Source organism: Pelecanus crispus, chromosome 12, assembly GCF_030463565.1.
Source record: "Pelecanus crispus isolate bPelCri1 chromosome 12, bPelCri1.pri, whole genome shotgun sequence".
Classification (NCBI taxonomy): Eukaryota; Metazoa; Chordata; class Aves; order Pelecaniformes; family Pelecanidae; genus Pelecanus; species Pelecanus crispus.
Genome location: NC_134654.1, coordinates 18,395,355 through 18,466,659, shown reverse-complemented (window position 1 = coordinate 18,466,659; position 71,305 = coordinate 18,395,355). Strand labels below are relative to the sequence as shown.

The following is a 71,305-nucleotide window of genomic DNA, read 5'->3' as shown; positions in this document are numbered from 1 at the left end:
GAAAAGCTATATTTACCCTTTTATTTGACTGCCTGTCTTGCAGTCTTAGGGCCAATGGGCAGGAATTATGTTCTCAGTACCCCCATGGTCTGTTTTTGCAGGGTAAAATAATTCATGTTCACTAAGTCTCAGAAATGTGAGGTAGAAACAGAAGAATTAATTCATACTCCGTAGTATAGCTGGCCAACCTGTAACAGAGGACTTAAATCCAGACTTAGATGATCAAACTTAGGCACCTAAATGAGGGACCAAAGGCTCTGGTCCCAGCTCAGATCATTTTAGGTCTTGGATCTCTTATCTTGCAGACTGAGAAAAGGTTGCTGTTAAGCCGGATAGATTTTTCTTGGCTCCTCATGGCAGGATTTCCAGGGCTTTCCAGGACTTCCACCACACTCATGGGTCTTCTCTGAATCCTCCTGAAGCTTTTGAGCCTACATCTCAAGGTGTGGAGCTGCCTAGGACCTTACACACAAGATCCAACCTAAATTCTGGATACCTTGTGCAAGAAGCCACCCCAGTGGTTAGTGGTGAAAACCACTGCCAGCTAGTGATGAAAAGTCTTTTAGAGTTGGCAAAGTTGAGAAAAGGGGGGACATCTAGGAGCCCCTGGGCATTTAAGGTTTGAAGTGGTATGGCACTCCTGTAGCAAATCATCAGTGTGTGTCCGGCAGGGACAAAAGGGGCTGGATACAGACAAACAGCAGAGTGGTAAATGGTATGCCCTCTGTGTGTGTGTGTCCCCAGATGTGTACACATCTGGAGTGATTTTGGGAAGTACTCAAATACCGAAGAAACGTACAGAGATGCACAAATAGGGCCGTGGTGACTATCTGTGTCTCACCTGAAACACAGTATCAGCTGAATGGAAGGAGAGCTGGGGGTGGGCCTTGGCTCTGCAGTGGGGCGGGACACAACCTGCAGCTTCTTTCCATGGGCAGCTGTGATGCACAGCTGGAAAACCCCTGCCCCTGTACAGCACTGGCCACTGGGGCTGGGGTGGGTTCTCCAGCCACTTTGGTCTCTGGACTTGGACTCAAGCCAGAGTGAATCTCATCGAGGGGCTGGAATGAGGAGGGGGGGGTAACAAACTGTTTAGAGGGCCATGAATAGCAGCTTTCATCAGCTGTCATTTCCCATTACAACTGGCTCAACATGGAAATGCGGTGCAGGGTCCTGGGAGGAGAGGTTCTCCCCTGCCTTCCAAGTCCCAGCCAGCTCCATCCACAGTCTCCTCTGGTTCTTTGGAGACTGAACCTTTCAGCTTGAAACTGCTACAGTGATTGCTAAAGCACTGGCTGGACCCACCACCTGCAGGGCACTAGCTTGCCCCTTGCTTGACGGCATGGAGAGGGGGTCAGAAGTGACCAGGACCTTGCTGTGCTTGATGTGGGTGATGCACAAATACAAACCCTTGCAGACTCGAAGGAGTTCTGCAGCACCTAACCTGAGCGCAAGGGTGCCAAGTGCATGAATCTTCAAACAAGACCTTATGTATAGAGATCCTTCTGCCAAAAGGTAGCAGAGAATTTGATGTAAAAACAACTATGTTTCAGTTGCCTTGGAATACAATATCCTCCTGAGCTGGCTTGCATATCACTTCACAAAGATCAGCTGTCCCCCACACTACCAATACCTCCCAAACCTGGCTGCATTTCAGTGCTTGTGGGATGTAGTATAAAAAGAAAAGGAGGATGATTGAGTGTCTCTGTTTCCAATTGCAAAGTGCCTAAATCTAAGCCTGAGGATGGAGCTACACCCTCTGTGTATGGATGATTGTAGGAGTTCTTGGTGTCATTTCTGGCTGGAGATGGGTGTGGTGGTGATGGAAAGGAAGGTGAGCTTGGAAAAGGAGTCTCCAACAGGGAGTAGCCAAAGGAACCTGATAGTTTTTAGGCCAATAAATTGGAACGGGGATTACAAAGGCAGAGAATAATTCTTATGCTCTGAAGCTCATTCATTTGTTTAATTCTGGGTTTGGGTGGTTGGTACAGGAAAGGATGGTGGCCAAGGGCTGAGCACGGAAATCCCCAAAACCCATATCTGACAGAATTATTCACTTTTCTTAACTGAGCAGTGTGTGCGGGCAGCTCTGAGCAAGCAATATGCTGAGCGTGATGGCTGGTGCTTGCCAGTGCCCAGAGATGCTGTGGGTGTGTGTGGGGGGAGGAGGGCTGAGAGGAAGGAGGAGGTGGAAAAGCTGCATTGCTCCAAGGCCAGGGTGGAGATGGAGCAGAGAAGGGGTGTGAAGGACAAATAACACTTCTGCAGCCTTATAGAAACAGCTGCTGCACTCCAGTTCCTTGGTGTCCCTCCACCTGCAGCTCCCTTGTACTTTCCCTTTCATCCCTTCAATCTTTATTTCATTTGATTAATAAAAAACTTCTTTCCTTCTCTCAGCGGAGATACTGGAGCACAGCCCACGGGTTGGGAGTGGAGGGAGGGAATAGCTGCAGCTTGGCTTCTCTTCTCTGACCACCAGCCAGCTCCCTATCTCGGGATGGATCCAGCAGGAGCACGGGAGCTTGCATCCAAGAAGCCAAGGTGCTCTGCCAGGGCCACACAGGTAGCAAAGAGCCTGATAGAAAGTCAAGTGCAACATCTGGGAGTCTTTTTTTTTCTGTTGCCTCCCCTGTATTTCAGAGCAGTAACTCTCTTTGGCATGGAGGGCTTGCCAAAGCTCAAAATGCTCCAGTCTCCCACATGAACACCCTTGCGTGTGCACAAATGCAGGCCTGTGTCTGTCTAGGAAACCTGGATCAGAGGACAACTATATTCTGGAGCAATATGTTGCCTGTGAGACCCTGAGGTCCTTTGCAGGAGAAAAGCAGTAGGCTGTTCTGTTTGGCTCTTTCTTTGGCCTCTGTGCTGCCACTGCAGGGCAGAACGGGCCGGGTTCTACCAATTCACGGAACTTGTCCTTCTCCATTCTCCTGCTTCTTCTGCATCCTCCCCTAAGAGTCTAAAACTTCAGCTAGTAGATAAAGGAAGATGAGCCAAAATACTCCTGTGAGAAGGAAATGGATCCAGGCAAGGGGGAATTGGCCTCCTTTGCTGTTCATCAGTGATGCCCCACAGACTGCCAATTAATTTACTTTCCCATCTGCATCCTGGATGGTCTTAGGCAGCGGACAGCTTTGCAAGGAGTGGGAATCTGCACTCAGGCTCTCCCCATGAGCCCTTGCCTCGCAGCATGGCTCTGGTCTGGAAACAGTCAGCATTGCTAAAGGGCTGTGCAGTCTTAACAGTTTGTGATGGCTTTTCCTGGTGCGTGTACAAGCTACTGAGGGCCTTGGAGGGATGGAGACAAGCAGAAACTTTCCTGATAGCCAGTGCTCAGGCAGGGAAGCAGGATGCTGCTGGAAAACAAAAGGGAAAACAGAGCCCGTGGGAGAGGAAGGAAAAAGCCAAGGCAGGCTTGAGATACAGAGCATGTTTAGGGCAATAGGGTTGGCCATCATGATTGAGGATAGATGGGTTGGCTTCCTGAGCAGATAGAGCCCCATTCACATATCTGGGCATTTTGGGCCATATTTACTCCCTACACAGCAGCAAAAAATGATTTAGTTCCCACTTGTTCTGTGTTGAAAATCAAGTACCTTAATAGGAGCCACAAGCTTGGAGAAGGGGTTTAATCTTTATTTTCTTGTCCAAATGCTGGTCTGGTGATAAACGTGTTGACTGAACCTTCCTTAGTCTGCCAGGGACGGGGCTGCCTCGCTCAGGGCTTCCTTGCTGCCTACTGGGCAGTTTGCAGCACTGCGGGTGCCCAATTTTGTTGTCTTTTGGGACATTCAGGAAGGAAAGTGCAGAATCCCTTCTTTCTGCATTCAGAAGGCAAGGATTTAATGCCAAGGATGGGTTCATACAAAATTTGCCTTCAGTTTTGGTAACAGTCTCTGAATTCTGCTCTTGTGAAACCATTGGTAACAGCAAGCCTCTGCCACCAGGCAAACACAGCTAGGGATTTCAGGAGTGCATTTGAAGCAAACAGTTGCAAACCTCTATCTGGATGCTGCACTGTTTTGCATTTGCATTTCTTACTGGTGCTATTCCTGTTCCTGGTCTTACTTTGCGTTATTTATCCTGGTCTTTGGTGGCTGTACTTAGGAATGGTTACAGAGATGACTACAAAATTTTAAGAAGTCCAGATCTACAAATATTTTCATGAATGCAATCACAAAGTAGAATTTGGTGATTGCAAAGTGTTAACAATAAATACTGGTTCAAGGAATGAGCACATGCCTAGATCTGATGCATTTCAGGAGAGCAGTTAAGCATCTAAAATGCACCCAGTAAAGTTTGTTAGTAACTATTTTCAGGTTCTTTCTTCCTGAAAGATGTGTTACCCAGCCTGGGAATGGGATTACTGCCATGTGACTTGACTGAGTAATCACTAATACCAACAAATAGCTTAAACAGATAATTTCCTAACAACAGAACTAGCAAATTATGTTCCTGTGAGCCATCCAGCTGAGAGACAGTGACAGAAGTGAAAAAAAATTATTTCAGGAATTAATTGTGAGCAGAGAAGGAGTCCAGTGTCAGTAGTGCAGGAAAGACACAAGAAAAGGAAAAAAAAACCCAAAACCTACAGGAAAATATAATTTAACCATCCACAGAAGACATGCAAATGCAGCCATTTGCTCAATGAGGGGCCTCTGGATTTTTCATAATGAACTCTAATGCAAAAAGGAAATTAAAGAACTCTGTTTTCCACTCTGCCCAGTTGCAAAGCGTCTGCACAGGGAGCAGGGGCCGGTGCCAGGGAGGAACGCTGTAGTGCATGCTGACGGGGGAAGGATTGGGCCAAGGAGGAAGGTTTCTGCTCTCAGGCTGACAAACGGTACTTGTCAGAATTTTTTTTTTTGGACGGAGTATTCTTGTTTGTTAAGCAAAGCAAACAACTAATTAAACAAAACTGAAACTTTAAGCAGGAGATCAGCCTGGATAAACTTCTTCACCAAGTCTTGTTTTTTCTTTTTCTGAAAGGGTCTTCCAAGATGGTCCAATATCTGAGACCATTTCTTTTTTGAAATAGAAACATCCAGTTTTCTAGTCCATAATACCTTTCATTTTGAATTGTAAGATAAATATAACATGAATGGGGCTTCTTTGCCGAGGTTTGGGAGAATTGGAACCAAATGTTTAAAAATTATCTACCCAAAATGCTTGGCTTGACTGAACTCAAACGACTGTTGTTTTTTAAAAGCTATAAACAATATTGAAATTCTGACTGTTTATCCCCATATGACTTGAGAATTGTTTACAATTTTTAGACATTCTTCAGGAACTAAAAACCTGTTCCTCATGTATATTTATGCTAGCAGCTGCTATCTAATGGACAGCTCAGGTCCTCGCAAAGTAGAAGCATATGACAATTTTCTCTTTAGTAAAGCTGGTAAAGCTGGGGGTGTCAAACCAGGATGAATTCCCCCAGCTAGTCTGACCAGCTGGGCAGCGGTTGTGTCTGGGCAGGCTCCTCTGTGGCGTTTCCCTCTGGAGCGCCGGTGCCGAGGGTCCACCGTGCACCGCAAACCCTGCACTCTCCGCACGAGCTCCCCCCTGAGAGGGGTTTAGATGGTTGAAACGGGAGACTCCGACTTTGGATGGACATTCCCGCACTGCCTGGAAAATGAGACGCAGCTTCTGTCTGACTGAGGCCAGGATCTGGCCGCAGAGGAGTGCAGGGTGCTGAGGCCAGGGCTGGGCTCCGGCTGGAGACTGGTCTGCTTTTCCATTAATAAGCTTTTCTGAGGCAGTGAAAGCCCAGATTTGATCCTGATGGCAGACGTGATGAAGTATATGGGCAGTCCATTACTACAACAGCAGCGTCTTCCAGGCACCTCTTATGTGAGTGTCTGCTCCAGATGACACGGCTTGTGCCAGCCGGGGTAACTGCGGACCAGGGAGAGTGCATGTGGCACCTCTTGCTCACCAAGACATACAGGGGCAATATCCAATTTATGCGGGCAGGCTGGCCATGTCCTGAGCCCCAGCGCTGCCAGCAACTCTCATAGGTAGCCATACAAATAATTTATTTATTTAACCTTTAAATCCTCTCATTGTGGAAAACGGAGAAGTTTGGTCTCGGGCCAATACTGCTTTTGAGATACAGGGAACCACAGTGTGTTTTTTTAAAAATCATGGTGTAGTGATGCTGTCGGTTATATCTTTATAATTCTCATGGCACATGGCTAGAGATGTGTCTGTGGGATAGGATGTGCCCCTTAATTGGGGTCCTTGGACTGTGGCTTCACTTCGGACAACAGACCCTGTCTGAGCTTAGCAGACATGCTCTTTTGGTCAGAAGAGCTGATTTAAAAAAAACAAGTAGGAAATGGCTTCTGGCAATCCAGCAAATCCCCGGCTGGATGCTCTCCTCTGCCTCCACCAGCCCTGCCCAGCCCTGCGCCTCGCTGGATCCTGTCCTGATCGTGGGGGGAGCCTGTGGTCAAAGCACAAACCCTCCTGGTACATCCCGGAGCCATGGGTCCTGGGAAGCCGCTGAGGCTGTTTTGCACCGGCAAAGCCCCAGGAGCTGCAGACAAGGCAGCGTGCAGCCGCCGGCATGTGGAGGGGCAGGTAATTAGATTTGTGACTGTGTTTGCCCTGTCAACAAGATGCATTCGGCCGCTTTTCTCTGTGCTCTTAAACTTGTCTTTCTCAGGAGAATTTTTTCACTCTGTTGCCATCTCTTCTGTGCCCAGGCATGGAGGGGTCTCCAGCAGTGAGCAGTATAGAAAATCTATTGATTCTGTTCCATAAGGCCGGTACAAGGCAAGGTAAGTGCTCCCCAGCCAATACCTCTGTCATTTCCTTTAGATGTTGCTCACATGCCCTAAATCACAGCTGTTGGTGAAAGAACAAAAGAAATGAGCTGGAGGAACTGTGGCCGAGCAGGTTTAATCCTGTCTACAACATCACCCCAGCGTTAATGGAGGAACTCACAGAGGCCAGATGCTGGTGCGTCTGTGAAGAAGGACCCTCCCTTAGCAAGAGTGTTCCGAGTTGCAGGAGAGGAAATAGCAAAGAGGTCTGGCAAGGGAGACGTACTTGTGGCTGATAAGCTGTGTTTGAAGTTCCTCTGCTGCACTGAAGACCTCAGGTAACACTCACACCAGTGAATTTGGCCTCCAGAAATTACACAGTTGTCTTAAGAACCATGAAATGATTTTTAACATTATTATTCCTATTTAATGATGCTGAAATGCAGATGCTGAGTCTTTCTTGAAGAGTTTTGCTTGGCTCCCAGCAGCTTTTGCTGTGAGCTGGACTGTCTGTAGGGCACTTCTTGGTCATGAGTTTTGGAAGGTCTCCGGTAGAGTGGTGCGCTTGTGGCTCAGCACAGTGTTGGCCTTCCCTAGCAACTTCACACCCGGATAGACAACACGTCCAAAGCTCCGTTCACACAGTGTGGTACTGAGCCTGAGGGCAGCGTCGGACCTGAATTAATGAGAGCTTTCCCTGCGGAGCAATGAGCTGTGCTGCCTCCGGGATGGAGCAAGCTTGAACAGCGCGCCAGCCCCTGTGCAGCGGTGTGGACAGGCGTAAGATGAAGGAGGTATAATTTTTTTTCAAAAGCCATGGCTGGCCAATGTCTTAGGTAATAAATGCTATGAATTGAGGAATGCAGCCTTATTATTGCCTGGTGGAGAGGAATTCATTCTGCACATTGGCTTCTCCGGAGTTTTCCGCCCAGAAGTCGTTGACTCCTTACCACCACATAGATATTTCTATATTTCAGCAAAATTCCCCACTTCTAATCTGTATAGTCCTTGCTGGGTGGAGTGCAAAACCCACATTGTTAACTCTGGATAACAGTAATTAAAAGAAAATAAAATCAAAGGTGCTCAGAAAAGAAATGGAACATTTTTCTGTGGAAGCCAAAAGATTATATTAAACTTCAGCCGTTTAATAAAATATTATGAAGTTTGGGAGCATATTTTCCCTGGGACTTAATCTGTTTATACATCTAAAAAAGTAAATAGAATATCACTTTACTTGACCACACAGAAAACCTGATATATGGGGGCTTCTTTGCTGTATATATTTCTTGGTGAATTGCTTCCACCTCGGGTTTCACACAATGCACCATGAGTTGGGTCTGTTCCTCTCCTACCAGGTCAGGGGAAAGCAGGAATTCATCAAACTCGGTGGCAAAACGCTGTGGACGTGGCAGGGCCAGTGATGACTGAGGGGGTAAATGGAGCTGTGAAGACCTGACTTTTCAAGATTTTTTGCAATCTGAAGAAAGGAGTATGACATTAAGCTTGCTGGAGAAACACGAAGTGGAAGATAAGAAGTCGTGGAAACAATGCCAATGATGCCACTGGGGAGTTCGCAGCACACAGAGCCCCCCCACCCCCAGCTGAGATGGAGTGCATTAGGTTTAGGAGACTAAAATCAGACACAAGTGGGTAATTCTATGTTTTCCCCTTTTTTCATAAACCTGCCCACTCTTTCCAGGTTGCTGCCGCCAGCAAAAAGAGAGCACAGCCTCTCAGTACCCGTAAACTTTATTAAATGTGTGCTTTTTCATTCTTAAATTAAATTAAAATCAGTCTGTTTCATACTGAAATAGCACCAAAGGGAGAAGGATGACAGTATCACCAAACAAAGGGGAGGGAGGAGAGAAAACCCAGAAACTGTTAAATATGAGCAAGAATTTTTTTAATGGTTAAGAAAAGGGGCAATTTTTTTTTTTCTAATCTGGAGACCTAACATTGTGTATGCTAGTGTGTATGCGGGAGAACCGAGGAGGCTAAGGATCAGTGTTAGTCAAAATAACTCAGTGCAGGGTAGGCATGGCCAAATCGTTACTGGAAATTCAACTTCTTAGTGCTGCACCCCAAAGACCACCCTGAATACCACATAGAGGAGTCTCGTACATGGCACATTGGTGTTTATATTCAGTTAAAACTGCGTAAATTATTGGGTGGCAGCATTTCCTTAGGAGTTGATTAAATTCCCCATGGCATGAAATTGGTGCCAACTACAATGTGGACGCAGCAGCCCGATCCTTGCCCTTCCAGAAATCGCAGCAATGCGAATCACAGCAGCAGGGGGGCCGGTTTTTGTCTTGCCAAACTGCACTGGTAAAGAAAAACCCGTTTCTCTGAAATTTTCCAGGCGTGGCCAGTTGAAGCAGGGTGCAAAGAGCCTTCCCACACTTTGGGTTTGGCTGAAAGCGGCTGCTGCAGTAGGCTAAAGGGAGGTCTCACGTTCAGCTGTGTTTCTGAATTGGGCTCCACAAGCCTGTGCCAAAGCATGTCACTGTCAGTGGAAAAAACCCTGATTTTTGCAGAATAAATGCAGTACTTGTGCTCAGCACCCCTGCACCAAAGCTCATGGTGGTTTCTGTGCACCAGAGCTATGATGGCCCATTTGTGGGGCTGTGCAAACCCTCATCGGACCCACTGCCTGTTGACCAAGGGGCACCCCTGCAGTGCTGCAAATGGGGAGCTGAAGGAGATGTGTCCACCTGTTGAAAGATGAATTTGGCGCTTGATGTTGACAGGATGCTTTAGAAAGTTTTTTTTTTTTTCTTTTAAAACAAATGTTCTAAAAATCTAAATGTTGTGTGGCATATAAGCCTGAGCTTCATCAGTACCTAATAAAACATTTGATTACTGAAACCAGAAGAATTTTAATACATCTAATTAGTTTCTCATCATTAATGTATTGATTTTTCTGCTTTTTTAAAAAGAAAATGAAACTCTATAGGTCACTGTGCTGGTTTTGGCTGGGATAGAATTAATTTCTTTCACAGTAGCTAGTATGGGGCTATGTTTTGGATCTGTGCTGGAAACTGTTGATAACACAGGGATGTTTTCTTTAATGCTGAGCAGCACTTACACAAAGTCAAGGCCTTTTCTGCCTCTCACACCACCCCACCAGTGAGTAGGCTGCGGGTGCACAAGAAGTTGGAGGGGACACAGCCGGGACAGCTGACCCCAACTGACCCAAGGGATATTCCACACCGTATGTCATGCTCAGCATATAAAGCTGGGGGAAGAAGAAGGAAGGGGGGATGTTTGGAGCGATGGCATTTGTCTTCCCAAGAAACTGTTATGCGTGATGGAGCCCTGCTTTCCTGGAGATGGCTGAACACCTGCCTGCTAATGGCAAGCAGTGAATGAATTCCTTTTTTTGCTTTGCTTGCGTCCGCGGCTTTTGCTTTCCCTATTAAACTGTCTTTATCTCAACCCACGAGTTTTCTCACTTTTACTCTTCCGATTCTCCCCCCCCGCATCTGGGGGAGTGAGCAAGCGGCTGTATGGTGCGTAGTTGCCAGCTGGGGTTAAACCACAACAGTCACTTTCATTTTTATTTATAGCTACTTTTGCTTTCCCCTCCTAATACACAGTATTGTAGGCCTAGGAGGGGTGCAGTTTTCAATAGTTTACTTCCAATTCTTCTTAGGTTAAAATAATCTAAACATCATGGCTGGATTTTAAAATAAGCCTAAAGAGTTTAGAGGCTTAAATGTTATTAGAGTTCAAAGCAATTTGATGGCGTGACCTCTTTTTAAAAGCCATTGTTCATATGTGGAGGGATTTTCAAAAATACTTACAGCCCAGATCAAAAAACCAATTACAGTCTCAGATCCCCAACTAGTTTTACTAGGTGTGCATCAAGGAATTCAAACCCTCAGAAATTTGTGGAAGTAAAACACTCAAGCATTTTTGGGAAAGTATGCCTATGTAGCTGAGTTCAATGTACTGGGAAGAGTTTTTTAAATTCACCTATGATAGTTAGGCTTGTGTACACACTGAAGCTATACTGATTTAATGACAGTGATTTGGAGGCAGTTGTAGAAACTCATTTGTATGAAGGTACTTTATATTGCTATAGCTAATTCAATATGGGAAGAACAATCTGTAGCACTATAAAGCTCCTCTATACTAGTCTGGATGTGACTGTATGAGAGACAATAGCAATATAATTATATTGATTTTTTTAAATCATACCTTAAGTGATATTTATACTTGTCAAAGGCATATACAGATTAGCTCAACCTTAAGGCTTCTTGAAATACCAAAGAAACTACATGCTTAAATCTTCTTTTCAGCTTGGAAAACCTCGAATTTTGTGCCTTGGTAGTGCTGGCACTGTTCAGTTGTACCCATGAGTGAGTGATGCCTTGTCCTCACCGTCAGCTTGGCTTTTGCACTTGGATGAAAGAGCACGGTGTGGGAGAGCTGGTGGCCATCTCCCATTCCTGCCCCAACAAGCCTTGCTGTTAGAAAGGTTTTCCCAGTAATTAACCCCCATCCTTTTCGCTACACCTTAAGCTCATTCCCCCTTGATCTGGCCAGCATGGGCAGAGAGCAGATAGCTCCCCTCACCTCCAGTGGAAGTTTGGGGAGACCATTACCAAGAGCCCAACACTTCCAGCTTCTTCTGATTTGGGAGCTTTGAGTTCCAGCAATGAGCTGCAGAGATGCTGGGAGGGACCATGACCCCATGAAGCCAAAGCTGCTTGACCATCTCTGATTTTCTCATGTCATCTCTTGCATGAACAATGAGGGGCTGAAGGGAGGCAGGTAAGAGAACGGGGTGTTGGGGGGGTCTGTGTGATCCCTCATCTACCTTTCTGCTGTAAGGTGTTTGCAGAAGACAATTACCTAAATTGTTTACCCATATGTGGCACAGGATATTGCCAAAAAGAGCCTTAAAATGGGACACAGTGGAACAAGAGGAGTGGGAAGGGGGTGAAGGTATCAGTGGAGGCAGCAAGGGTAGCACCAAGCCATGCCATGCCAGGATGAGTGCTAAGCACGGTCTGGCTTTGGTGCCACCAGCCCATCACCACCACTCCACCAGCTGGGGCAGATAAACCTGAGCTCAGGTAAGGCTTTGGGGCAACAACAGTGGGAGAAGACCCTGGGACCTCACAACACTAATGAAATTATTTTAACTACCTTGGGAAGCAGGCCTTGCATGCAAAACCACGTGGGTTTTTGTCTTCATGGGCTAGGAAAGTCCCAGGACTCTGCACCCTCAAGAACAGAGGGAAGCATGTAGGGATGTGTAGGAAGGAGGAGGCTCAGGGCAGCCAGTAGGTGATGTGGCTCAACCCTTGCAGCCGAACTTGCTCCCGTGAAGTTGAGCAGGTACCAAGCTGTTTTGCTAACCTGTCAAGCAGGACAGCCCAAGGAGGAGATGACTCCCTCTTGAGTTAAATTGTAATACAATAGATAGAATTCTCTTTGGACTCCTTGAAATGTCTGCTCTGCTGTGATTTTACTAAGATCTTGGCCAGTGTGCAGGCAGCCAGCAGACTTGGTCCCCAAGCTTCTTCCTAACCAGATTACCAGGTGATCCCCCACTTTGTTTTACCCCGTCAGGGGCTTTTTAAAGTTCGACTCAGGAGAGGGAGTGTTATCGTGTTTTGTTTATACAGCACCAAGCGATAATTAGGTGCTTCTACAGTCCAGAAAATGCTGAAGATAAAGGACCAGCAGATAAATGAGCCCACGGTAATACAAGCTCCTGCTTCACTAACAGATTTCTGTCATTGAGACATTTCTACTAGCCCAAAAAGGTGATAAGGATCAAAGCAAAGAATTTAAAGCTCCTGGTTATTGCAAACAGGAGATTTGCTTTGCCTCCCAATTCTTAAAGCCCTGCGGAACCAATGCCCTTGTTCCTGCTTCCCCCTCGGTTCTCCTTTAGGAAAGGACAAGAAAACTTCCATCATCTTCTCCTCATTCTCTCCCCTTTCTGGACATGATTTTTTTCTTCATTTTTTTTTCCCCCCAAAACCCCTTTCTCCACTGTTTTAAGACTGGCCCAATTTAAAACACTCTTCATTATGGCTTAAATAGATACTGTGAACTTGCTTCCTGCATATGAGTGGTGGGATGGTGGGTCCACCATCACCTTCAAGAGAGGTGTATCATGAGCATTATTTCAGTGTGGACCTTCCTTGGCCATCACCCAAGTCCCTTCAGATGGGCCCCCCTGGGAAAAGTGCTCTGCTGTCAGCATAGCAAAAGGGATGCACGTTGCTGGCAATGGAAAACACTGGTTTAGAGCCAGCTCCTGTGAATGAGGCCTTTTGACTACCTGGCAATTTTCATCATCGAGTCAAAAGAATAATTTGTTTTCTTTCACTTTTGGCTACCAAAATTGTTTTGTCTTAAAACAAAACAAAGGAATATTGGTTTTGGCTTCTACGAGACGAAAAATAAATTTGGTTGAGGAAAAGAGCTTAATTTAGGGGGGGCAAGAGTCAAACAAAAATTGCATAAATTAAAAAAAATTTACCAAAGGTTTCATGCAATAAAAAAATCCCCTAAGGTAAGGTTTTGAAAGCCAAATTAGATATTAAGCCTCTTTTGTTTCATTGTCAAAAGTGATGAGGTCTGGTCTAAAATGGCATCTGCAAGCCAAAATCTGGCTGACTTTCCAGTAAGGCTCTGAGCTCCCCCAAGCACCCCTGCCACTTCTGGAAGTGGACCTCAGGACATCTAAAACTTTGCACCTGCTTTTTTCTTACAGAGACAGTGCTAAACCTTGGGCCTAGCGAAGGAAGCAGCCAAGCTGCAGCTGATGTCAACAGGACCAGGTTGCTGTTCACAGCCTCCTTTTCTGGTCAGACATATCACATCATCTCGGAGAGAAAAAAGAAAACAAAGCAGTGTCAAAAGAAAAAAAAAAATCAGAACAAACCATGTTTCAGCACAACTATTATTTTTTTCTGTATTTCCCCCCTCTCTACTGATACGTAAAAAAAATATATATTATATTATATTTTCCTTTTCTTAAATTATTTTTTTCAGTCTCAGTCCCAGCCGAAGTCCTGCCCTGTCATCTGGTAGAACTTCATGTTGAAGGGCCGGTAGAAGTCCCGCAGTCTCTGCACCACCTCCTGGTCTATGTCGGGGTGGGTCCTGCCTTTCGTCTTCCCCAGGCAGTGGGGTTTGCTGCTGCCTTCCGCTTTCTTCAGGCACGGGAACCCCTTGGTTTTGTTGAAGTAGAAGTGTTTGTCGGTGATGATCCTCTTGAGGCCCAGAAAGTCCTGGACCCTGCCCAGCTCCCCCGCGGGGTCACTGATCAGCCTCTCCCCACTGACAAAGAGGATCTGCCCGATGGGGAAGTAGAGGAGCCAGTTCTCCAGGTGCTTGGCGTAGATGCCAATCTGGATGGCGCTCCACGAGGTGTCAATCAGGCCCGTAGTCCTGTTTTTGAAGGTCAGGCTCTCAAAGGTGGGGATATCGGGCTTCTTAGAGAGTGTCTGGGTGTAGTCCGAGATGGCTCTGGTCACGGGGTCCCGCACCACCACGATGAGCTTTGTGCCCTTGGACATGGAGGAGATGCGGGCTGGGGCCTCCTTGGTGACGAAGTAGCTGGGGGTCTTCTCCATGGTGATCTGCCCCTCCAGGGTCCTGGGCATGAGGTCCCTGAGGGAGGAGGAGAGAGGGACGCATTAGTGCGGAATGCCCCTGCGTGGGTGGGGGGAGCTGAGCACAGGCAGTGCTCTGGGGATGTCCCAGGTACCAAGGACAGGATGTTCCTGCACCTCACACCTCCAGCCCGGTTTGCTTTCCTCCTTGTGTGGGTAGTCAGGAGGCTCTGATTCAGCAAACCATCTAAACACCCTCCTGATTTCCCACTTCCTTTGGCTGCCTATTTACCTAGAATTAGAAATAAACCTATTTTGCCTATTCAAGGCCTCTAAGGGGCTTCTTGAGGAACATCCCACCTCCCTTCTTGCAATGGCACTGTCAGAAAAGACCACATCTCTACAATCCTAATGTCCTATCCCTTTAAATTCCTCCCTGCCTACACTGGGGTTTCCTGCAGATTGGCTTAAATTCCCTGGAATAACAGTGAATTTCTGGAGTAAAACACTCCCTTCCTGCAGGGCACAAGGGATCTTCAAGGGCCAGGATGTAAGACTCTATCTTTTTGGTATTTTCAAGGTGGCAGCAAGCTGATGTCACATAAAAATGTGCAATATCAGCCCCCTGACCTCAGTGATTTCCTTCTTCCACCCAAAGAAATCCTACACGCAGGCTCCTTTGGAAAGCTCTCCCAGCCAGAGTGGGAAGGGGCTTGGGGCTCAGGCCAGGGTCCATCCGGATCCATGGTCCCCTTGAGAGTTCAAAGCCCTCCTGGGCCAGGCGTTGGGTATGATTTTCTAAAGGACCGCAGGATTTAGCCGCAGGATGACCTGAGCTTCTCCGTGTTAAACAAGGTAAGCCAGGAAGGTGTAGGAACCATATGAATGGCTGTTTGTCTGCTCCTTCTGAGCACTCCCAGCTCCTCTCCTTGCTCCCCCTTGCCTGCCACACCCCAACCCATCCCCTCACATTCGCATCACCCCGTATATCACCCCTGGACAGGAACCAGCCTCTACAAAACACCAGTGATTCACACCAGCATCATTTAGTTACACAAACCCATCCCTCCTTCCAGGCTCTCAGCAGAGTTTTCCTCTTTGCAGCTTGGTCTCCTTTCAACGCTCCAGTCCTTCCTGGTGGGAATGGGAGATGGATGGGAGGTAGCTGCAGCACTGGTGAGGTTCACCGCCGTGCCACCAGCAGTTCTCATGGCAACTGCAGCCCCAGGTCCCCAGGAGCAGGGACCTGCATCCCCCCACACACCCTGAGCCCTCATCTTTGACCTTGCGGTGGTTGCGACACCCATGTGCCATGATGAACTGCTCCCTGCCTGCGTTACTGTTACCATCTTGCAGCAGCAACATCTGGTTTGCAAACCTGTGCAATGTGCCAGCAAAATTAAACTCATCTATCAAAAAAGCAACAATGAAAAGCCAACAACAGCTAAAAATACCAATAACAACCAAACCTCAGGCTGAGTTGTTACGTTACAAATGAGGCAGTGAGGATTGACCCTTCCTAAAGCAATTCTTTCTATTTGCAACCACATTATATAAAGGCTGAGCAAAGACATGGTCCTAGAGAAGCCAAATTTTTGCTGGTCTCTGCTGAGGGTTTCTGTTTGGGGGAAGCTTCATGAATTAGGGACATTCAGGCTGAAGAAGAAATGAGCTGACGGCTATGAGAGAGCTCTCACACATCCTGAAGGATGTGAAGACATAAAGGTAATCACTGCTGACACTAAGGATGGAGATGGGTTCAAAACCAGCATGAGGACTCCCCTTGCCGAGCAGACACATAATTCTATGGTGGGATTTGCAATCACCTGATGCTGCAAAGGCCGAAAGTGTAAATGGTTCAGAAATAGACTGGCCAAATTCATGGTGGATGAAACAAGTTGGTGACAACAAAATGTGAGAGTCCCAGAGCCACTTCAGCCACAGGCAGTCCCCAACCCTGGTTGCCCTCAGCTGGGAGGAGATAACAGGAGAAGGAGCCCTACAGCCACCAGCTTTCGTACACTCTTCCGTAGATACCTGATACCAGCCACCATCTGGAAGAAGGTACTGGACTGGATGGCTCTTTGCTCTGGCGCAGAGCAGCTGTTCACATGGTTTTTTGCTCAGGGCAGTCTCCTGAATCACCTTTTCCCCTATGTGCACCAAGCCCACATTTCTCAGATGTTGTGTTGTTGCCTGGTTTGGAAACCCTGCAACGACTGAGTCATCCGGAAGCACCTGAATCCCCAAAAGGGCACAGGAACCAGGCTGTACCCCGCTTCCCCGCCGCCTGCCGGCTCAGTCCCCAGCTGATCCCTGCCCCTATAACACAGCTTCCTGCAACTGCAATTTGCTGTTGAGCAAGAGCAGGAGCCGCTGAACCAGCAGCGGGGAGAGGGCAGCAGGAAGGCAAGCTGACTTCTGTTTGTGCTTTGATAAGTGTGGAAATCTCCGCTGTGTCTTTCCAAGGAGGAGATTAACCCCTTTCGTAGTGAGGCTACAACACAAAAGCTTTCTTCAGCGCCCAGGAATGAGCACGCACCTCCACTACCAGGGCCAGTGGGCAGGGACACGCCAGGAGCCACAGGGAATGTGCTACCACAGCTTTTGGGAGATTAATTAATTACAAAGGGCATCTTTCATGGATGTAAACAGTTGCCTGGAGGCCTCCCTGGACTAATGGCATCTGGATTTTATTGCAAAAGAGCCACTTGAAAAGACAAGAACCACAAAAATGTTTTTGGCAAGAGCAGCCACCAGTGGGCCCTGCCAGAATAAATGGATTCTGTTATTTTAATTTTAGTAGAGCTCGGGGCTTTATTTAATTACTTAATAGGGGAGGAAGACTTTCCTCAAACGGAGCATTTCGGCTATGCATGCATATTCATATCTGGCCCTTTCCAGGTCCATACTTTCTTCCCAGCAGCAGTGTCCGGGATGGCCATTCCCGTGTCCAGACAAAGCCCCCGGAGGTAGCTCATGGGGCTGCTGCTCGTGGTGGGGCAGCTGTAGCCCCTTCCCCACCCCAATCAGCTTTGCAGGACTTCACTTCGGTAATGTAACAGTTTGGATATTTCTTCCCTTGGAGCAGCTGCAGCAAACCCTCCAGCACCCAGCCAGGGTGGGAGAGATGCAGCTTGCAGGGTCGGCTGCCTCGGAGGGCTGGGCTGGGGGGTGATGCTGTGGAAGGGCTGAGCACCAGATGGTTACAGGTCCCAGCAACACACATGGTGCTGCTCTGGGATTTCCTGATGCACCCTGGTGTACCAGTCCTTGACATCGGCACTTTAGTGCTGGGGTCATGTAAGGACATCCCAATAACAGTCTCCCAACCCTCAGCCACTCCTGGTGTGGGAACTGATCATTGGTGTCATTTATATATCTTTATTGACGGTACAATGATGCCTTTAAAAAGCTCAACTTTAAGTTTCTCAGGGCAAGCAGGGTGTTGGCTCCACCCTGGAGATCCACAGAGTCCACCCAGAGACCACAGAGACTCCACCTGATCTCAAGTCCCTGTTCTTAGCAAAAGCACAACTCTGGGGAAGAAAGCATCACTTTATGTCAAAAAAACAGAATAACGTATCAGGCTCCCTCCTTACAAGACTGAGCACCCAAGGGTTGATTCTTTCTGGAAATTCAGCTTGGAAGAATGGATGCAATGATACGTGTTGGTGGTGCTTGCCACCAACCCACGCTGGATACCTCCACTAAGCTCCATCAGGGGACAGGAAATGGGTGAAAGCAGCTGTTTTGTCTCAGCTGACTTTTGCTGCTGTCCCACCAAATCAAAGCAACAAGAGAAGCTGGTGATTAGTAAGAAAACAAGCATTGGTTGTTCCAGAAATGAGATTTTGGGAGGCGACAGCCTGTTTCATGTAGAAGAGGCAGCCCCGTGCCGCTGTGTTTCCTGCAGAGGTGGGAGCTGCTCCTGGTATTCGGTCCAGAAAACTCAAGGTGAGCTTACTGTGTGAAGTCCACCTGCTGCTTTGCTCCCCGCTGGACCAAGCCATGTCCTGCTCGAGACCTCCTGGGCTCCTTCTCAGCATGCAAGACATTAAAAGCAGTGTGGTTGGACTTGCTCCAAGGCTTTCCCACATAAATCTAGTCCAGCTCTCTCCCAGAGGGAGGCTGAAGTCAGCAGATAAGGGCAGCTCTTCACCAGGCCTCATGCCATCGCAACCCAGAGCGCTAAATCAAGCTGCTGTGATTACAGCCATCAGTCCCACATGCTCTCTGGTCTCTACTAAAACCTGCCCCAATCATGTGCTAAGGGCAGGACTCATCTCCTCTTAACCCCAGAAGGTGAGTGCCTTCTCCCTGGCAGTCCTAGTATGACTTTTTTGTAAAATAATCAGCCTATCAGAGCCTGGGTATCCAGGCTACTGGGATTGAAATAATCATCCAGAATGAGGTGTGCCAGCCTGATGCCATAGAGAGGGACGCTGGTGTCATTCCCCCCACCCTGTGCTGCCAGGGTCAGCACTGTCCTGCACCTCAGCTGCAGGGTCTTGCACTGTTCTCCATCTGAGTTTATGGCCAGGTCTACCTCAAGCTCATCTGCAGCAGAAAACTGAGTTTGTGCATTGCCTGAAATGGCAATTGCAATATAACCGAGGAGGAGGAGGATGCAGAGAACAGGTTTGGCCCAACACAGGGGTATGCAGCTTGCAGCAATGCAGCTCCTCAGTGCCAGAGCAGGGAACAACCTGAGGCAAATGAGCAGCGAAGGAGAAAGATCAGTCCCTTGCTCACCAAATGCTGATGTCCTGGTCCCAGCACCAGCAAACTGGGGGTGGCTGAGGCGTGGGCACACGCTCAGCCCATCCCTGGGGCAGTCACAGCTTTGCCTGGTGCAGGAGGGGTGAGCAGAGCAGGTCTGCAAGCACCCCAGCAAACATAGCAGAGGTATAGCCTGAAAGTGCAAAACCCCCATCAACCAAGACCTGACATGTAGAAACACCCACAGGCGGGGCATCTGTATGGCAGTGACAGCTCGGGGACATTGCTTGCATCCCTGGACCCCTCCAGCATGCTGCTGGGCTGACTTAGTGCTCTCCCCACCCATTTGCAGCAGCACGGAGGCAGCGAAGGAGGAGCTGCCGCTGCAGAGCCTCCTTCTCTGGCATGCTCATGGTTACCCTTACCTTTGGCTGTGTTCCTGCTGACCTGGCCGCAGCCCCAAAAGGGCAGGCAGGCTGGGAACTACCCACTGGGTAAAGGATGGGAATGAAGCAGAAACGTGAAGCTGGAGTTTCGCACAGCCTGTTTACACAGGGCTGGGCTTTCCCACAGGTACAAAGTCATGAAGGCGCTGGTGATATGAGCTATCAGGAACTTTCCGTTAAACAGCCTGCAAGTTGCAGCGGGGTTATGAGACACAGCAGATGCAGAAGGGCATTGCTTACCCCTGATCCTGCACCCCAAGACACCTTCCCCGGACTGCCTGGGGGCACCTTGCATCAGCCTCCAGGCAGTTTTTCCATCTGGGCCAAAAGTCTAAACTACAGTGCAAGCAGTGGGATACACACAAAGAAATGGTGGGGAAGGAAAGCCCCTGGGCAGATATTAGAGAATCCAAGGAGGCTCACTGGGATGTTTGGCTCAAGATGGCTCAAGATGAGTTGCCACTGAATGTGATAATAAACACCTTAGAGCAATCTTCAAAGAAGAAACTTGCCCTCCATTACTTTTTTCCCTGCTCAGCTTAAACCAGATGCAGTTTGGTTTTGCTCCAGATTCAATGGCCAGTGTTTGGCTGGGGTTTGGAGCACCCCAGCCCGCAGCAGTGGTGGGAAAGGAAGTCTCTTGTGGTGGCAAGTGTTGTTATTAAGGAAGTGCCACTGAAGAGGTCATCGCAGGAAGAAAACATATCAGAGAAATGCTGTTCTTTCCCAATGCTGCTCTTTCTCTGCAGTCAGCTGCAGGACCTTGCATCCCACAGACGAGCCTTTCCGGCAAGGAAGGGCCAAATCTGCTCCCGGAAACGTAACACGGGGTCACGGGGAGGATCAGACACTCTCCCACCAGCAAACACTCATCCTGAGTCCTGCCTTTGCACCATGAAGCGACAGCATGGTTAAAAATAAAATTGGCTTGTTCATGCAAAATTATCTGGTCTTTGTGTATGGGAGGAAGACAAGAAGGAGGAGAAAAAATACATTCCTTTCGTCTCTGGGAGCCAGCAGTGTTCAAGGCTTGAGGGGCACCCCTCCTTCATCAACCACCCAAAAAAACCAAGCAGCAACCGAGATGCGCGCTGGCACTCTTGTGCCCTTTAGTCCCATTTGACAGCATTTTCTGCCTCTCTATCTTGTGTGCTGCCTTTTATATGTCATGTGTTAAGTGACTGTTACGGATGCTATGGCAAGGCCAGGAGAACAGAGCAGAGAGGGAAAATTAACTGTCTGAGGGGGCGTATTTCACCTCTCACTTCTCTACAGAAATGGTGCCAGAATTTCTGTCTCCAGGACGGGGCACAAGTGTGGATGTAACGCAGCTGGCAGTCCCAGGGGAAACATGAAGCCTTCTCCAGCATGATGCTATCGAACAAGGAGGATGGGGAAACTGAGCCACAGCAAGCACCATGGCTTGATGCAGCCTCATGTCCCTGAAGCAGTGTGCATTGCTCCCTGTGCTACTGCAGCCACCAGCAAGTTGTCTTCTCCTCCCCCCAACACCATTTCTCTTTTTCTTCCAGATCATTTGAAGTAGTGACTCTGCAACAGAAATTTCTAAAAAAATCAAAACCTCCTATCACAAGCAGTTGCTTTTCCCCCACCCTGGAGCCCACACTCCCAGAAGTACCACTACGGTGTGTGCAGGAGACTGAATAGAAAGATGCTCTGGCAAGAATGGTAACTTGATGTAACCAGTAGCATGTGTCCCTCCTATGAGGCCGGTGTTTCAGCCCAGGGGCTGTGCTGCCCTGGCAGCTCTTGCAAGGCTCTAAATTTGCTTTGATGAGCTGTGAGGGCACATCGGAGTTAGTTGAGCCTGTACTTTGCCTTCCTTTAGATGCCAGGTGAAATCAATAAATGGAAAGATGCATTTCAAGAATCTGATAAAAATTAAAAAAAAAACCTCCAAGAAAAGCTGTGGGACTAAGGAAGCCACAAGGAGAGTGGCAAAAGATCAGAGAGGTCTGGAAGGAAAAAAGAAAATCACTCATCGCATTGCTGGATGTAAAATCAAGTCCAGCTGACACTGTATCAAAGGAAGACTCTTGCCATTGTTTTTAATGGAGGATGGATTGGGCAGAGGTAGGAGCAAAATAAGAGGCAGGAATCATAGAATCATTTAGGTTGGAAAAGACCTTTAAGATCATCCATTCCAACCATTAACCTACACTACCAAGTCCACACTAAACCAATTAAGGGTAGACTAGACTAAACCATGTCCCGAAGTGCCACGTCTACCCGTTTTTTGAACACTTCCAGGGATGGTGACTCCACCACCTCTCTGGGCAGCCTGTTCCAATTCTTGACCACCCCTTCCGTAAAGAAATTTTTCCTAATATCCAACCTAAACCTCCCTGGCACAGCTTAAGCCCATTTCCTCTCGTCCTATCGCTAACTACATGGGAGAAGAGACCAACACCCACCTCACTACAGCCTCCTTTCAAGTAGTTGTAGAGAGCGATAAGGTCTCCCCTCAGCCTCCTCTTCTCCAGGCTAAACAACCCCAGTTCCCTCAGCTGCTCCTCATAAGGCCTGTGCTCCAGACCCTTCACCAGCCTGGCCCTGGGAGGGGACAATGAAGATCGTGGGTCTCTCCCTTCCCTACCCATCCTGCTGCCATGACATTTTCTCTGGTTAAAGATAACACTCAGGAAAATCTAGGTGTTTCTGGGGGGGACCTACAACACAACCGTCATCTCCCAGAGGACACCTCCACCCTCGTGAAGCAACTGCGGTGCAGTCAGGGGACTTGGGTTTTCTCCTGGTTCTGCTCTTCTGTCCCCAGTGAACCATTGCAAACCATGCAGGATGAGTGCATCACCCACTCAGATAATCGTAGTTCTGTTCCCTTAGCCATGGTTGGAAAGATGTCCAGCAGGACTGCTTCATTTCTACAAGCGGTAAATGGTCCCTGGGTTATTTGCTCCCCGAGATGGGCTGAGGAGCCTCCTGCCACCTTGGCATGCTCCCTGTGCCCAGCTCAGTCACGTCCCTCCCAGGACACAGGTTCTTTACTATCCGCAAGACTCCAGAGGGGTTTAAAATCAAAGCATACATGAAAACAGGGCCTTGTTGCATTGAGCTGTGCTGGGATGAAAGGGCAGTTCTCAAAGTACATGGGGTGTACTACCACTTTCAGGCACTTAGAAAATACCCCCAAAACAAGACCCGGTGGCAGGCAGCCGGCCCTGAGTGCAGGCTTCACCTGCGCTGGAGCCCAGGCTGCAGGGACGGTCACTGGGTGCTGCAGGGACGGTCACTGGGTGCTGCAGGCACAGCCCTGGCCGCAGGCATGGCTGCAGGGGATAAATGTGGCACACTGTTAATAAGCTACCTTCCTGAATAGAATGCTCACGCAGGGGCAGGGCCTCTCCTCCCCCCTCACCCCCCAAATCAGCCTGCTCTGTGCTTGCTGCTGGCGCACAGTTAGTGGTGTTGGGAGCTCCTGAGCTCATCCTTACGGCAGATGCCAGCGTTTATTTGAGCAACTCTCGGTATTTATGTATCTCATTACATCTGCAGCCGGTAGCATCTGTTTCCACACTGTATCTGTCAAGCAGCATCTTATCAGCGGAGCTGCCTTCCCATCCCTCCCTCCTCTCCTTCCCATTCAGCTCCTGCTGAAGTTTAGGAGACGGCTGACAGCCAGACGCGGGATGCAGCCAGCACCTGTGGTGCAAACCTCTGCCTAAACTAACTGCAGCCTGCAGGGCCACAGGGACCCCTGGATGTATGCCCTGTCCCCATCCAAACCCCCAGCAGCAACCAAAGCCAAGCATCCCAGCCCCAAGGCAGGGTCTGTCCGGGGCAGGGCGAGACAGAGGGATGAGGCAGGCAGCCGTGCCCATCCGGACATCCATGCCATGCCATCAGGCATCCTGGCAAAGGTGTCTATGAGCAAGTCCAACCCAGGGGCTGTGCCAGGCTATCAAGGGGTCCTCAGCAGGCTCCCCCTCTAATTGCACCCCTGTTGCATGCTGAGCACGGAGGGTAGCTCTGCTCCCTGCCACCAGTGCGTTTAACCACTTCAGCATTTAGGAAAAAACAGCCCAGCAATCTCACTGCATCCAAAACAGGGACTTGGACACTAAGCTGTCAGCGCCACATCCATGGGAGTAACAGCCAGTGTCACCCCTTCCCAAGGCCACAGCCAGGAAGCCTTCTCCTTCCCAACAGGCTGGAAAACCCATCAAAGGAAGGCCATGGAGAAAGTAGTTTGTTTGCACTGGCCACTGCTGATATCTCTGCAGGTGGATACTCTCCTTCTGGATCTCGGGGCCGTGACCTTGCTCAGGAAGAACAGGAACAATCCCTGGCCAAGGACAGGGCAGCTGCTGCCCTGCGGGCCCAGGGCCAAGATGACCCGGCAGGAAGCAGCAGTGTCCCCAAGATAAGGTGTTCATTCTGCCCCCCGAGAGCCACCCATACAAGCAGGCACACGAGTAACTTCACATCGGCTTCCCCGGCCCTGTAAGCGATGGGGCCATGGGGTGTTTCGAAGGGGCAGGGGAGCATTCACACGCAAAGAGGGGCTGCACGGGAGCCTTTGCTCAACAGCACTGTCCCCCTGATGTGCTTCCAGTGCTCAGCTCCTGCCTCACTGCCCCCCCCAGGAAGGGAGATTGCACTGATCAGAGCTAATTACAATGCGCAAGCCTTCTGCCTAATTGCTCTGATTAATTATTGATAGGCAGAGCTGTGGCTTTGAGGGCAGCAGGTAAGCGGGGAGTCCTGTGCTCAGGCAGGTGCTCGGTGGCCTCCTGGCTCCTAGCAAAGGTGATGCCAGTCAGAAGAGGTGATGCCACTGTCCTGGCACCCCATGACCAGTCTGGGAGAAGCAACTGTGCCGAGAGGCTCCTGAAAATCTGCTGTGCTGGGAAGTACATCTGGGCATCTCCCGGAGACCGCCAATGCCTAAGTGCTATCGACAAGCAGAAACTCTCTGATGCCATTAGCTGTGCAAGCCATTGATTTTCTTTGCTGGAACAAGAAACTCATCAGAGCTGAGGCAATCACGGGTGGCACTGCTGCTTCCTCTGTGCTGACCAGCTGGGGTTTGGAAAAGGGGTGTTTTGTAGTTGTTTTCTTTCCAATGGCTAAACAGCCAAGTCATCATGGTGCATTTCTGTATCCATCTGGGAGGATGCTGGGACCTGCCTGGTGGTGTTGCTGGTAGATCCAGCCATCTGCCTACCAGAAGCAGATGAAGAGCTCCGGAGCCCGTGGCCAAAGACCCCTTCACCATGTCTCTGTCCTTTGTATGGGAATGGAGACACCACCAGGCACCATCTAAAGGAGCTTTCTCTGCTGGGGTTGGGGATGGCTTCATCTGCCACCTCTGCCACCAAGGAGACCTGCAGTGGTTCCCCTTTGGCCTGGCCATGAGCCTACTCTTTAACCTAGCCTTAGAGCTCTTCTCAAGGCACTCCCAGCAGCTTTAGTGAGTGCAGTTTTGGGGTATGCCATGCATCGGAGAGCACAAACCCTGCCCTTCCTCAGCAGACCTAGACCCAGCACTCATCACCTCCAGCAGTGGCCACATGCATTTTTTGATCGCCTGTGTTTTTACATCTCAGTGGTCTCTCCAGCACCATGTACCTTCCCTGGTGAGAGCTTAACCCCGGCAGAGGTCAGGGCTCCAAGCATAGGGCATGAGCCGTTTGCCAAATCCCTGCAGCACCAGCTAATTCTTACAAAGGGAGTAAATCAGGCCCACAGTGATTTCATCATATTTCCAACATAGCTCCCAAATGAAAGGGGGTTCCTCTTTCACTGGATGGATTTGCTTGGGTAAATTCAGGCTTCTGGTGGCTGGTTCTGTTGGCTTTTTGGTGCTGTTTTTTGTTGTAACTATGGTGCCTCTTAATGAAAATGGACATGAGTTCTGTTGTCTTCTATAGATGCCTCTATTATTCTGCAACCTGCTGATTCCCCTCTATGCTGTATTATGCCAAAGGAGGGTTTTCCAGCTGAGACAATGGGCATGATCCTTTTACAGCCTTGCACCCTGCCTTTCTCCCTTGCAAGCGCACAAAGTGCAAATCAAGAGCTCCAAGTCCCACTCCCACCGCACATGGGAGTAAGTCACCGCTGGAGGCGGGTGGCAGAGGACAGTCAGTGCATGGCTGGAAATGAAGCCTATGAACCCAGCACTCACTCAAAGCAGCAGGTCTGCTGAAAAGTGCATGCCCATTTGCCCACTGCATGGCTGCACCATGGAGAGGGAGCTCACAACCTCCTCCCATCACACAGAAGGATGTGGAAGAGTCACAGCCTTCGTACGGACAGGCATGGCCTTCAGCCTGGACCTCACCCTCCTCAGTTCTGATGTTCAAATAACCAGTTTTGGGACCCACATCGCAATTCTGAATGTACACTGCATTTTTTGGTTGTATTAAAGCTGTGCCTGTATGGACTGATCTTTATCCCTGGTTAGTACATGAACAGAGCAGGAGACGGCACATGCTCTGAAAAGCTTACGGAGTAAAGAGAAAAGACTGAGAGATGAGGAAAAAAATGGCATAAGTGACCCAGCATCTGATATAATTAAACCTCAAGACTGTTCTTCTTCTTCCTTAAGGGCACCCCTGAAGTCTTACACGTGTACATCCCCTCAAACATCCTCCCAGGTGCTGCTGGTGGCCTCGGAGGGACCAGAGCTGTACCTTCCCTCACCTGGACCCGGGTGAACCCTCTTGATGGGCTCAGCCTTGGGGTCTCAGGGCAGAGGGGTTTGTACTGGGGAGAACACGGAAAAACCTCAACCCCCAAACCAGTAACCATCTCACACCTCTCTCACTCGAGGATCTTCAAGACCGCACATTTCATTCCTGACTAAGCAGATCACCTTAAAGAGGAAGGTTAAAGAACTGTTTATTATTGGAAATGTCTCCCTCTCTAGGACTCATTTTTTGATAAATTAGCTTCAGCTTCATTACTTCATGATATATTTCCCTTGACATTTAATTATACTTACCCCAAACACATTAAGCCAATCAGTCTGAACAGCTTCTTATTAATATGCAAATGCCTCCTTTGAAAAGCCATGAATCTGTGAAAAATCTCTTTAGGCTTCAATTAGGCCCATTTGGGAAGTTGGGAACCCCCTGAAACACCCTCCTGGTCCAAGGGAAACACCCTCCTGGTCCGAGACCAGAGGGGACTGGGGGGGCTGGGGGCGCCCAGACCCACAGACATACCCCAGTGCCTGGTTTTGGGATGGGAGAAGGGGATGCTGCCATCCACTAAAGCACCTTCACGGGCCTGGAGCCGTGAAGATGGAAGGTTGAATCCTGCAAACCAACACGGTGTTGGTGGCTCATGGCAATCCCAGCCCTTCTCCGTGGGAGCTGATGTTTCTCCTCTCTACCAGCCCTGGAGATACGGTGATCCTCTGCTGCGGACCACAAAGCCTTCTCGCTACAGGAGAGCTTCACGTGGGAGCTGCAGAAGATGCAGTGAAATCTCAGCCCAGTTTTTAGCAAAACAAACAGGAATCCAGTTCCCCTGGTGCCACGGGCAAATGGGACACGATTTGCATTAGGCAAATAAATTGAACCACACAATTAACCATCTGCCCTGGAACGGCTTTAGGTTTTGCTTTAAAGCCTCACTTCCAGCCTCCCTCTGCTTTCGCATCCGTCTGAACACCACAGGATTTTCTACTCGGAAACCAACAGGGAATAAATTCATTGAATCATTCCTATAAGTAATTGGAGAGAACCATCAGCATAGGTACTACAGCCTTGGTGGCCTTTGGCCTCCTGGACTTGTTTCCCGTGTATTACATCAATGGGCAAACCGCAAAACTGCTTCAAACCCTTCCAGAGTCTCCAGTTCCCACCAAAAGCCTTTACTTGCTAAAATGAGATGATTTCCTGGGAGCTGCTGAGTGCCACAACATCTTCTTATGAAAAAGTTACGCATTTCATCTTACTTAAAAAGAGGTTGCAGTTTTTAAAAAATACGATTCGGTATAATTTTTTTTATTCCCTACAGTTAGACATTAAGATAAGAAATACATTGCAATCAGTGTACTATATAAATAGTCCAATTTTGGAAAACAGCTCTCATGAGCAATAAAGAAACCCAATTTACTATGCACTATAATAAAAATATCTCTTTTAGCATATAAATCAAACCAAAGTGAACAGATAAAAAAAAACAAACTCAACCCCCCAGTTTTTGCCCAAGAGAGCAGGCAGCTGGCCCTGGGGAAGGGCTCGCCTGCCCTATATAAATATATGCAAGAGCAAATCTGTTAAAAATTGTAGCCACTACTTTGTTTTCTAAAGGTCCCAGTTTATCCTTCGGCAGAAGGAGGAGGGCTGGGGAGAGGTCGGCGAGAAACACAATCCTTTCCTGTATAAACAGTATAGACTGTGCTGATTTTAAGTGCATCATATGGCATATATTTTATGTGTGTGTATATAGAGAGAGAAAGAGAGATTTTTCAAGGCAGCTAGAGACATAAAGTGATCTTATATCATCTAACACCAACAATCTTACTTGGACTTCTGGCAGTTTTCCTTGCAGTCGTCCCTGCCACCCCCCCTGCCCCTTCCCCCACGGGCTGCCGGTGCGTGCTGCCGTCTGCCCCCATTATTTTTCACAAAGGCATATAAATCACTGTGGAAACTCTTATTATCTTATTTTCCCTCTGCTTCCCTCTTGTCTATTTTGAGAAAAATTAATGCATTTGTCTCTAGAAAAATGTGCAGTCTCTATAATTCAGTTTTAAAACAAGCAAACTAGCAAATGGATAGACCTCGGTTAGGAGACTCATTTTTCATGCGAGTAATTGAACCCTTCCCTTCGATTTTTCCTTTGGGTGTTAAAGACAACTGATGCCTTCCTGGAATTTGCTGGGGTCTAAGAAAGGTGGAAAGACAGACAGATAGACAGACAGAAAGAAAAAGCAGAAGAGAGAAAGAAAGACAGAGAGAAAGGAAAAGAAAGAAGAAAAAGATGAAACGAAAAAAGAAAGCAAAAGAGAAGGAAGGAAGGAGAAGGAAAAAGAAGAAATGGAGAAAGGGAGAAAAGAAGAAGAAAAGAAGGGAAGTCTGAAGCACATCTCAAAGCATCAGCTGCCTCTGTAGAAGGAACTCTGGGGAGTCCCCAGGAGAGCGTCCTGGCTGGGATTTTTCCAAAAGCCAGCAGTGCTTTAGTTTGGAAGGCTCCTTGCCACCTGGGCTGGTGAGGAAAGCCATCCCCACCACATACCCCGATAGCCTCTGCCTTAACTTGGCCCTGTGCCCCCTGCTCAGCCGCCTGCAAACCTGGGGACTGACAGTCTCCTTGTGTCCTGCAAGCACCCCAAGCCCCAGATGTGGGGTTGGGGGGGAGCATCCTGCATGGTTAATGCCAGCAGTTTTGTCTTGATGCCTCTTTCTGCATCAGAAACTTAGGGAATCTCCGCTGCTTCCCCCACACACGCTGCTAATGGCACCCACCCCTAAACGAGAATGCAAATCAAGACAATTCTCCGGACAAGGTCCCTCAGACAGCGGCGTGTTTTTCCAAACCACAAAAATCACAGCCAGCTTTAAAAAAATCCCCATCCTTTGTTCTGCAGGGCTCCTGTGTAGAGCAAGAGTCTCCTCTGAAGAGCAATATGTACAACAAGGGCTCCCAAACAAAATGATGCACATCCCCGCCACAGCCCCCAGACTGCCTCCTGATATCTTATCAGCTCCAAGATCTGATTCACCACTCACACAGAGGAAGTCAAGAATAATTCCAGAAAAGCCACAACCAAGTGAGCACTCAGACCAGCAAAGTCTATTGTTCCTTTGTCTCTCACTATATTATCTCTGTCCCCTGGGAGCTACATTATTGCCTGCAATATATAATGTGATTTGCTTGTTTTCCATGTCTGACTCATTTTTCTTAGGCACAAACACATGCGCACCTTCAGCCAAGCACACTCACAGCAATGCATGCTTTCTTCCCATGGAAGAAGAGAAGGATGGGAGAGGAGCTAGGGCAGGACCCAGAGCAGGAGAGAGGGGCAGTCGTTGAGAAGCTGCAGGCAATGTGAAGGGGAATGAAATATTGCCTGGAAATTGGAAATACACAGAAAACCACTGAATAGAGGTGACTGGGGAAAAAAAGGTGTTCCTCCATCTTCCTTACCTCTGGAGGAGGAGAAATCCCAGCAGATCTCAGAGACCAAAAATCAGGACCTAGTGAGTGCAGGAACTGACGTAGCTAAACTAAGGAAGCTGAAGTCCAAGGTAGGGAGATAATATCCAAAATCGGCAATGGACACAGCAGGCTGAGACCCACTTGGGCCACACAACTGTTCCTGGGGAGTTTTGGACACCCCTGTGTCCCTACGGGTTAACAGCCCAAGTGCTGGGGTTTGTTGGGAGTGGAGAGAAGGACTTTCTCCCTTCTCTGCAGAGATAAAGGGATCTGTCCTCTAAGATATTGTTGTGGAGCCCTAAACAATTCAACAGTGATTATTAATTTTGGAAAAATACTGTGACATGCCCTATACTGGTGGAGATGTTTCACGTGTATTTGTGTGTGTGTGTGTGTGTATGCGCGCACGCACGCACATCAATGGGGAGCTTTACGAAAGAGCCAGACACCTCAAAGGACCCCCCTTTTGAGAACAGAGGTTGTTTCTTAAAATATGCTGAGAAGTGACTTCTTTATATATCGCTACACATCTCCTGCTGCAAGGCCAAAAAATCCTCTATCTGTATTACAAAAAAGGGAGCCTGACCTCAGGCTATGATCTAAAATATATGGAGTCACACAGGTTTACCCTTGCAGTCATTCTTCATCCTTCCCGTGCCAATTCTTTGTCCTTTTGCTAAATGAAACTTTAATGGCTGGGAAAGGACTCCGTACTTTCATTCCTGGAGCAAAGCAGTCAAGTGCAAAGAGGGCAAAAGTCTCCAGAAAATAGAAAGCTTAAAAAGATTCTTCCTAGTCTAATTTGCAAGTTCTAGGCAAGGCAGGGGCTATTGCTGTGCTGAGCAAGCACACCCTAGCCTCCTCCAGCTCCGCAGTCTATTAAGGGATTTTAGCCACAGCTCACAAGGTCATGCATTAAGAGCTCTTTTCTGTGCTCAGCTATTCCACCTCCTCCCAGGGAATGCATCACTGTCTAACTCGGTATCAGAGTCATCTGACATATTTCAGGAAGTTTTAGTTGATAGCAGATCTAAATTTCATGAGTAAATTGTACAGCAAGTGGAGGAAGAAGTCATCCCAGCATCCAGCTCAGGTCCAGCTGGTCCATACATTTGTACCATCACGTCACTGCCCAGGGAAGGCAGGGGGGACGCAGAGGCTGTTGCTTGGGCATTAGCGTGACACCAAGGTTTCTAAGAGTGAATCCAGATCATTAATGTAAAAAAGAGAAAGCAAGAAAAGTGCTCTCCAAAATATGAATGGATTAAAAAAAAAAAAAAAAAATTAGTGACCTCAGCTTCATGAGTCAACTTGAGTCATTTGGATCCAGGCCAATAAACCCTCATCTTCCTCACTCAGCACTGAACTGGCGTGGGCTGGGGGTTTCAGATCGGCTCCTGAAGATGACCCCCAGCCTCTCATTTTCCAGGGATGCCCTGCTTAGCAAGACCAACCCTCCTTCCCCCTTAATTTCTCAGCATCCACAAAGAGGAGGAACCCCAGACTGAGTGTGCTCCCTCTTTCATTGCGCTCCCCCAGGAAAATGGAAGAAAATGCAGGAAAAACTGGCTAAGCCCAAGTTGGTACTCTTAACAGCAGCATGGATTTCAAATCCATGCTGACACCATGGCCCACCATGACAGTCAGGCATCACCTCGTGGGCGGTGCATGAGGTCTCACCTTGCAGGGCAGCGGCACCACTGGGACCCTTGGCATGGTGTGATCTTTCCATCCCAATATGGAGAGCCATGGAGGGGCTTTGAAAAGTGATTCTGTGTCTTGGGAGCCCAGGTCTCCCCAAGAAGCAGTGATACATCTGCTCTTAAGCCACTTTGGAAAGCCCAGACAGGACCCCTGGAGATGAAGATTTTGAAGTGTGATCAAAGACTTGTGGAGATAACAAGGAGGATTAATGCTTTTGCAAAAGCACAGTGAAAGCTTCTTAGTTATTCCAGTGGGGCTTTTTTCAAAGGGGCCTAAGGGAGTTAGGCACTTAAATCTCACTCAGATCCTTTAGTTAGTTTGCAAATCCTGCGCTGGAGTAGTGCAGAAGTGTAACCCCTGAAGCATTACTTTCTGAGCGTATCTGCTTGAGTGAAAAGCTGAATTGATTCTGGCTGTGTTGGTGGCCTGCTGCAGCTGCTCCTTCTCTGTATCGGAGGGAGTGAGCTTGCTGGTGGAAACAGTTGAGGGTACAATGTGTTTAAAGAAACAAATACAGGACCAACAGCACACTGAAACCTTGTGGGCTGTATGTTCAAGGGGAAATCGCTGAGAGCGGCTCCAGGTCTGATTCCTTCCACACAACTTAATTCTGGACATAATGTGCTGGAGGATGCTGCGGCAGATCCAGACTGTGAGAGCAACCTCCAGCTGGGCGAGCAGTGCCACTAGTCCTGTCCACTGGGTTTCACCACAATCTCCAAGAAAGCTGTAGGAATCACTTATTTCATGAGTTTGGTTATTTTTCACTGTTCATGCCTCCCTGTACTTTTTTTCCTCCATTGCCAGCCTTTTACAGTTAAAAAATGTAGAAAGAAGACCCAGGGGTTTTTGTTCCCCAGATGGCTGCATGTTCATGGTGTCTTAATGATTCCCACCACCACTGCTAATGCTATCGTGGAGGGTTACAGCTCTGGGAAAGCAATATGTGGAAGCTTGAAAAAAGGCACAAACAATAAACAAAGAACCTGTTCTCATGCAAATGTTCCCCACGACAATGATGATGATGATGATGATGAAGAAAATGATAATAATAATAAGAAGAAGAAGATGAAGAAGAAGATGAAGAAGAAGAAAAGAGCAGATGAGAAACGCACCCCATGGTCCAGCCGTGGTGAATGTTTTCCAAGCCTTCCCGCTGGGTCCCCTGGCTTTCATTTCGTTTCCCCCATCACCGCAAGCTGGACAGGGAGCCCCGTCCACTGAGCCCCAGCACAATGTGAACGGGTTCGATATTGTTGGGAAACATGGCACACATGTGACATGCTATTGTCCCTAATTTGATTAATGAAGCGATCACACTAACGGGGCATTCCACACACCCCCAGCACCTTGCTACTAACCCACGCCAGGAACTTCTCATCAGAGCATTAATTCCCCAGTACTTGCCTTTCCCAACCTTGTCAGGTAATTGTTTATGAAAAGATGAATGTATACAATAATACCGGGTGAAGGGAGCTGATGTATGTGGTGTTAATGAATGAAATAATCAGTTTGGTAATAACTGGCATGTGTATTTGTCAAAAGGGAACCAGCAGGACATTAGCATTCTGCAGCCACCGAACCTTTATCTCCTGGGCTTGTGTTTGACAACCGCCCCCAGATAGTCCATGAATAAAATACAGAGTAGTACCCAGACATAATTAAACTGCCAATGTGGATGTACCTAAATGAACTTGATATCTTAATGACACTAGATAGCATGCGAATAATGAAGGCGGCATGAAAGGGATGTGCATAATGAACACAGACATCCCGGCTGTCGCTGAGGAGCCGCCCGTAGGGACCGTCCTCGTGGCTCCCAGACCTTGTTAGCACATGCGGCATCGCCTGCGCTCCCACGCTGTGACAAGGGGACCCGTCCTGTGGCCATGGGGCTCATCCGTACCAGCACTGAGGACAGAGTGCTGCCCCTGCGGGGGCAAGGGCTGATGTGCTGTGGTGCTGGCTGGGCTGTGGCAGTGTAGAACAGGGTGGCGTGCGGGGACAGGGCTCTCAGACCTGCCTGCTAGCACATCTCACCCTCCCTCCTCCAGAAATCCCTCCTTTGCCCCATCTCTCTGCACCAAATCCTCACCGGTCCTGCTGCATCTGCTCCTCCAGAGACCTCTGGCATGCTGTTGTGCAGCACAGACGTGATTTTTAGGAGCACTTAATATGATTAAATTACCAGACATGTTCCTTTTTTATTTTTTTTTCAGCATGGAGATTGTTTCCCAGTGGAGAAGCCACTCCCTGGGAATGGGCTGCTCAGAGGAGCCTAGCCACCAGATAAGGAACAGGACCTGAGGTAACTCAGCAGCATGCGCAGAGCCACAACCCATCCCCATCATCCACAGATATCAAGCCAGATGCATCCTCCCCCAGCACCCATGGGTGCAATCCTCTCTCCAGAGGATGCCGGGCACCCCGACAGACACCCAGCTGTCCCTACAAAGCCACCCCGGCATTACACTGCTGCTCGTGGGTGTTTGCTTCTGAAAGGCAGGTTTCAGCCTCCTCCTTCAGGGCGGCACCGTGCTGGGTTCACACACCACGCTGCTCAGAAGGTAATTGCTGCTTATTGCTCTAATGGCTCCAATTTTAGGAGCAAATGAGCGATGTACAGTAAGTATCAGTCTTATTAAAAAAATAATAATGGGAAATTAGAGCACACACTACATGGAAGGAACACTCCCCTGGTTACACAGGATACAGCCATGCTGGCATTTGACAGCAGCAGAGTCCCTGCCTGCTGCTGATATAACTCCAATATATTTGAATACAATAAGTTCGGCGTGTAGGAAAGCAAGCGGCTCAATATGGCTTGGCTTGCTCCGTAATGACTGAATCCACTGGTGGCTCAGAAATTGCTGCAAAGCCAGCATGGGAAATGTGAACTAGAACAGGTCCTATCTCCCTCTAAAAAGGAGATAAGGAAAAACCACTGAATTAAAATGAGAAAGTACAGCAGGTTTTGGGGAAAAACATCTTAAAAACCAGCAGACAACACAGCCTGGACCACCACAGGGAGAGATCAACCTGCTGCGGGTAGCACAGCAAGTCATGACACAGGATGAAGTATTGAAATGGGTTAAAAAAAACATAGAATCATAGAATCATTTAGGCTGGAAAAAATCTTTAAGATCATTGAGTTCAACAACTCCTGTTTGGGACAGAAATAGGGGAAAAGCGGCACCAGTGTCGCCCAGCCTGCCCAGGCATCCCAGGGAGGTGACGGGAGGGACCTGGGCACTTGCTCACCACCATCGTGTCTTCAGCAATGACGGTTACCATTAGAAACATGCCACAGAGGTGCAGCCAAAGAGCTCTGTGTCCCAACCAGGTGAAACCTTTAACTTACTGCACTCTGCCCATTTACCCACTCTGAATATTTGGCCCTGACTGCCACTTATTTAACCATTGCTTTCATCCCCAGGAAAGGCATCCCTGTGGTGCACCCTCATTAGACAGTAATGGTGATTTCATTAGATTAAATAACGCCGATGATCCCCAGAGACCCACAGCACTTTAAACATAGAGCCTTGGAGTTAGAATTACTGTTATTTAACATTGATTAGATTACAAGGCAAATCCAATTTTTCCTCTAAACATATGATGGCTATGATTTGCCTAGCGGGAGACGTTAAGGACGGCATTCCTGGAAATCTGTGCTGAGGGGGGGACCATGCCTGAGTCAGCAATGTCGGGGCGACCCACGGCCTTGTGTTTGAACGTCCTTCTGTGGAGAGCATGAACAGGGCTCAGGGGGTGTCCCCATTGTCCCTGCCCTCGCTTTGCTCCAAAGCTGAGGGGTCAGGTGGACCTGTATCTGCCATGTCAGCTTACCACCCCCTCCAGCAGGAATATCACTGGGAAATAACTGGGCCTCTTTGACCCATGGCCCTGCCACGGCTGAGGCCGTTAATCACTCCTTAAAGCCCCCTCCTGATTCTTTTCCCCTTGGGAGCCCCATGGCCCGCAGCTCCCAGCAAGGGATGTGCCTCTTGGCTGCGGCTCTGCCCACCGCTGGTCTGCTGGGGGTGCCTGCAGGGAGAGGAGGGAGGGAAAATGCCTCGGTCTCTCCCTTCTCCTCATCCCCAGGATCCTGTTGGAATCTGTTTTATGGCTCTAGGGACCTGAGGGCTTGGAGTGGGCTGAGAAAGGTTTGTCAGGGCAGGAGCGGGACCATCTCAGGGCTCCACTCCTAAGTATGGGGGTGCAGTAAGTGCCCCCTTCCTGAGGACACCGCTAGGATGGGATGGCTTTCAGTGCACGGTGCACTTTCCTTCCAAGCCCTTTCCTAGGGTATGCCATGCATTTAATGCCTGTCTTAGGAGATCAGCCAGGGCAGAGCTTCCTCTGGACCCCTTTGCTGATGCTTCTTTGGGAAGCCAAGGGGGTCAAACAATTCCTAAATGCATTCCTCACATTGGGCAGAGCTGCCCCCGGATCCAGGCATGCCAGGCAACCCCAGCAGTCACAGGCAGGCAAGAGCACAGCCCATACAGACAGACTCCCACGAGAGCAGGCTCAGCTGTCGGTGCAAAACTCACTGGTCTGATAAATCTGGCTTTATACTGGGGATGTGTAAGGAAAAGGGGAGGCTCCAGGAAGATCTGGCTCCCAGCAACCAAGGTGACCACAAAGGCGACCATCAGCAAAGGGCAGAGCCACCAGGGCACCTATCCTCGGCTGACTATGGGCTATTCAGCAGAAGCTCCCAGGGATGGAGGGGAAAAGAAGGATGCATGCCCCATTCATGCTGAAACACCCAGTGGGCTCCAGTCGGGGTCCAGACTCCTCCACCCCACTTACCCCTGGATGTCCCCAGCAGAGTGATGGCCAAAAAAGCCCCTGGAAGCAGCCAGGGTTGAGCATGGCTCTGCAGGTCACCCAGGCTTGGGCTCCTTCATCTGGATGTGGGCTTATACCAGCTTTTACAATGCTGCTGGATTTGGCCCAAGCCAAGCGCTGCTTTCAGGGCTTTAATAAAATCCAGAGCTGCTCATAATTTTAAGCCAGATTTACTCCAGAGGAAACACACCCAAATTCCTTCCTTGTCTCTGCAATCACCGCCCCTGATGTCTTTCCCATCTACCTTCCCAGGGCTATGCTGTGACCCAGCCCAGGCAGCTTCCGAGTGAGAGCGGGACTGGGGGCATTGCTCTGGGGCGAGAGCCAAGAAAGCAGCAGAAGCATGTGCTGGGGAGATGCTTATACTGTCCAAAAATAAATAATAATTTAAAAATCCAGTGCTGCAATAGCATGTTTCTCATGTACCAAAGAATCCAGAGGTACACTAGGAAACCAGAGATTTTACATCTGGCCTGGGAAGGCTGGTGGGTCCTGATGGATAAATCAAGCCCATGGCTTCTCCTCTTAGCTGCTGCAGGAAATTGCCTGCGACGCTGGTGCCTGGCTCCAGTGGCCGGGGAGGTGAGCTGCTGCCCCACTGCACCACCCAGCAGAGGCAGGCAGTGATGGGGAAGCACCGACTTCTTCCTTCCACCTCTGTTTTGGGGCAGGCTGGAAAGGAGGACAATGAATGCTGGATTTTACTGTCGTAACACCCCTTGAATACCCAGGCTGCAGGGATGGGAGTGTCAGAAATGGGGACACATCCAGGCATCAGCTGCGACCCGGCAGTTCGCTGTCACTTGGCCAAACAACTCAATTGCAATTAGGAAGCAACGAGCAGACGAAGCCTGTAAAACTCCAAGGCGCAGCCCCCTTGAAAACCCGCAGCTCACAGCTTGGCTCACTGACCCGGCCACATCGTGCCGCAGAGGCAGTGGGTCCCCACGATGTGACAGAGGGCTGTGACCCCCTGCACAGGCAGGGCAGAGCTCAACCTGTCCAAGTGCCAAACGAAGTGGCTCCGGCATGTCCGTGGACTTTGCCGCCGGGGCTGACCCTGACCCCTGGCACTGGAGCTGGTCAAACTCAATTAAATACTGTGCACTGCATCTGGGTCAGGCCGTGAAGTCCTTCCCCTTGTCTCGGCCCCTTCAGAGGCTCCCAGGCTAACCGCTCGTGCGTCCTACTGAATTCTTTCTTTCTGAGGCTCTTCCAGAGGATTTACTACTGCTGGAAGGGAGGGTGGCAGAGCCAGGAGCAAGCAAGCGGAGCGGCAGCACAACTGGTTACAGAAGGCAGCTCTGGTGGCTAAGCGCCTCTGCCCTGAGCCTGGCTGCTGTGCTGGGCTGAGCAGGTATCACATCCCCGTGTATGCGGAAACAACATTTAATCCCGAAGCGACTGTGCATCCGGCCCTCTGCATCTGCCTGTGGTCAGACCAAACACAACCTGGAGAGGCTGATGCTGGAGGGACAGACAGATCCTGGTGCTCTCCAACTTCAGGAAAGCCAAGTCCCAGCCCCCCCTAGGTGCACCTTTAGCAATGACCTTAGTATTTTGTGAGTGAGCTCATCAGCATAATGCCATTTCACAGATGGGGAAACTGAGGTATGGGACAGAACAGGCCCTTGCTCACCACCACCCAGCCAGGCTGAACGTGTCCCAAAGCCTCTTCGCTGCCCTGGACACAACACAAGGAGACATGCAACACACACCATCTGTGCGGTGGCAATGCCCATGCCATCCCCAGGAGCTCAGCTCTCCAATCACTGTGGGTGCACAACAAAATCCCACCTCCTGCCCTAAGGAGGGTCAAGCCTGAGCCAGACCCTGCTACACTTGGAAACAGTGGTGGGAACTGGCCACCCCAGCTCAAACAAGGAGCAGCAGCAGCTGGACTAGAAAGTCCTTGGTGTTTGGTGCAAGACATTTAAATGTCCAGGCTTTCATACCTTCACCTCTTTGCTACGAAACAAAGAGTTTGCTCCTGGCAAGCTGGCATTGCTGGTCTCCTTGGAAAGACGAGTGCTGGCAGAAAGTTATTGTTCTAGCAGCTCCAGCACACAGCTCTGCGCTCTCCCCTCCCCTCCAGCCTGCCTGTCGCCTGCTCCCCAGGACAACGCTTTCTCCTTTGCTCCATGACCCCCAGCTGCAGGAAGCAGGACCAGGTGATGCAACCGTCCCTGCTGCACCTCTCCTGGGGCACATATCGCCTTCCAGCCATCCAAACCCATGGATGGGCTGGTTTTTTTGTGCTTGCTCAGAAACCTCCAGCAGCCCTTTAAACCCAGGCAGGTTTGCACAGGGCAAAGGAGCAGGGCTCATGCCCTCCATCCAGGCAGCAAAATCCTCCAGCGAACGGGCAGAAATGAAGAGCCAGGGCGGCAGTCGGACCTTAAACCACTCCAAATGTTTGCAAAGCAAACATTGGTCCCGGCAGGACTGCAGCAGCTCAGCCCATGGGGCCAGGTCACTGCCAGCCCCTGCCTGCTGCTCCTGCACAGAGGGAACAGCCTCGGATACCTTAGAAGCACATAAATCTGAAGGGATGCTTCAGAAAGTTCAGTCGTGCTTACCCAGCTCTCACTAGCCTGTAAGTGATAAGAGATATCTTTCTTTTTTTTCTTTGCATCTGGTATGAACTAATACAGTTACACACACATCCAGGCTCTTCAGCACAAGAGCTGATGGGGTGCGGGCGTTCAATGGTCATTTATAGAGAAATTGCCCAGACCATGGGTGCAAAGTACAACGCTCCCTTCTTCAGTATCAACCACTGGCTATTTGATGCCAACTGAAAAATTAATTTCCTTCCAGAAAGTTAATTTCTAACCAAATAACACTGATCATATTTTCCTCTGATAACAGTTATGGGAAGATGAGCCTCCCTTGGCCACCCTGGGGTCCCCCTGACCCATGAGCTAATTCCTGTGCCAGCAGCAGGAAAAAACTCCTGGGTCCCCAGCCAAGGCTCGGGGACTCCCTCAGCTGGACTTTGCTTCTGGTCTCTCATGCTTAACAGCTTCTGATGCATCTTTCTTTGCTAAGCAGTTCTGGAGTCCTTTTAGAGTCTTTTAGCCAAAAACCTCCCGTGGCAGCCAGGTTTGCAATTTAGTCTCACACTGTTTGAAAAAGTCCCTATTTCTGCTTCTTTCCAACCTGTTGCTGATAGTACGGATAGAGACATGAGAGGGACAGCCACTGCTTTCTCAGCCCCGCCTCACGAAATCTCCCTCTCAGCAGCTTCTGGACCCAGGCTGCAGGGAGAGTCTTTAGCAGAGCTCAAGAGCTCCCTTCCTGGGAGAGTTTCACAGCTCACGGCTACACAATAATACAGCACATGAGTGCAGGGGAAGAGGAAATGTAAGATGGACAGTGAGCACCCAAGGAGATCAAGATGCAACTAAGCGGACTTGCAGATGCAGCCAACCCTGGGACAGCAGGGGAGCTGGAGGAGCGATGGCCCCCAGCCCAGAAGCAGGTGGAAAAGACTTTCCCAGCACACAGTAAAGTTGTCATCTCTAACACTTCGGCAGAGCAAGAAACCCAGTAAACCCTCCATGAGCTAAGGCTGCAGGGAAAGCTGGTCACTGCCCCCGCTGCCCCTAATGCAGCTGGCCTGGGGAAGAGTGAGCACTGAGGAACCAGTGCACCCGTGTGCACACACACCTATGCTCAGCATCTTCCTCCTCCTCTTCCTCCGCGTGGCCCTGCCCTGCTGGGGAAGCTGGTTGGGACAGGACACACAGGGCAGCCAGACGTTGGTGGAACCAACATGCACAAACTGGGTCTCACCAAGCCCTGCACATGAGGCAGCTGAACCAGCTGTCAACCCCAAACCCTGCTCTTCTCACCCAGCTCTGCATGTCACTACCTGTGCTCTGCTTGCTGCACACAGTGAGATTTGGCTTTTGGTTTTTTCCTTCTTTAGACATGATGAAGGAGCTACCAACCATTGTCACACAGGTACAAGACTGATATATACCAGGCAAACATTTATAGGCAAATATTAACGTTCACACAGTGCAAGAGGGCCGGAATATTGCACAACATTAGCTGTATCCCTTGCCGTGACACGCAGCTTTTGCACAGAGGAAAAAAACAGATCATCTTGCAGACCAGAACAAAGATCACTTCCCAGCCATCAAAAGCCAACCACCCCGAGCCCCGTGGTCTCTGCCAGCAGCATGGTGCCCAGCAATTCTGTGCACTGAGAACAAAGATGACTGGAGCCAGTTAATTTTTAGGGGCAGAGACTAGAATTACCTGAGCTGGAAGTTAGCCCGGATGTGGGGATTAGCACCCTCAACCCTTGTAAGAGGAGTCAGGGGAACTTTCTGTGACCTTCAGGATGAGGAGGAGCAGGTTGAGGAGCAGAACAGCACCAGTGGGGTGCAGCTGATGCCAAGGGAAGCTCAGCACATACAGAACACCCATTGCCAGGGCCTGTACCAGACAGCCTCCCTTCCTACCACGGTTAGAGGAGATCAACAGCAGCATAGAGCTAGATGTCAAGAGGTCCCATGTGCTAAGCCTCCCTCTGCCAGAGGCTCTGAGTGCTTTGCTGCCCGTTTCCCTGCTGGTAGCATGGAGTGTCCTCCATCTCACCAATGCTGCTGATGACCATGGCACTGAACTAACCCAGGGACTGGCTGCCAGACCCAGGCAGGATGGCCGTGCCACAGCTCTGCCAGTGCCTCCTAACAGCATGGTTTTGGAAAGCAAGAAACGCCACAGCTGAGGCCACTGACCCAGTGCTTGTGGCTCAGAGGAGGAAGATCTCCCTCCCTTCTGGCTTTGGCACATCATGCAGCCTCTTTCTGCTGTTACCAGTTTTACCTATGCAAATCACAGCATGTTAATGGCACAATATTAATTGCACCCAGGGTAACCCAGTGCTCCCCCGATCCAGGCCTGGGGACCAGCAGGAGCAGGGGAAAGCTATGCCTTGCTGCAGCAGGTGACCTGGGCTCCTCCCAAACACCTTTTTATTGAGGCTTAAAGCAAAACTCTGCAAGGCCCAACCTGGGGTCCAGCAATGTGTGAGACCGAAGGGATTTAAGGAGCAAACTTCCAGCTGGGGGAAGGACTCTGGAGCCAACAAAGTCCAGTGCAAAATGGGGAAAGCGGCATCTCCAGCTGGCATGTTACAGGGGCTCAGAGCACGTCAGCACCATGGGGACACTGATCCTGGACCGTGTTTTTGGGGGTCTCAGCGAAGCCAGGTCACCTCCTTGGGCTCTCTGCACACCAATTCTCCCAGGCTATTCCATGGCCTTTCACTTGCTAACCCTGTGCCGGCAGGGTCAGGACACAAAGCTTCCCCCAGGTTGGAAATCCAGATGTTTCCTCACTTGTTTTACTCAGAGCTGAAACATGCCAATGCTTGGGAATTTCTCCCCAAAAAGGGCTTCCCAAACAGTCCAATTCAGACAGTGCAAAAGTGTTTAAATAATGTCAAAAGATGCTGGTATATGGCACTCAACATTGTGATACAATACCATGAAAACAGAAACGAAATGTTAATGACAAAACACAACACTTGAGAGCCTGAAGATGCACACATGAGCATACACACACAAACCATCACATAAACACTGAAGTCAAAACAATTGGATTTGATATTTTCCCATAAAAGGCTTCCCCAGAGAGCACAGGCTGCAGGAGAGAGCCCTTTTCCAATGGGCAATGTCAGAACAAAGCAGCCTGGCTTTTTGAAATTTTCAGCAAAAAAAGGTCCCACTAGAGATATATAAAAATAAATAAATAAATAGCCAGCTTCCCATCACAACATTGCGCTTGAACCTGAACATCTCTCATGAGGGGAAAGCGTGGGAAGGGTGGTTGTGGTCAGACCTGATCCCACTGTCCACATCCCAGTTTCCAGCCACCGGCTGTGCTTGGTAACTGGAGCCGAGTGATGCAGCCAGGGCAGGGGAGGCTGCTCCATCTCCTGATCACAGCTGGGAGCTAGGCAGGATCCCGCTGAAGCTGCCGTGCTGGCATCCACGATCTGCACAGCTTTGCACAAGGAAGGTGTCCAGATGCCTGGAGTTCTCCAGGTAGGATTTTCTTACATGACACTTGGGCACAGCTGTTCAACAGTGGGGAAAACCACACGAGGTTTCCAAAGCTCCCCCAGGGCAGCGATGGGCAGTTTGTCCTCTGTCTCCCACCAGAGACATACTCAGCAACAGCCTCGAGCTTGTGGGAGTTTGAGCAGGGATCCCTGTATCTCTGCAACAGATGGCGTTGCAGCAGAAAGAGCACATTATGAATCTCCTCACTTCCAGGAAGCAAGAAGGATGGTCTTGCCATGCATGAAGGGAACTGGCGATTTCTTTTGCTGAAAGATTTCCTCCTGCAGAATCACATCGTTCGATGAAAGAAATGCCAAGAATAATTCACTTCCTCGAGCAACTCTATTTATATTCTCACTGCGGGCACTGTCCTGCTCACGTACCCCCCAGGGAGTCACAAGGGCTCAGGAGGGCGCAGTTTGGAGGTTAACATGTTTAACTCCAAACCATGAAAAACTGAATTTCCCAGGAGGTGGATTATGCAGGAGATGGGCAGAGACACCGGCCACTGTCACAGTCCCTGGGATGGTCCCAGTCCTACAGACCTTGCACGAACAGCCCCACTGACCCACACAGGGGTCTCTAATGGGGTAAGACCCCAGTATTCAACCCCGGCAAGGCAACTTTAACTGCAACCCAATCCACTTCCCTTCCATAATACCTGCACATAATGAGAATCTGCAAAGATTTATGGCCACAACAACCGCCCCTGCTCCCCCCCTCTGCTATTTCCCTGCAAAAGGAGTTTGGGTTACCTTGATATTCTCCAGGGGAAAAGCATAATTAGCAGCTCAGGAGTTGTAATGCCTATGTAAGGGAGGGGGCTCATGGGGGGTTATTCTCAGGTTTTCTGATCACTTGTTGTTTGCTCTGAACTCTTTAAGGCACCAGCTCTCTTCCCCTCCCCAGACCTAACTGCTCTTGTTATAGACTTCAAAAGGTCAGGGTGAAATCCTAGCTCAGCTGCGGTGAGCAGACATATTCGTGGTGATGGCGAACATGGTCCCAGACCCCAGACTCAACATAATTACTCCCAGGAGCCCCCCCGAAGGCAGCAGAGCCGATGGCATATGTGCATAGGCGGGTATTCGCAAAATCCAACCTTAAAGGAGGCTAGTGGTTTAAGCAGGGTGAACCTGCTCCTTCTTTAAAGAGTATCACAATTTTTGCCATAAATGGGCTCTCGCCCCAGGCAGCTGGAGCTTTGCACTGTGTTTCATGAGACCTGTCTCTATGAATTTAACTGACAAAATCTTGGACAGTTGAGGCCATATTTTCAAGATTGCTCAGCACCAGCAGGCAGGGCCAGGGGAGCCCTGGTTTCCAAGAACCACAGGCCCAGGCAGAGCCATGGGGTGGACGAGGAAGGTGCTAATCCCCTCCAGCCACCTGCACCCCGGGGAGCGGGGTGTGAAGCAATACTGAGAAGGACAGGGTCTATTGACTTCTGAACCTGGTATATCCCCATGCAGACCACAGGATCTGCTGAGAGAAGAATCCAGTAAAATCCAAAGTACTTATTTTGATGCTTTCTAAAGGGAATGGGGTTGCCATCTCCTTATACGCCAACTCAGGAGCTCATCCCTTCATCAGGAATAGACATGAACCCTGGATTTCAACTTCTCCATTAACAGAAAACAGAAGAGATATGCATAGCTGCAAAATGCTTAAAAGACCCACCAAAAATAATAACCCTTTGGGGTTTATATAATGAGTAAGGGGGAAAAGAGCCCAGCTTTTTGCAGTTAGATCTTGCTAGGGGTGCGTGTCTGGACAGTGCCATGTCTGGATGGTGCTGTCCATCGGGTGTGCACACTAGATGGCACTCCACCTCGCCACGGGAGGACAGCAAGCTGAGGCTGTGCCAAGGCTGCTGGACCTCTGCCAGCAGTTCTGGTGGGGTTCGCCTGCTTTGGGTGTTACTTAACCCACAGCATAGACCAACAAGCTCAGACTCCTCATCTCTGTGCTGGAGAGAGGTGCCGCAGAGTCACAACCCTGCAATCCCACCCCTGCAGCACAGGGCAGTGACTTCCCTCCCACTTTACAGATGGGCAAACTGAAGCACACCAAGACATCTCCCCGGCAGTAGGGTGCCAACCTTCAAACTATTTGAAATCTTTACCAAAATGCCTTGGAGTATTCGAGTCCAGATCACATACAAAGGCAGTGGCAAAGCACATGAGCACCAGAACCAGTTACTGTCTTTTTATAACAGACTCAGTGACTCCAGCCCTGATCTCATGAGCATTTCCAATAAGCTCCTTCTCTTCCTCAGCAAGAAGAGGTCCCTTCAACAACCCATAAACTCACATCACCTCCATCTCCAGTGATTCCTTGGCCCGGAGGCCCACGCTGCCCAACCAACCAACACACTCTCCACCATCTTTGCACTTGTGTCAACCTGTCTTCACCTGTTGTTTACAGTGAATTACCTGTGCTTTGCGGCCAAGGCCTTCTTTTATTCCCTTTTTATACAGCATCCGGAAGCATGAGCTCAGTATGGGGAGGTATCTGATTACACAACTAATAAATAAACAAGGACCTTGATCCTCTTCAGCATGTGGTTGTCCAAGGCTGCAATTTCCAGAGACACTGATGCAGGCTGTGCTTGATGCTATTAGTAATTCAGATGTGTCTGGGAGACAAGATGTTCCCAGGACAAGGAGCAGGTGCTGCTAAACCAGACCATCCTACAAGCAGGTGTGCACACAGCAGGGAGCAGAAAACACAAACAGGCTCAAACTCAATGTCCCATAGCACAACCCATGTTCTGGGCTGGGCACACCCTGAACACAGTCAAAGACCCGGTGTTTCTTGTAGAGGCTGCAAGGGTGGCTGAAGAAAGGGGGGGGAGAAGATCACTTTAAGGCAACTACTGCTACAGCATCTCCCTCCTGCAGCAGGTTTTGCAACAAGGTCTTTCCTTCTGATGGCTGTCTGGTCCTGCTCCACCTTTCATGAATTGTAGTCGCTCCCCCGAAGTCTCCCCTGGCATCATCCACTCACTCCTGCCCCCCATGCCTACGCTCCCATCCTCACTTCCATGCTTACAAAGCACTCACAGACCGTGCTGCTGAGTTACGGTGACCACAAAACCCCATGGACCTCCAGGCCGTTCACTGCTACAGGAGTGGCCTGACTCCTCTATCCCCAGGGCTCCGATTTCACCATGATTTGAGGCACAGAGGATAGAAAACAGCACAAGGTGGGAGGTAGCTGCTCACAGCTGCTGTAAGCACATCCCTCCCCCCAAACAAACCTCCTCTTCCTCCATCCCAGACCTCTTCAGCAAACTGAGACGTTCTCTGTTCCCTTTGACTCGGAAACATCAGCAGTCGCCTAGATTAGAAAAAAGGGGTTGGGGGGGAACAAAAGCCTTGGAGAAAAATCCCAAGAGGACATTAATTAAGAGACAGAACTCCCCAGCTCTGGAAGCATCGGGGAAGAGCGATACTTAAACTCCCAACCTGACGGAGTAACTTTGAATCATCTTTCATCTTCCCCTGGATCGGGTGTAATCTAATGACATTAGCTTGGCTTCACTCTAGTGAAATTGGCATCGGTGCTACAGAGGCAGGGAGATTAAAACATACGAAATAAATGTTCCTGGGGTGACTGACAGTATAATGACATTCCAACAGGCAGCTCAATCAGCGCGAGACTAACAAAGGATCAGAGGGAACCAGCCAGACTCGCAATATCACCCACGAATACAGATTTTTTTTTTTTTTTTTTTTTAATCCAGACATTTTTTTTTTTACTTGACTGGCTTAGCTCCTATTCTTGGGAGTTTTCCCCAGGCTGTATACAGCCGTATTCGGGGTGGGGGATGGCAGTTGAACTCTATTAAAACCCATGCTCACCTGCTATTGAACTCTGTTAGCTCAATAGCCTTGTTCAGGGCTGGAGCGGAGATTTCTGTGCTGGGAAGTCAATGCAAGCATTGTGGGCTGCCCCCTCCCTCCTTTTGTCCCCATACGAAGGGAGGACTTGCAAACCCAAAACAGAGAAAGCTGCTTTCAGCACACAGCTTCCCTTGATATTCAACCCACACACCAGCACACACGGAGGTGTCACACCCCTTGATATTCAACCCACACACATGGAGGTGTCACACTTACCAAATTAAATCACTCAAATTGTTTTTTATAAAATCAGCCTCCTGGTAGGACAGCTACCTTCTTATCCAGGCACAGCGCAGGCTATAAGAGGCGAGCGATTATTCCGCTTGATTTAACGGACAGCGTTTGTGACTGGTTTCATGCACTGCGTGGCACCCCAGTAGGTGACAGGACTTTCACGTGCCAAGCCTGTGCCTCGCCAGCCGCTGCCCTACAGGTACCGTCATCTAACAGGCTGCTTTGGGAGCATCATCCTGCTGCTGCAGCCACAGCTCAGCTCCTATCCAGCCTCACACTGTACAACAAGCAGCTCTTACTGGAGCTGTTCTTTTGTTTCCAGGAGGAAACAGGGTCCCCCTCGTGTCCGAGACCCCACAGCCACCCTGCCATGGTCCCGGTGTGGCATCCTTGTGACAGCCCACGTCCGCGCTCCAGTGACAACGGCATCAACCATCAGCCGTGAAGGCTGGTTGGCTCTTCCCCGTTTGCAAGTCTGTGTCACTGCAAACAGCCAAGAGCTTTTTGTTCCCTTGGACAGGGTGCTCGCTGCCCGCGACGGCTTCCTGCGGGCGCTGAAAGCAAACCCAACTGTTTATACCTTGTAATGATGCTGTTTAGTCTGACTGCTGGGAAACAGAAATGCACGTGAAACCTAAGCCTCTGATGCCAAAGATAAGAAATCAGGACCCCTGGCAAACATCTGGCCATTTCCCCGGCACTGAACCCTCATCAAAGATTACAACAAACCCATGGAGAGAGACAGATATTTTTTTAAATGAGTATTTATAACAGGCTGGTAACTGGTTACCAGCTGGCTGACACCGCAGCTCTGCCATCACGCCAGGACTCTGTGTGTTAATAAAGATTACTCATACAAGCAAAGCCGGCAAGATTAGGTCTCAAAGGAATAATCCCATACAAAGAATTCACTGTACCTCAGCCTCCACGGGGCTAATAAAAAAAAAAAAAAATAATGGTGAAATTCAGTACATCAAATACCAGAACAAACAAACTGCAGCAATTAATGGGAGAGCTCATGTACCAAATGCTAAAACATAATGATTACACAAACAGCCTGCAGGGCAGCACCTTGAATGAGCAAGAGCTACAAGATCAAGACCAAACCTCTGGAAAATTAAATCCCCTACACCAAGGACTGTACTATGCCCTAAATGCCTGTGGCTCCTCCTCTGTCTAGGTCTGCACTCCTCGCTCAGGCACTGTTTCCAGAAGCGGGTCTGTCCCACTGCCATCTGCTCCTCAAGGCTTCAAGAGCATCTTTGATAAATGAGCTTTTCTGCATATCCACCATAAATTTCAGTAGATGCCACCCCAAAGCCATGTGTTTATTTTTCAAAGTCAAGACTTGATTAAAGTTCCTGAGGTTTTTCAGATACGTTTTTAATGTTTCCTTTCTGATACAGGGTCAGCATGTGGAAATTGGATAAGCGCACACTAAAAATATAATTCTGTAGACAGCTTCAGCCCACACGAAAGGAAATCTTTCTTCTCAGAGAACCCACACTCTGCTGCCTGCAAAAACCCGGCGTGTTTCTGACACCAGCGGATACACAAGGAAGCTCATCACTTCCACGTGTTAAGACTTTTACATAAACACTCGGACCATCAGTACTATCCTACTCTACATTTCAATACTGTCACCGCAAGCTGAGCCAAAAATCATCCTCTCCTCTCTGCTAATAGCTGGGCTTAACACAAAAGTAAAACAAGCTCCAGGGGTACCCGAAATCCTCTCCTTCTTGCTTGTTCATTCAAGAAAGCCACAAACACAGAGACACTCTGCAGAAAAGCAGTTTCGCCCCCACCCTAACCAATCCTTTCCATAGGAACCTGCCAGAAGACGCTCCTCTATTAACTTTAAAACACACAAGGAAAACATCTAAACAACATTAATGAGAATCCTGCCCCTTGGCTTTAACGTCTACTGTCTCATTTTAAAGGGGATACCTTTTAGTTGGTTTAATGAAACACTAATTAATTGAAAGAAGAACCCCATCTACCTTTTTGCTCGTGTCTTAGGCAAGGTGAGCGCGTGGGTTGCGCTCCTGGAACTGACATTTTTGGTTACTCATTACTGGGCTGCTGAAACATTTGCATGGGAAATATGTTTTTTCTCCACGCTGAATACGGGAAAGCTGCTTTTAACGGCTGCATCTCTGGGCTGGGAGTTGCGCGAGGTGATGATACGATGCTTTGCAAAGGGAGGCAGCTGGGGTTGCAGGGCGGCTCTGCTGAGAGTCAGGATTAGCCACAGGTTTTGCAAACTTGCCCCCACAGGGGCCCCCACCCTGAGAAAAGCCAGGGAGAAGCAAGATGTTGGGGGGCCTGTGCTGCTCGGGGGTGGTGGGGTTAGTTCTGCCTCAGCATCCCCGTGCAGTCCCCGGGGCAATGGGACACCCACTGCCCTTCTCATCGCCCCCCCCCCGCAGGCAGCACCCCGGGCTGCGGGGAGGCACCCCCGGGGGGACCCCGTACCGGGGCAGGAGGGCTGGGGGACGCGCTGGGCAGCGGGGCTGGGCGTCGGGGGAGAGGAGGGGTGGGGGATTAGGGACTGGGGATGTGGTGGCGGGGAGCGAGGAGGAGGTTGTGGGGAGGGAGAGGCTGGGGGATTTGGGAGCGGGGACGGCAGAACGAGTAGAGAGAAGGGATGGGGATAGAGTACCCGGGGAATCGGGAAACGGAGACGGGGGCTGGAGGAAGCAAGGCTGGGGGGGGGGGGGTTGGGAAGCGAGAAAAGGATCGGCGGGGGACTTCGGGGAGCAGCGATGGGGCTTGGGGGGTGAGGAGGGGTTGGGACGGCGGGGCTGGGGGTCGGGGAGACGCGGGTCCGGGAGGCGCGGGTGGGCGGCGGAGGGGCTCCGCGGCCAGCGGGGGGCACTGCCGGCCCGGCCACGGCCCCGGCCCCGCCGCCGTGCCGCCGCCCGCCCCAGCCCGTCCCGTACCTGTACCAGGCGAGTCCCCGCTCGTAGTTGCGGTCGAAGAAGTGGGGCTCGGCGCCGACGGCGCGGACGTCGGGGTGCACCCGCAGGAACTCCAGCAGCGCCCGCGTCCCCCCCTTCTTCACGCCGATGATGATGGCCTGCGGCAGCCGCTTGGCGCCCTCGCCCAGCAGCAGCGTCAGGGTGCCGGGCGTGCCCGCCGCGCTGCCCCCGCCGCCGCCCGAGCCGCCGGCCCGGCTCCCGCCGCCCCCGGCCGGCACCTCCTCGCCCGGCGCCGCCTCCTGCCGCCGCCGCCGCTGCTGCTGCTTGAGCCGCTGCAGCAGCCGCTTCCGCCGCGCCGCCGCCGCCTGCCAGGGGGGCAGCTCGGCCGAGCCCCCCAGGTACCCGCCGCCGCCTCCCTCCTCCTCCTCCGAGGCGGCGCCGGCAGCGATGATGGGTCCGGGCAGGGTCTGGCAGCGGTCGGCCAGGCAGTAGAAGACGTAGAGGGACATGAGGAGGGAGCAGAGCATCACCAGGAACTTCTTGAAGATGCTGCGGGGCAGCGGCTCGGCGGCGGGGGCGGCCGCCGCGCTCACGGCCATGCTACCCCGAGGCGGCGGCCGGGCGCCTTGGCCATGCTCCGCGGCCGCCCCCCGGCGCGGCCCCTCCGCGCAGCGCTCAGCGGTGGCGGGGGGCTGCGGGCTGCCGCACCCCCAGCGCGGGGGCCACGCCGCGGCGGCGCTTCAGGGGGGCATCCCCCGCGGGCGGGGCGGGGCGGGGGGGGGAGCCGCCGCCGCCCCCGCTGCCGCTCCGGGGCCGGGCGGGGGAGCGGGGCCGGGCGCCCGCCGGTGCTGGGGGCTCGGCACGAGGCTCCCACGTGCAGCGCCCGCCGCGGCAAACTTCGGCGGAGACATCGCCGGGCGCGGGGCGGGGCGCGCGGGCGGGGCGGGCCAATGGCGCGGCGGGGGCGGGGGGTAGAGCCGCCCCCGGGCCGGCCCCGGCAGCGCCGCGGGGCGAGGGTGGCGGCGCGGCCCCCGCGGGGAAGCCGCTGCCGAGCGACTTCGGGCGGAGCGGGGCGCGGGGGTGCCCGGGAGGCTGTCCCGGGGGGGCTGAGGGGTGCCCGGGAGGCTGTCCCGGGGGGGCTGAGGGGTGCCCGGGAGGCTGTCCCGGGGGGGTAGAGGAGTGCGGGGGTGCCCGGGAGGCTGTCCCGGCCGGTAGAGGAGTGCGGGGCTGCCCGGGAGGCTGTCCCGGGGGGTAGAGGGGTGCTCGGGAGGCTGTCCCGGAGGGGTAGAGGGGTGCCCGGGAGGCTGTCCCGGGGGGGTAGAGGAGTGCGGGGGTGCCCGGGAGGCTGTCCCGGGGGGGTTGAGGGGTGCCCGGGAGGCTGTCCCGGGGGGGGTTGAGGGGTGCGGGGCTGCCCAGGAGGCTGTCCCGCAGGGTGCTGGGATGTCCCGTGGGGCAGGGAGGAGGTCTCGGGTCTCCACAGCTTTTCTCTAGAGCTGAGCTGGTTTCCAGCCGCCCGCTGGCGCTGCGGGAGGAGATCCACCCTGCTGCCCGCAGGCAGGCTCGTTTGTCAGCCGAACTCCGCAGGACTTTTCCGTTAAGCGTGTGCAGTGTGATGAGACCGTGATGTCCGTCTGACCGCACTCTATCCGCCTTTCTGTCCGTCCACTCCAATTTTTGAACTACCCCCGCTCCGCACCCCCCATCCCTCTGGTACCTAGGCACAAATTCCTGATTTGCCCAATGATCATATCCACCCCTACATACACAAATACCTTTACATGGATGAATAGTCCCCCTTCAAATCGGTGAAACCACTGACATGCGTGTAAAATATACTTGCAGGATTACAGCCAACAGTTGCACTAAGCACTGTCCTGAATACAGCACAGAAAGACCTGAAATCAGACTTTTCCCCACTCACTTGAACACATTACCCATAGGCTGGCTGCAGAATCTGGCCTGCAGTTGGTAAGAAATATCTACAAACACAACACGATATTGCTCTCAGAATTTGCTCTTCTCCTTTGAGAGTACATAAAATGTGGAAATAGCTATCAGCTTCATGCCTCGGCTGCCTGATTCTAAGGGCTTCATTATTTCATTGCCTGTGGGAATGTCCTTTTAATTTGAAATGTTTGTCATAGATTATAGAATTTTTAAACAAACTTGCACATGAAACACTTGACTTAGATTCCCCCACCCCCCCTCCCCGTTTGGTGTGGACCTAGCTGAGGAATTAAACTCCAGCTACTTGGAAATAAAGCTGGTGTATCCACAAATTATTAAATGAAAAGGGGGGGGGGGGGGGGGGAAATGGCAATGAATAATAATCAGCCATCTGCAGAGCTGGCTGGCTAATAAAAATGTGTTTCCAAATAGTAAACAGGCCAAAATTAATAACAAATGTTATTTGCAATGAATTATTCTATTAGATCTTCTCCCAACTTTATGACATTTTCCCTCTCTAACAAAGACACTTATCTTGAATATACGGATTTCTAAGTCCATGCCCACCCCAACTGCAATGGAGCCAGATCACTTTATCTAAAATTAGTGAGTGCAATTCCAGCTCGGTATGTTTGGTGACTTCAGGATACCATAGCATTTCAGGTATTTCAATGCTTCAACATGTAAGTAGATGCCTGGTGTGATTTACAAAAGGCTATAAGCAGGTTAGGCCCCTAACACCTCTAGGCAACTACTTACATCATTAGGAACCTAAATGCCTTTATAAATCTGCGCTGTGATCCAAAGCTCATTGAAGTCAATGAAAAGACTTTGCTGACATCAATGGGCTTTGGAGTGGGCCCTGTAGAAGGAGTGCGATCAATGCAAAGTGGTTTGACTTCTTTATGCTGGTTATTATGATACTTTTTTGCTAGACGCTTATGACAATGCTACATTTTCTGTTTGAATAAATGGTCATTTCAAGCAGAGGAAACAAGAAAAGAGAAGTGAAATTGGTGGGAAAGAGTGCAGAGGGACAGTGTATGTGTATCTGCTGTGATTGTTTCGCAGGACTCATGTTTGCTGCTTTTTTCCTGGAAATATTGGTGAGAATCTCAGCTTTCCTTTAAGAAGTCACTAGTTGCCTAGGGAAAATATGACCAAAGTGTGTTTAAAAAGTTTCAGTGTCTAGAAAGCAATAAGCCAAATGTATCTGTATTTAAAACAGCCTTACGATATTTAAGGCAATCTTGTGATTTTTTTCAGAACCTGACTCATCTTTTCTGCCTGCTGGGGCTGAAAGCACTGGTGGCTCTGGCAGACAGCAACAGCTCTCCAAGGAGGAAGGTGTCTTACCTGGTAGAAAGGGCAATACAGGGAAATAAAATACTGAATAGTTTCACCCCTCTGTACCCCATATTGCTTCAGACTCTGCTCGTACATCTGCAAACATGACATTCCATAGAGGTTTATTAGCAGGCTGGTTTTGTCCTTATTTTTAGATGAGGTTCTCTCGGTACAAAGGCCATTTGGTGAATGCTGTACTATAAAGCCAGAAAAATTGGGTGGCTGATGTCATGACATCCAGTTCTGAGAATTTACGCCTCTTATCTGTTTTAGCCCTAATGCAAAAATAACCATTCTCAGGGATAACGTGTTGGGTTTTTTTTTTTTAATGACTTAGAGGCTTGGAGCAAAAGGTGATTTCCATTTTACTCAGCCTCTTACACAACTGACTTAACATTTTCAGTACAGCCTCTTTCTTTTCCCCTTAAATTTTTGCTGCGTTGATGATCTACCTATTTCAAAGCCTTTCACTACACCCCATCACAGACACCAGCGTGCCTTTCCTGAACCCCGGCAGCAGTGGGGTGCCTCGGGACGCAGGGATCCCCCAGGGTCCAGGGGAGCTCTGCATGCCGTGATGAGTGCGTGGGCATGCGATCACCCGGTGGGCTGGCAGGGCGGAGGTGAGCGCGGCCAGCCCAGCTCGCAGGGCTCTGCATCGTGCCCGTGACTCACGGCTCCCTGGCACCGGCCCCGCAGCTGGCGTGGGCTCAGCCTGGGGATGGTCCTGGCAGGCTCTCCTCCATGGTCCTGTTTGCACTCGTTCCTTACTTTGCTCGGTTGTTCCTTTCTCCTTTTATCTATTTATTATTTTATTGCTTGCTCCCCTCCTGCCTCCCCACCCCCCCACCCCCCCGAGGAATGCTCCACTGCATAAGTCGTTTCTGGTGCTACTTCTGAGAGCACACGGGGCTCTTCTCCCAGCACGGCTGATGCCAAAATCCCCCTCCACTGCCAGCAGCATCCCATTAGCAAGGTTTCCTATTCCAAATGGGCTGTTTTGCGCTGCCCTTCTTTTGGAGTCCCTTCACGGGTGACTGAAGGAAACAGACCTGCTTACCAGGACAGCCCTTTGGCAAGAGAGTCTGCAACCCAAATCCTCTGTCGTTTTGGCAAACAAGAGCTGAAGACTTTGCTTCCACCATCTGATGTTTCCAGGTGCTCCCATACAATTGGGAAAGTGGAAGACGTCCAGCTCGGATGCCTCATGCATGCACAGCCTGCGCCAGCCCCACTGGGACGGCAGTATTTTTTCCCCTTTCCCGGTGACCCGTAGTGGAGATGGGATCAGGGGTTAAACTGGGAGTATGGTGGAAAAGGGACTGGGGAGCCCGAGGCTAGCGCAGCTTAACAAGTGATTATAAGGTCTGAAGGCAAAGGGAACCGCTGCCTGTCAGGAAGCTGCTGCCGAAGAAAACATCCCATTGTACCGGGGAGATGGAGTATGGGACAGAGGAGAGGGAAACAGATTGATAACCGAGGGGCGATGTGACCCCGCATGGGCTCCTATAACAAAAGCCCCTTCATCTAAAATGAATAGGAACAATAGCTAATGGGGACAGGCCAGCAGCAGCCGAGGATCTAAGAGCCCAGAGGAGAGGGAGGAGTCAATGGCGGCTCCTGTTTTACCCAAATCCTCTATTGATCTCGGTAATCTCCAGGGCTTTCCCCCCCTTGAAATCACACAGAAAGTTCAAGGACTTTTTGCCTTCGGATTGTAGGGACATGCATTGTCCTCGAGAGCTGGCGGGACCGGCAGCCAGCGAGGTGTGGCGTGGGGAAGGCTGGTGGGAAGTGCCCCGGAGCAGGAGTGCGGTGCCAGGGATGAGCCGCTGCTGTCGCCTGGGCAGCCCTGGGATGTCCCCAGCCCCAGGCTGGCAGCGGTGGCAGGAGGACCGTGGCTGCTGGCCTCATCCTGGCGCTCTCTGGCTCCTGGGTGGGTGCTGGCTCCCCCAAGCTTTTTGGGGCAGAGTATGTGTGGACATACAGAGCCTGGCGCAGCGAGGTCCCAGCCAAATGCTCCGCTATTATTAAAAAAGGAACTGTGGGCTTTCTCTTACGGGACCTGCAGAACCCTCATTAGGCGCAGCACATGCCAAGAGTGCAGGGCAGCGGTGGAGCCATGTGAGCACTGGGAATGGAAGTTGCATCCCCACGGAGCATCACCGCGGGGGCCGAGCAGGTAGGGGCAGGTGCTGGACATGTGTTGGAGAGCTGAGCAGCATCTCTAGTGATGGGGGTTTTGTTGAAAAGGTACCCTGAAATATTGAGCCATAGACACTAAAAATGTAGGGATGGGATTTTTCTTTTGGTTTTAATATTAATGTTTTTTGGAAGGACAAGGGTATCCACAGGAAGTATCATGTAGACCAGGAAAAAAAAAAAAAAGAAAAAAAGTTTTGAGGGAGTATTTTCAGCCTGCACTCACTTAACCTGACAAAATGAATTGGCCTGTTGCACAATATGCAATGCCTGCACCCAGAAAGCAAACAGACCTATGAGAAGAAAGCAGATGAAATCTTAGTCCTGCTTTGGATGAGGCAGGAGGCAACGTGTCTCTGTACCTGATATCTGGGCATGGCACGCTGTCCATCTTGTATCTGATACCTCCCGCCCAGCGGGGATGGAGAACATACCAACTTGATTAGAGAGCTGGCACAAGATGTGAGGACATCTGGGAGGCCTCAGATTGGGAGCATGAATTAATAAGAACCAGTGAGAGGAGGAGACTGAATGGGATTCAGAGCCCTGACGGGAGCTCCCCAGCTGCTGCAGGCAGGGTCCTGATTGCTGGACCTGCCCTTCCCAATGCAGCCATCACACTCAGGGTGATGTCTCTGCCATAAAGGAGGGGAGAGCATGGCCTGGAGCGGGCGGTTCGTCATGTGCAATATAATCTAGGGAGCAAAAGGGCTGACATTTAAACGACCCCTGTTTGTCCTTCCCCAAGATATACGGGCTGATGATTTATCTGAAAGGCCTCTGCAGCTCATTAACGGCTCAGCCTCCCATGAAAGCAGCTGCATCAGTGTTTCCCAAAGACTGGAGTGGGCTACAGACCCTCCAGGGCCAGCAGGACAGATCATGCCTCTCCCCTGTTTACTGAAGCCACAGCTCCCAGTTGAGTTTTCAGTGGCCTACCACTGCTTCAGGCTGCTGTGATGGTGGAACAGGCTGGGAGACAGCAGAGTGAGGCAGGGCAAATTTGATGGCCTTGGCACTTTGCTGAGATGCTCAGTTGGGTCCCTGCTCACCCCAGCTCCTTTTGCAGCCCATGAAGGGAGCAGGGGCCTCGCTGGTGCACCGAGCCCACCTCTGGTGCTCATCCACGGGTAGGTCCAGCAGAGGAACAGCCCCATGGACTTCAGCTAGTGGCACTTACTGCAACTAGCATCCTCAGGGGACTGGCACTGCATCTGTTAGACAACTCAGCCATCTGAAACACACAAGGCATGTGGGGTATGTTGCCAGTCACAGGCAACGTACCCCACAGGCAAGCAACCACCCATCCTGTCCACATAAGGATGGCTGTTTGCACCATGATAATGGCTGCAGCCCCGCTAGTGCACCCCAAGAGCAAGCAAGGGCCCCTTTACACCAGGCAGGCTGGTACTGTGGGGCCATGGTGGGGGTGGCTTGGCTGCAAAAGGCTGTGAGCCTGAAAAGCAAGTGCATGGGGAGGTCTGGGAGCTACACTGAGGGGTCTGGGAGCAACAGTGAGGGCTCTGGGTGCTACACTGAGGGGTCTGAGAACTACACTGAGAGGTCTAGGTGCTACATTGAGGGGTCTGGGTGCTGAGCCCAGTTCTCATCTTGGCTTTTATCAGATGGGGAAAGGCATTATGTCATTCTGTGTTGGCTCAAATGACACCCACCCCTCCCCAGGTAGCAAGGGACTGGGGAAAGTGATGGATTTCCACCTGGAGAGCTGGGACAGGCAGCAGAGATGGGGATACGCTGTACTCAGTACAAATCTGCACACAGGAGAGTTGCATGCCTGCAGTGAGCTGTTACACCCAAGCACACTTACCTGTCAGCAGCTCTCATCCATGGAAAAATCACTGTCGGAGTAACCCAGCATCAGGCATGTCCTGAGAATAACGGCGTGATGCCCTGTCTACACGTCCAAGTCTACCGCCCGTGGTGCAGGGTGCGCTATACGGACACCCCAAGCAGCGGGTGTGTTGTTAGCTGGGCTGGCAAACCGAAATGATGATGGGCTGGCAAACCCCAGCATTCCCAATGGTCCTCAGCCACTGCAGGCAAATATTTACAAGAGCTCTCCAAGGGAAACCCATAAACTGCTCCCTGGTATAGCTTTCTGAAGATCACTCCAGACAGCTATATTAGCTGGAACATGAAGTAGTTACACTCCTGCTGCTCTTCCAGTGCTTTTGAAACAGATACTTGTCTCTTTTATTACCTTTGTTTGTGTCTCGTTTTATTTGTGACCTGCGTGCTTCATTGTGCTGGGTTTGATACAGTTGTGACTGGCTATGGGTTGGAACAACGATAAATACCTTCCAGGCCTTTTGTGCTTTTTCATATTATTCTCTACTTTTTAAAAAAATGCCAAGCCAGACAATGAAAACAATCCAGGGAAAATTAAACCCTAAATCTGCATTTATGGTTCTATATTAAACACACAGGGAAGGCTGGTTTCAAACTGTTGACAAAACTTTTTTTTTTCTGTTAAAAATATGCTTTTGGGGAAAGTGGTGTGTTTTGTGAAGGAGGGTTGGCTTTGATGAAGTTATACTTAGTAAGGTTTTCCCAGTCCAGGATGGACATGCCAGCTGGAGAAAATGACCCCAAGGACCAGACTGGAGACAAGGCTTACCCTAAGTGGAGATGGGAGCTGCCCATGCTCACACCCTGGTTCACTTTGGTCCTCATGAGAGAGCGTACAAAGCCTTGGCTCTCTCCAAAAGCTTAACCAAGGGGCTCTGAAAGTTAAGGGCAGTCTTTTCATTAACTTTATTGGATATCAAGCAACACCTGGAGAGCATCGAGGGCTAAATCGGGCTCCCGAAGGGCTGGGACAGGGCAGGAGTGCTGGACAGAAGAGCCAGAGGCCCACTGATGAGGGGCTGGCTGTAAAGCCCATGAGCTTCTCCCTTCACAGCAGGTGTTAAGGGATAACTTGTCCTTTGTACAGTGATGGTACAAGTGGGGGTTGAAAGGGGAGGCACCAATTTGAGCCTCACGGCTTGCTCTTTCCATGTGATCCCTTTGAAATATTCCATCTCCCCTCCTCAGGAGGGCTGAAACCACAGCTGGAAATGACTGATCCAGAAACAGAACCTGAGCCCAGAGCCCCGCAATGCTCCTGGGGCATTTGTAATACCCAGAAAACACTGAGCCCTACTGTGTAACCAGCAGTACCAGGCAGAGAGGGGCAATAGTGTACCCCCAGCAAACCAGTCTCAGAGCCAGCAAATCCCCAGTGGCTGCCGAGGAAAGGGCACGAGCTTTGCCTCCCTCTCCGGGAGACCCTGAGCTGCCACTCCCGCTCTGTCCTGGCTGAGCAGAGCTGGTGACAGCTCTGCTTATTGGCTTTGCTGGGCTGAAGAGAGCACTTTAAAAGGAAGCAAAGCAGTAACATAGCATTAGTTCCTGCTGGAAGGGGGAACGAGAGACACACATTCCTGCCTTGTATGGGAAATTTGGCCTGCTTGCATCACCCCAGGAGTTTAGGCTGAATACTGTATTCTTAGCATCCCATCCTCAGACAGCCCGCGCTCCTGCTAGGCAATGCTAAAAAACACTGCCAGCTCTGAGATGGCTGTGCTTCAGCGGCGGGTGAAGTCACGCCTGGGTAACTCGCTGAGGCTTCAAGATAGGGCTGCACGATGGCCGAGCAATGGCCACTCCCACGCTAAACCCACCAGAAAAATCCTGGGGGAGAAACCTGCCCTGTTGTGTCCGCACCCACCTGCCAGTGTGCACCGGGGTGTTTACAGAGATTCACGTCTGCACACCAGCTCGAGGATAAGCCCATCGCCCTGCTGGGATGAGGTCTGGATACCACCGGAGCAGGGTGCAACTCATGACCCCAAGAGCCAGCTCCCCCGGGGAGTGCCCAGCCAGCAAGCGCATCCCAGGCGCTGGAGGGTTTTGGAGGCAATCCCATGACTGAGCTTTTGAGAACTTGGGAGCACAACATCCCGCTGTCATTTTAGGCCTAGTTTGCATGTACAGCATGGCACCAAGTGTGTAATTACTGAGCTGCATAAGCAGTCGTCAGCTCTGCTGTTTCAAAACATGATCTTTAACGCTTCATGAAACATAAGCAGACACCTTTTCCTCAATGCAGCTGCATGTGAGGTTTGGCTAAGAGAAGTGGTGGGATTAGGTGGATATTAGACAGGTCCACCCGACCAGCCTCAGTTGGACAAGCCCAGGGAGATGTGGTCACCTCTTCTACACAGGGAAGAGAGCTGTGACAAGGTGAGGTTAGTCGGAACATGTTGATAACCAACAACAGCTCTTCTTGGCCTCCACATCTGCCTTGCACTAACCAGATCTGCCATTTCTCAGCCCCCCAGCTCCCCCAGCTTCCCACTCTCTCTAGTGCCTTCTTGGCCTCCATGTTCAGCCATGAACCTTTCCTTCTGTCCTGGGAACTGTGAGAGACATCTGCAGCGATATGCTGGGAGGGCTCAGTCACTACTGCAGGCAGGAAAAGCTCAGGCTTGGGGTTCCCCTTCATTTTGTAAGTTTGTGTCCCAGCTCAGAGGTATCCAGATAGATAAAGGGAAAAGTCGAGCTCAGGATCCAGTATGTGTGTGTATGCAAAGGGATGCTCTTGTCTGTGTATAAGCATTTGCGTTGCATGCATGCACAGGAGAGCAGATGGAGGTATGGGCATGCATAAGGTTGTGGGGAGCATGTGCATGTTTGCAACGTGCAAGCTCTATGCATCTGCATGTCATACATATTTTTCACTGAAGGCTGTGTGTTTTCATAGGTTTTTCTGCATGGATGTCCACAGCAAAAGGGCCTCACACATTTTTGAAGACATATCTATGTCTGGACGGGCATCCCATGCCAACAGACAACAGTAACTCTGTAGTTCCAGAGGAATGATGAAAAACCGCAGAGAAGACAGAGCATCACCATGCATCTGTGTCACTACCAGATTTCTCCTCCCACTGGCCCCGTATCCCCATCCCGTGCGCTGAACAAGTCTGTGGGGAGGGAGTTGACAGACATGCTCCTTCCAGCCTGGGCTCAGTTGGACCATGGGTTGTGCTTTCGGCTTGCCTGTTTCTTTGCGGTGATGGATTTTTTTTTCTTTCCGTCTGCTAATATTAACAAAACCTGCCAGGGCACCTCATCACCGGAGCTCCTTGAGAGTAAACGCGACATAGTTGGAGCATGCAGTCAGCTTTTCCAGCCAATCCACACGGCTGGCGTAAACTGTCTAAGTACCATCAGAAACCACTTTATAAACTCAGGATGGGGAGGAGATGATTGATGGCTCCACACTGGACATGACACAGCTTCTACACTTCCCTGTATTTATAATATTTGTGTATTGCCCCTACCTCAAAGCCTGACAGGGCTAGTCCCATTCACTTAGAGATACGAATTTGGCACAGCCTGACATAAACTCCATCGCTTCGGGCCACCAAGGGAGATCCATTGTTATAAACTTTCTCCCCCCGCACCCTGCTTGGCCCCTTTCTTCCCCCCTTCCAGTCGCATTATTTCTTTACAAGCCAACAAGAACAGAACCAAATGTTTCACATCTGTTCTTGCCGTCCGGCCATTTGCATGAGAATCGCGGTCGGTGTTTCAATGAGCACAGCTCACTGCTGGCTGGCAATGGGGATGGAGCCGGCCACCACCAGCACCTCGTGCTTCTGCCAGATGTCTGGGCTCCTCACAAAAGAGATGGACCCACAACGTTAACAAATCACTTCCTTTTGGGATCTAATTGCTCTAGAGATATGTCAGGTGATTCTGTTTTCTGGATGGTATCATGGAGGTGATCCTCACCCTTGGATCAGCCCTTTTGAACCTCCCATTTAAGGGGTTTGGTGACGGTGGTCTTGTTTTCCAACACCACCTTCACCAAGGGAAGGTGGTACTTTGGCTAGGCTTAAGGTGGGAGTGTGTTTTGTTTGATCAGTCAGTAATGATGACTTTAATGGTAGAACATCTCCAATGATATGGTACCACTGGGAAAGGTCCTTGAAAAATATGCCCACATTTCACAGGAAGTTCCCGTTTAAAAAACAAACAAACAAACAAAATGTCCACTAATTTGCTCTTTTTTTGCTTGTCAAAAGCATCTTCCTCCCTGACTGCTCTTCCCCTGCATACCCTGCCTTGCGGCTTCCCCTGGCCTATTCGGCTCCTGCCCCTGCCCTGAGTGCTAGTGCTGGTGTCGAGACTCGGGGCTGTGATTTTTGGAAGCTGCTTGTTCTCTTCCCAGACGAGTTGGGCATTATGAGCTGCTGTTGACTGACACATCGGTGGATGAAAGACTTGATGTTGATGTAAGCTGGAAAAACCACCTTGGAAATTGTAGCAGGGAAGTGTAGCAGTTGAAGCCCCTCCATGCCATGCGCATGAGCTGCTCTGAGTCTCCCTCCCTGTTTAGCTGATGCTCTTATTAACCCTCGAAGCCCTGGGGTTCTCCCAGGAAAATTAATGTGTCAAGAGAAGTTTTTATGGCATCACAGTCTGCAGGGCTGTGGATCTGACCTTTAAGCAGCTCTGTACAACCCTGGCAAGGGCAGCTCAGCCTTCGCATGGCAGATGTTGGGTGGCTTGATGCTTTCAGCTCTGTTGGGACACTTGTACATCCTAAAGGCTTCAAGGTGGGAATCATGCTCCAAAATGAAGATTATGCCAAGTGGTAGTTATTGAGTACAGCCTGCTGGGTCTATACACAAGGCTGTCCTGCCGTGGGATGGTAAGTTGATATCCATGTGCTGGCATCCGAGCCCTGCCTGTGCAGTTTGTAGTCATTCCCATGATCTGGGAATCACACCATGGGGATATTTGGGAAAGGCAGCGTGGCCCCATGGGAGCAGGCATCTGCTGGGGTCATGATCCCCAGCTGCAACATCATCCTTTGGGCCTGTCCAAGCATTTAACTGTGTTTTGGAGGATTCCCAACTGCAAAGGCAATACAGATTCTGTATCGATCCAGCTCCCTTCAGTCAATAGCTACAAACCACCCACAGCCATGGCAAGGTCCTCGCAAGCAGAAAGGGCTGCTCAGCATTATTGAGAGAGGGCTGGGCTGGGGTGCAGCCACATTAGGGGGGCAGTGAAGCCACACAAACTACACTGTGCTCTGAGCCCCTGTCTCAGCCTCAGCCCTGTCAGGGTGGGCTGGATATGGTCGACCCATCTGAGTAACTTGCACCAACTTTATGCCCGCCTTGACCTCCAATCCACAGTACAGGCTTTGAGAAAGGGTGTTTTAGCAGTGCGAAGGGCTGCATTTACCAACTCTGCACACCAATGGTAGAACAAACAACAGCTGAAGGACTGGCACTGTGCTGCTCCCCCACACTCTGCAAACGCCGCTGTGTCCATTCCCTCCCCTTACCTGTGGCAAAGTCCCGGCAGCTGTGGATGTGCTGCCCTGGGGCAATGGCAGTGCATGGGAAAACAGGCAGCCCCAGTACCTGTCAGTTCAGTGGCTGCTGGCAGCAGAGATGGATGCTCTCAACACCCCCTGGAGAATCTCCACCAGCATGACGGCGGTGATCTGGGCAAAGAAGATGGAACACAGGCCTGGATTCTCTGCCACCATGCAAAGCTGCCCGTCCCAGTGCTGCCATGGCTGTATGGACTCACCAGAGCCAGAGCTTGTGCTGCAGGCCATGGAGGGTGATGCAGATTTCCCTGCTTGGACGTCATCTCCATAGGGCACAGTTGGACCCGTAGGTCAGACCAAATCCCTGGGGGCATATGTGCTGACATACACTCCTGTAAGGGCTCCCACACTTTAATACTACCACATATGAAGGGCAGCATTGGGATAGCCAAGCAATCCACCTGTGTGTTCAGCTGTAAGATGTGGGACAGGCAAGAGGGCATTTGGCATTGTTGCCACTACCTGTATAGCAGGGAAGGAGAAAATTTCAGAAGAGAGCATAGGTTGCTGTCTGTGTAAGTGAGAAGGGACAGCACAGGGGTGCAGGTCACCTTGTGGTCACAGCCTGGGCATATTGAGCGCAGAAGTTGCTGGCTTCCCCCATGCTGCTGTGGTCCACCCCGCAGGGTTCAGGTAAGCAGATCCATGGCACTCAGACACCACAGAGGTGGTGGCGTCTCTCCCAAGGTTTCCCATCCATCACAGGGATCAAGGTCTCTCTGCCATCAGCACTCTTGCACTTGGAGCCCACTCTGCTCCACGGGCTGGGTGTTGCTCACAGATATGGGTGCACAGCATGGCCAGAGACAGGGCTTTCTGTCCTGACTGGAATGCAAAGGGGAATGAAAACAGAGTACACTGAGACAGCAGAAGTGTTTTGGTAGGGGACTGCTGCTGCGTGGCACCTGTGGCCAACAGCAGGACCTTCCTGGCACGTCCCTCAGCTGTGCCCTTCACTCCCCGGTTGGGCCACTGCTGTGATGCATGCTGACCTTTAGGGACTGAGTATTTTTTCAGGCTGCTGCCTGGTGGGCCAAGGGTCTGGAATGCACCAGGGGAATCCCTTTGAAGCTGACATTTCTCAGCGAGCCATGTTTTCTGCCTTTCGTTGGAGACATGTTCAGAAAGGCTCATGTGCACTGCCAGTGCCTTGGACTGTCCTCAGCTTATGTGCAAAACATTGCCAGCTCCCAAGGCTCATGTGCACACTCAGTTGGGCATAAATGATAGCATCAAGCTCAGCGCATGGGACAGTCTCTGTCTGGTCTGTTTTGCATCTTTGTGCTTGCAGTGATGCCATGGGACTGTTCTCAGTGTAGCTGCCCTAGGGTGATGATTGAAAAGATATGGGCAGGTATATGGCAACACAAAAGTAAGTCCCTGAGACATCCAGAAGACTGGTATGAAGAAGACAGGAACATGGGCATTTCCACTAGTGTGTTAGAGCTCAGGTCAGGAGCTTTTGCTGTTTGGGTTCTGTGGTCCCACCTGGCAATTCAGAATCTGTTTTGTCACGTTGCAGCTTGGATGTTTGAAGAGAGGAGGCTGTGGGCGATGAGGCTCCATCCCTCCACCTGCTCAAGTCCTTTCTCTTTCAGATGGTCTGCATTTCAGAAGTCCTCCTTGTCTTAAAATAAAAGCAGTAGAAACAACTACAAGAGTCATCTACTCCATATTCATGCTGATGGTGATGGCTTAGATGGCCTGCTGGTACCTAAACTCCCCTCTCTTGAGCATCCAGTGAGAGTAGACATGGCAGTCTGGGAAGTTGTTGAATATCATTATAAGGTTTGTATTTCTGTTTAAAAAAATAAATAAGGTAGGTTCATTGTAACTAATGCTGTCTTGAAGCAGGAAAGAGGACATGCAGTATATACTTGTGAGCACAAGAGGGAGAGCAAGGAAGGAAGAGAGAGGAAGGACAGGAACAAAGGAAATGGACTTGATACCTGTTTGTAAACTAGGTCAAGATTAATAATTATTTGGATGGTCTTGGATCTGGGCCCAGTTTTACAGGTTTTGCAAAGGCATGTGAAGAAAAGACAATTCCTGCCTGGAAGAATGAGCAGTTGATGGCTCCGCTCTGGCAGTGATTTACACAGTCTTCACTTTACACATGCCAGGAGCCCAATTTCCACCCGCATAAACCTAACCACATGAGCGAGGATTTGCAGGCTCTGGGCCCGGCAGGTTAAGTCAAGGCTCTGGATTAATCCTACTTATGACAGTCAAGGCAAGTCTTACCCAAGGAAGAAGAAGAAACCCTGTCTTGTGAGCTGACTATTTTTATTTCACTGCTTTATATTTTATCTGCTTTACTCTGTCATTCCCTCTCATTGCTGTATTCAAGCACACGTGAAAATGATTGCTCCAGTGGTTTAACTGATTTAACAGAAGTGATACAAAAGGGAAGAAAAATTGGATGCTGGGGTTGGTATTTTGCAAGACCAACTCAGCATTCTCTCCCTGGACACAAGATGCTTTAGGGTAACTGGTCAGAAAGTCTTGTAAAAGTCCTCTAGAAAAAAGGCAGCAATGGTGCAAATACAACTGGTGTTTGCCAGTGACAGGGAGCTGGCATTGGGCAGAGCCAGGCAGGATTGCCCTGGCTGAAATGCAGTCAAAAGGCAGCGTTCACCAGGCAGCAGAGTGCTGGATAGCCTGATGAGAGGTTTGAGAGCTGTTTAGCAACACTGAATTGGGACTTGAAGCAGAATTAATTGAGCTCAAATTGCATCCTCCTAGCAATCCGCTAATCTGCTCCAGCAGGAGGATAATGACATCTCAAGAAACCAGCTTCAAAAATTGAAACTTGCCGAGTTTTAATAAACGGGCTGCTTAAAAAGAGGATTAATACTTGCATATAAAATATTGCCATACCAAGACTTATGTTCATATGGGAGTCTTTTGCCTCCAAATAGAAGGGGGATCTCAGGAGAATTTGTGAACTACATGCACTCGCGCGCACACACACACACACACGATTACGTGCCCAAAAGCACACAGATCCAAGCTGCTGTCATGTCCCCAAATTACTTTTCTTAAACCATGTTTATTAGTCCTAGGCAGTTCTTAGCATGCAGGAACTTTAATAAAAGCTCCTTTTGGGCAAAGACCTCAAAATGCTCTGCAAACAGCAACGAATCAAGTGTCACATCATCCCTGGTGACACGGGGACAGCACTGCAGCCTTTGGGAAATAAGTGGTGTGTGGTAAATACATGGCAGAACCAGGAACAAAAGCCAAAAGTCTTTTCGAGCCCTGCACCCTCTCCCAGTTAATTTCATTTCACCCATTTTCTGAGATCTCCATCACTGGGAGACAGTTGAGAAAATGGGATTTTTGCTCTGATTGCAGCAGCAGCCCTTTGGGAAAATGCCCTGTTTGCAGCATCCACATGCAGCACAGTGGTGTTTCAGGACCGCTGTTCAATCCAACAGCAAATGGGTTGGATTTCTGGAAAATATTCCTCTGCCCTCCTCACTCCATGGCTCCCGTTTGGGTGCAGTCAGCTGAAAACACCAAATACCTTAATGCCAGTGACTCCCTTTGCACATCTGCTTGCACCTCAGAGCAGCGCTCATCTCCACAGGCTTCACCTCATTCCCTAATGTCTCTCTCTTTGCTTAGGTTTCTGTGTTAATCTAATAAGACAGAGAAGAATCTCTCCACAAAGTCTTATCCATCACACTGAATTTACATATTACTAGCATGGGTACCCACAGCAAAACAAATAAACTGTAGCAGGTTGTTCTCTCTGTTGCTGTCAATAATATTGTTGCCACTGACCCAATTAGAAGCATTTGTCAGCGTTCAGTAATAAGCTCAGAGCTAGTGCTGAGGTCTCTGTCTTTCACCGGGTGGCTCACAGGCCGCTATGCAATATTTATGAATGATCTTGGATGACATCTGTTTGCTATTTTGCTGGTGATGTTCCCAGCGAGTGGCCAGCCTGGGAAGCACATGCCGGTCCTGGCAGTGCGGGCATCAAGTGAGCCCTCGCTGGTGGATCAGTGGGAAAATAGACAATACCAGGGTTCAGCCACTCCATCCTGGAGCAGGTCCCGGCTGCTGTGTTGTAGCATGGCCCCAGGCTGGTCCAGCCACACACAGCTGGAGAAGCATCGCCTGGGATGATGTGTCTGAAGCTCAGCAGGCAGCACTGGGGACACTGCCCAGGACTGGTTTCCTTAGCAGCAACGTGCTTTTGACTAGCTATACTTCTGGTTGTGTGTGAGATGTGTCTCTTCATTGGATGCTTGTAGGAGGAGGGGAAACTTTATCTAAGAAGCAAATACTTGAAGGATGAGCTACTTAAGGTTTGGCCAAGGCAGTGAAATATCATGGCCAAGCACCAAAGCGTTTGGGCCAGGAATGAAGCACAAATCTGTGAGCCATGTTCCCTTGTATGGTAGCCTGGGCAAGGGGAGGGGGTGGTTGGACCCCGTGCCCATAGGAACTGGACCCATCTCTGGGGCTGGTACAGCATGGGCTGAGCAAGGAGCAACCGTGGAGGAGATGTTGCACCTCCACTGAGCTCAGCCAAGTCACCTTGCTGGCCATGGAGTAAATGTCTCCGCAGCAAACCACAAAATGCTCTGAATCATCCAATGCCCCAAAAATGTCATTGTGATTGTCTGAGCACTAGCACCTAGAGACGATTCAGCTCACCTCATTTTAACTACTTCACTGAGATGCCTAGATACATATTTATTATTCTGGGCTTCCTCTACAGTCTGCCATGAGCAATTTGCATCTAAATTTATGCCTGAGATGGGAGTTACACTCTAGAAATGCTTGTTTCTCTTCAGGCAGCTGTGCTTCCTGCAACTTCCCTAGGGTACAACGAACACCCATAATGCTTAGGAGGATCCACAGCTCACCATATAGTTTATCAATCTTTTTAGGTATCCGATGACTGTTCAAAGTCCTACCTATTCTTTGGTGGCCTCTTGTCCTGGTTTCAGCTGGGATAGAGTTTATTTTCTTCCTAGTAGCTGGCATAGTGCTGTGTTTTGGATTTAGTAGGAGAAGAATGTTGATACCACACTGATGTTTTAGTTGTTGCTAAGTACTGCTTATGCTAGTCAAGGACTTTTCAGCTTCCCATGCTCTGCCAGGTGCACAAGAAACTGGGAGGGGGCACAGTCAGAATAGCTGATCCAAACTGACCAAAGGGCTATTCCATACCATATGACGTCACACTCAGTATATAAACTGGGGGAGTTGGCCAGGGGGCAGTGATCGCTGCTCAGGAACTGTCTGGGTATCGGTTGGTAGGTGGTGAGCAATTGCACTGTGCATCACTTGCTTTGTATATTATTATTACTGTTATTATTATATTGTTATTATTACTACTACTAATTTATTTATTTTAATTCAATTATTAAACTGTTCTTATCTCAACCCAGGAGTGTTCCTCACTCTTACTCCTCCGATTCTCTCCCCCATCCCACTGGGGGAGGGGGAGTGAGTGAGCGGCTGCATGGTGCTTAGTTGCTGGCTGGGGTTAAACCACAACACCTGTCCATCATGAGATGACTGGCAGCTGCCCAGCATGGGCCAGAGCTGTGCTGTCAAGATCCCAAACACCCTTTGACTCCACCATCCCCCTCCCTCCCACAAAGCCCATAAGTGATGATGTACTTTGGCCAAGACACCGGAGCAAGCTCCTACCCCTTAGCAGGGAGGGGAGGAGAGCGGTGGGGGAGGATCAGTGCTCCAGCTGGAGGGGCAGGGTGGATGCACGCTGTGCCCCAAGAGCCACACTGATGGGACTAAAGGGCTGCCCAGCAGAGGCTGGCTGGGCACATGGTTGGGTAAAAGCTTAGCAAATTTCCCAAATTATACCCTTCCTGCTGCAAGGAGAAAACAGGCTGGGCCAAAGCTGTAATTTGCACAGGAATAACAGGGTTGTTGTATTTATATCATATCATGAGTCTGAGTGCAGCTTATTCCTCAGGGCTCTTGGTACCACCAGCATTTTCTCCTGAGACTTTGTCCACACCCCCCTGAGCCTCCAGCCCCCCCCCCCCCCCCCCCCCCCAAACCTTCCCTGAGGTTGCACTGGAGCTGTCAGCAGCAATACTCATTAGGAGGGGAGTTAACAACAGAGGTCTTCATCCCCAGTCTGATGTGCTGGTGACACTTTGAGGGAGGTGTCAGCTTGTCATCAGATAACCCTGTCACCACCATGCCTTGGAGAGGTGTTTTCCAGCAGGACAAGCCCTGGCAAACCCTGTGACGTTGCAAGTGTATGAGGTAGGGGCAGTGCTGGGGTATCTAAGTGGGCACTAGGGACGTGCCAAGGGCCACGGGGTGAGTTGGTGTCAGAGCCAGGACTGGGTTCAGCACTGGGAACCTCAGGTGGGGGCAGCCTGGCACACCACAGCGTGTGTGGAGTGATGCAGGGCAACTTCCTCGGGCAATGTAGAGCCCAGGGTCTTCTTTCTGTTTATCTCAATCATCATTTGTATCTCAAGTGTGGAAGGAGCAAACGGACAATGCTGGAACTAGGATCAAGTGAAATGACCTATGAAGAGGTACCCATCTGGCTATTGCTCGGACTGAATCACCCCTGGGAACCAGAAAAACTCTTGGTTAAAGACCTCCCTGAAGCACCTCTCCATGGTCACTTTTCTTTCCAGGACTGTGCTGTTAAAGATGCTCTTCCCCTTGATCCTGAACTGTATTTATCCACATAGGAGTTTTAGGCTTTGACTGGCCCAGGGACTTGTGTGGGTCCTGTCTATCTGCGTATGGAGGCTTTACCAGGAAAGTCCTTGGTGATGCCTCTGGGGGCTTTTGTGTTTTGAGCACCCACCACTGCAAGCTCTTCATGTATCAGCCAAAAAGTCAGGAAAAGTGAAAAGAAAAAAGAGCAAAGGGGAGAACCTTTCCAGCAAAGCTGCTCTGGGTATTTTCCAGGTTTGGAAGGAAGGACCAAATCCCTCCTCCTCCCCACCAGACATTCCACTGAGTTGCTTTAATTAAAGCCTGCAGAGACACCTTTTGATGTCTGCTCTCCAGCCAGGCAATTCCTTGTGGTGACTTTGCTCACAGTGGAGGGTGCCGCTGTTAACACTTCATTCTACCTGAAGTATATGAGCACGAAAGATAAGTGGAAATAATTTTCTGCTGAAGGTCATCAGTAAAATGTATGAAAACTGCCTGTCTCTGGACCATCTGGCTGCTGATAATACAATATTAATAACCACAGTCAATTAAGCTGGCCCTCCCTTGGGGAGCAGGGTTTCAGTTGGGCAATGTCACAAGAACTGATGTAATCCAAGTTCTGATGCCATCAATAGCAGCTGGCCCGCGAGCCAGGGTGCCCAGGGAGGTGTCCAGGTACACGCCCAGCTCCCACAGGAGAGCTGCTGCCACCAGCAGGTGCTTTGCAAGGACCCCTGAAAGATGAAGTGTTCAAGAGGATCTACAGGTGCTTTGGGAACCCAAACTCGGACAAAAAAGCCTCGTAGAATCATAGAATCATTTAGGTTGGAAAAGACCTTTAAGATCATCCAGTCCAACCATTAACCTAACATTATCAAGTCCACACTAAACCAATCAAGGGTAGACTAGACTAAACCATGTCCCAGAGTGCTACGTCTACCCGTTTTTTGAACACTTCCAGGGATGGGGACTCCACCACCTCTCTGGGAAGCCTGTTCCAATGCTTGACTACCCTTTCCATGAAGAAATTTTTCCTAATATCCAACCTAAACCGCCCCTGGCACAGCTTGAGCCCATTGCCTCTTGTCCTATCGCTAACTACTTGGGAGAAGAGACCAACACCCACCTCACTACAACCTCCTTTCAGGTAGTTGTAGGGAGCGATAAGGTCTCCCCTCAGCCTCCTCTTCTCTAAGCTAAACAACCCCAGTTCCCTCAGCCGCTCCTCATAAGGCCTGTGCTCCAGACCCTTCACCAGCTTTGTTGCCCTTCTCTGGACACGCTCCAGCACCTCAATGTCTTTCTTGTATTGAGGGGCCCAAAACTGGACACAGTATTCCAGGTGCGGCCTCACCAGTGCCAAGTACAGGGGACAATCACCTCCCTGCTCCTGCTGGCCACACTATTCCTGACACAAGCCAGGATGCTGTTGGCCTTCTTGGCCACCTGAGCACACTGCTGGCTCATGTTCAGCTGGCTGTCTACCAACACCCCCAGATCCTTTTCGGCCAGCCAGCTTTCCAGCCACTCTTCCCCAAGCCTGTAGCGCTGCATGGGGTTGTTGTGACCGAAGTGCAGGACGCGGCACTTGGCCTTGTTAAACCTCATACAGTTGGCCTCGGCCCATTGGTCCAGTCTGTCCAGATCCCTCTGCAGGGCCATCCTATCCTCGAGCAGATCGACACTTCCACTCAACTTGGTGTCATCTGCCAACTTACTGAGGGTGCACTCAATCCCCTCAGCCAGATCATTGATAAAGATATTAAACAAGGCTGGCCCCAAAACGGAGCCCTGGGGAACACCGCTCGTGTCCGGCCGCCAACTGGACTTAACTCCATTCACCACTACTCTCCGGGCTTGGCCACCCAACCAGATTTTTACCCAGCGAAGACTACACCCATCCAAGCCATGAGCCTCCAGCTTCTCAAGGAGAATGCTATGGGAGACTGTGTCAAAGGCTTTGCTCAAGTCCAGGTAAATGATGTGCACAGCCCTTCCTTCATCCACCAGGCAGGTCACCAGGTCATAAAAGGAGATCAGGTTGGTCAAGCAGGACCTGCCTTTCATGAACCCATGCTGGCTGGGCCTGATGCCCTGGTTGATCTGCACTTGCCTGTTGAGTTCACTCAATATGAACCACTCCATAATCTTTCCTGGCACCGAGGTCAGGCTGACAGGCCTGTAGTTCCCTGGGTCCTCCTTCTGGCCCTTCTTGTAGATGGGCGTCACATTGGCAAGCCTCCAGTCATCTGGGACCTCCCCTGTTAACCAGGACTGCTGATAGATGATGGAAAGTGGCTTGGCAAGCTCCTCTGCCAGCTCCCTCAATAC

At 50.3% G+C, this 71,305-nt stretch overlaps 1 protein-coding gene across 1 annotated transcript; it reads right to left on the bottom strand.

Moving 5' to 3' along the window:
* Window positions 1-13,789: 13,789 nt before the first annotated feature.
* On the bottom strand, window positions 13,790-49,982 carry HS3ST3A1 (heparan sulfate-glucosamine 3-sulfotransferase 3A1). The gene is made up of 2 exons (XM_075719811.1): window positions 49,405-49,982; window positions 13,790-14,408 (listed from the first exon to the last, which is right to left on the bottom strand). Exons 1-2 carry the CDS (start codon window positions 49,980-49,982, stop codon window positions 13,790-13,792), a joined length of 1,197 nt encoding a protein of 398 aa, XP_075575926.1.
* Between the last annotated feature and the right edge of the window lie 21,323 nt (window positions 49,983-71,305).

Excerpts from the sequence above, each read along its gene's own strand:
- HS3ST3A1 (XM_075719811.1), bottom strand. The coding sequence starts at position 49,982 with ATGGCCGTGAGCGCGGCGGCCGCCCCCGCCGCCGAGCCGCTGCCCCGC. Across the intron at positions 14,409-49,404 it reads CGGGGACTCGCCTGGTACAG|GGACCTCATGCCCAGGACCC; the intron begins GTACGGGACGGG and ends CTCCTCCCTCAG.